The following is a 72,089-nucleotide window of genomic DNA, read 5'->3' on the forward strand; positions in this document are numbered from 1 at the left end:
TATCTATTATTACTTATCAGGGGATTTATTTTGAGATTTTTTCATTCTCACTCTCTCTGTTACTAAATCACCTGATGCATTTTGTATCTAATCATTGATTCAATCATCTTTTTTCATTCATTATCATCAAATAATCTTTTTAACAAACAAACAAAAATTATTTGATAATAATAAATATAAATCAATGCAAATACAATTATTACTTTTAATTGACCCTCAACCAGACGTACCATCGGGAATCAACCCAATGGTGCAATGTGCATTCGAAATCTTTGTGCTCAATGCGTCTGCAATTCGCACTATTTATCGCAGCTAGCTGCGTTCTTCATCGATCCATGAGCCAAGTGATCCACCGCTAAGAGTTAAAAAAAAATTTTTATTATTATTACTATAATATATATATAATTTTTTTGTATGTCTTTTTTTTTTTTTTTTGTTGGTAGCATATCTAGCATAAATGCTTATTAAGTCTACTTAATTAAATGGTAAAATTAATTAAGCTATCGCTTTATCTTCATTGTTATCGACGGTTAGGCGATAACTTGGATAAAGTATAGACACCAACGAATATCACCGTTTATTCATATTATTATTATTATTATTATTTATGCTACTACCATATTAAAATTATTAACATCAATCTATTAATAACACATACAACAATATGTTGTTAATATAGTATCATAATATATATATATGGTAGCTATAATAATAATAAATTCAATCATTGTTGTGTTATTTTTTTTTGAAGCACGATAATGATCCTTCCGCAGGTTCACCTACGGAAACCTTGTTACGACTTTTGCCCGGTTCAAGCCACTGCGATTAAAGCAGTTTCCACCAAAGAATCTCTACCCTTGAAAGGTATTGAAACAGCAGTCTCCGCTTTTCTCGAAACGGCTCAGTCCCGGGCAGCGACGGGCGGTGTGTACAAAGGGCAGGGACGTAATCAACGTGAGCTGATGACTCACACTTACTAGGAATTCCTCGTTCAAGGGAAATAATTGCAATTCCCGATCCCGATCACGGAGGATTTTCAAGGGGTTACCAATATCTTTCGATAATGGTTACAGCACGCTGATTCCTCCAGTGTAGCGCGCGTGCAGCCCTGGACATCTAAGGGCATCACAGACCTGTTATTGCTCAACTTCATGCGGCTAAACACCGCTTGTCCCTCTAAGAAGTTGTCTGGACGATAAAATTATCCAGTAACTATTTAGTAGGCTAGAGTCTCGCTCGTTATCGGAATAAACCAGACAAATCACTCCACCAACTAAGAACGGCCATGCACCACCAACCACCGAATCATGAAAGAGCTCTCAATCTGTCAATCCTCACGGTGTCCGGGCCAGGTGAGTTTTCCCGTGTTGAGTCAAATTAAGCCGCAGGCTCCACTCCTGGTGGTGCCCTTCCGTCAATTTCTTTAAGTTTCAGCTTTGCAACCATACTTCCCCCGGAACCGAAAAACTTTCGTTTCCGGGAAGCTGCCCGTCAAGGCGTATTTACCGCCGACGGAACGCTAGTTGGTATCGTTTACGGTCAGAACTAGGGCGGTATCTGATCGCCTTCGAACCTCTGACTTTCGTTCTTGATTAATGAAGACATTCTTGGCAAATGCTTTCGCAGTCGTACGTCTCGCTACGGTCCAAGAATTTCACCTCTCACGCAGCGATACGAATGCCCCCGTCCGTCCCTCTTAACCATTATCTCAGATCAGAAAACCAACAAAATAGAACCGAGATCCTATTTCATTATTCCATGCACGAGTATTCAGGCATTAGCCCGCATTGAGCACTCTAATTTTTTCAAGGTAAACTTGCTAGCCACCATATGCAACCAATTAAGGTAACGTATGGGAAAACTGGCAATATTAGCCTAGGAGCCTAGTTCTCATCCAATGGATGGACCAGGTCCTGAGACGCAGATCCAACTACGAGCTTTTTAACCGCAGCAATGACGATATACACTTTGAGAGCTGGAATTACCGCGGCTGCTGGCACCAGACTTGCCCTCTCATAGATCCTCGTTAACAGGTTTAAATTGTACCCATTCCGATAACCGGCCTCAAAGAGAACGGTCTCGTTATTTTTCGTCACTACCTCCTCATTCTGAGAGTGGGTAATTTGCGCGCCTGCTGCCTTCCTTGGATGTGGTAGCCGTTTCTCAGGCTCCCTCTCCGGAGTCGAACCCTTATTCTCCGTTACCCGTTACAACCATGGTAGGCACATAAACTACCATCGAAAGTTGATAAGGCAGACACTTGATAGATACGTCGCCGGTACAAGACCATGCGATCAGCCATAGCTATTCAGAGTCACCAATTAACGGATTAAAATTAATAATCCGATTGGTTTTAATCTAATAGATGCGCTCGTTTAAAATTCGGAGCTTTGGTGCATGTATTAGCTCTAGAATTGCCACAGTTATCCACGTTGGATAATCAACATCAAGTACATTATAGCTGTTATAATGAGCCGTTCGCGGTTTCACCATTATAGGTTTATTTGAACTTAGACATGCATGGCTTAGCCTTTGAGACAAGCATATAACCGCCGACAGAATCAATCGGGGAGATGTATGAAAAGAATAAGAAAACACATACAAACATTATGCATTATATCTTAAATATATCATGCATAAAAATTGTTGTACTATGTTTTCTTTCATTCATTCATCTATATTTCAAAATTTCATTCATACATGATTTTCTTCGCTTATTAGCAAAATTTAAATTTCCATTTTACAATACAATAAAATTCCAATAACATACTTCCAATAGTACAACGGAGCATTTCACATACATTATGATTGCACTATCATTATATACATATATATCCAAGGTATACATACAACAACAAATTCGTTGTTTTAAATGTAACCATGATTGATGTTACTATTTCATTGCTCGTCTGTTGAAACTTTTGTTTCACGAGACAATTCATTACTCAAGTTAGACGACCATTGTCATCTAACAATAATACCAAATCTGCTCTCTATAAATATAACAGAAAAAAAAATTTTTTAAATTAATAATTTATAGTATATAAAAATAATCAAAAACATTACAAAAATACTTTTAGAATATATTTCTTTGTTCTACTACTACTAATTGTTTGGATATATATATATATATATAGATAGATAATATACAAAAATACTTTTAGAATATATTTCTTTGTTCTACTACTACTAATTGTTTGGATATATATATATATATATATATAGATAGATAATATACAAAAATACTTTTAGAATATATTTCTTTGTTCTACTACTACTAATTGTTTGGATATATATATATATATATAGATAGATAATATACAAAAATACTTTTAGAATATATTTCTTTGTTCTACTACTACTAATTGTTTGGATATATATATATATATATAGATAGATAATATACAAAAATACTTTTAGAATATATTTCTTTGTTCTACTACTACTAATTGTTTGGATATATATATATATATATAGATAGATAATATACAAAAATACTTTTAGAATATATTTCTTTGTTCTACTACTACTAATTGTTTGGATATATATATATATATATAGATAGATAATATACAAAAATACTTTTAGAATATATTTCTTTGTTCTACTACTACTAATTGTTTGGATATATATATATATATATATAGATAGATAATATACAAAAATACTTTTAGAATATATTTCTTTGTTCTACTACTACTAATTGTTTGGATATATATATATATATATATAGATAGATAATATACAAAAATACTTTTAGAATATATTTCTTTGTTCTACTACTACTAATTGTTTGGATATATATATATATATATATATAGATAGATAATATACAAAAATACTTTTAGAATATATTTCTTTGTTCTACTACTACTAATTGTTTGGATATATATATATATATATATAGATAGATAATATACAAAAATACTTTTAGAATATATTTCTTTGTTCTACTACTACTAATTGTTTGGATATATATATATATATATATAGATAGATAATATACAAAAATACTTTTAGAATATATTTCTTTGTTCTACTACTACTAATTGTTTGGATATATATATATATATATATAGATAGATAATATACAAAAATACTTTTAGAATATATTTCTTTGTTCTACTACTACTAATTGTTTGGATATATATATATATATATATAGATAGATAATATACAAAAATACTTTTAGAATATATTTCTTTGTTCTACTACTACTAATTGTTTGGATATATATATATATATATAGATAGATAATATACAAAAATACTTTTAGAATATATTTCTTTGTTCTACTACTACTAATTGTTTGGATATATATATATATATATATAGATAGATAATATACAAAAATACTTTTAGAATATATTTCTTTGTTCTACTACTACTAATTGTTTGGATATATATATATATATATAGATAGATAATATACAAAAATACTTTTAGAATATATTTCTTTGTTCTACTACTACTAATTGTTTGGATATATATATATATATATATAGATAGATAATATACAAAAATACTTTTAGAATATATTTCTTTGTTCTACTACTATAGAATATATTTCTTTGTTCTACTACTACTAATTGTTTGGATATATATATATATATATATATATATAGATAATATACAAAAATACTTTTAGAATATATTTCTTTGTTCTACTACTAATTGTTTTTTTTTTTTTAAAAGATTAATTTATAGTATATATAAATAAAAAAAAAAAAACAAATCGTCCAATCAAAGGATAAGTCTCAACAGATCGCAGTATGGAGGCTGCTCTACTGCTTACAACACCTTGACCAGTAATCAAGTCGTCTGCAAGTGATCTTGCGCCCCGACATTGTACCAGAGTAATCCGGTTTTGGCAACCATTTAACCATTCGATTAAATAGCAAGGCCATATAATGGGGCATTAGCTGTAATAGTATGAATATGTTCATAATTACATAATAGTGCCTCCCGACATCAGGGAGCAAATTTATCGTTGCCTTGTCTAGGTGGGATTCTGACTTAGAGGCGTTCAGTCATAATCCCTCAGATGGTAGCTTCGCACCATTGGCCGATCGGCCAAGCACATGAACCAAATGTCTGAACCTGCGGTTCCTCTCGTACTGAGCAGGATTACTATCGCAACAACATATCACAGTAGGGTAAAACTAACCTGTCTCACGACGGTCTAAACCCAGCTCACGTTCCCTATTGGTGGGTGAACAATCCAACGCTTGGCGAATTCTGCTTCGCAATGATAGGAAGAGCCGACATCGAAGGATCAAAAAGCAACGTCGCTATGAACGCTTGCTGCCACAAGCCAGTTATCCCTGTGGTAACTTTTCTGACACCTCTTGCTAGAAACCTTCTAAAAAATTCAAAAGGATCGATAGGCCACGCTTTCGCGGTCTGTATTCGTACTGGAAATCAAGATCAAGCGAGCTTTTGCCCTTTTACTCTACGAGAGGTTTCCGTCCTCTCTGAGCTAGCCTTAGGACACCTGCGTTACGTTTTGACAGATGTACCGCCCCAGTCAAACTCCCCGCCTGACACTGTCTTCGGTGCGAGTCGTTAAATCACCGAGTGATTTAACTTAAATCAAAAATTTCGAAATACATATAATATTTCAATTCTCGTTTTACCGAATAAGTAAAGAATCGATGAAAGTAGTGGTATTTCACTGTTGGTATTTGTATAATAAATACAAAAAAAACCTCCCACTTATGCTACACCTCTCATGACTCTTCACAGAGTCGGACTAGAGTCAAGCTCAACAGGGTCTTCTTTCCCCGCTGTGTTTGCCAAGCCCGTTCCCTTGGCTGTGGTTTCGCTAGATAGTAGATAGGGACAGTGGGAATCTCGTTAATCCATCCGGTACAAGACCATGCGATCAGCATAGCTATTCAGAGTCACCAATTAACGGATTAAAATTAATAATCCGATTGGTTTTAATCTAATAGATGCGCTCGTTAAAATTCGGAGCTTTGTGCATGTATATAGCTCTAGAATTGCCACAGTTATCCACGTTGGATAATCAACATCAAGTACATTATAGCTGTTATAATGAGCCTTCGCGGTTTCACCATTATAGGTTTATTTGAACTTAGACATGCATGGCTTAGCCTTTGAACGCATATAACCGCGACAGAATCAATCGGGGAGATGTATGAAAAGAATAAGAAAACACACATACAAAATTATGCATTATATCTAAATATATCATGCATAAAATTTGTACTATGTTTCTTTCATTCATTCATCTATATTTCAAAATTTCATTCATACATGATTCTTCGCTTATTAGCAAATTTAAATTTCCATTTTACAAACATACAATAAAATTCCAATAACATACTTCCAATGTACAGGAGCATTCACATACATTATTATTGCACTATCATTATATACATATATATACAAATACATACAACAACAAATTCGTTGTTTAAATGTAACCATGATTGATGTTACTATTTCATTGCTCGTCTGTTGAAACTTTGTTTCACGAGACAATTCATTACTCAAGTTAGACGACCATTGTCATCTAACAATAATACCAAATCTGCTCTCTATAAATATAACAGAAAAAAATTTTTTAAATTAATTTTATAGTATATAAAAATAATCAAAACATTACAAAAACTTATTTATTTGTTTATTTTAATGTTTCAAATAACTTGCATTTTAATTTGAAACATTTAACAACAAAACAAACAAACAATAAAGTAAATCAATGCATAATAAATAAATAATGTAATCTTTCTTATTATTTATTCATGAAAGATTACTTTTTAATATATATATATATATATATACATATACATATATATTCAATATGTTAAATAAGGTAAAAATATTACTCATATCTATTATTACTTATCAGGGATTTATTTTGAGATTTTTTCATTCTCACTCTCTCTGTTACTAAATCACCTGATGCATTTTGTATCTAATCATTGATTCAATCATCTTTTTTCCATTCATTATCATCAAATAATCTTTTTAACAAACAAACAAAAATTATTTGATAATAATAAATATAAATCAATGCACAAATACAATTATTACTTTTAATTGACCCTCAACCAGACGTACCATCGGGAATCAACCCAATGGTGCAATGTGCATTCGAAATCTTTGTGCTCAATGCGTCTGCAATTCGCACTATTTATCGCAGCTAGCTGCGTTCTTCATCGATCCATGAGCCAAGTGATCCACCGCTAAGAGTTAAAAAAAAATTTTTATTATTATTACTATAATATATATATATATTTTTTGTATGTCTTTTTTTTTTTTTTTTTTGTTGGTAGCATATCTAGCATAAATGCTTATTAAGTCTACTTAATTAAATGGTAAAATTAATTAAGCTATCGCTTTATCTTCATTGTTATCGACGGTTAGGCGATAACTTGGATAAAGTATAGACACCAACGAATATCACCGTTTATTCATATTATTATTATTATTATTATTTATGCTACTACCATATTAAAATTATTAACATCAATCTATTAATAACACATACAACAATATGTTGTTAATATAGTATCATAATATATATATATGGTAGCTATAATAATAATAAATTCAATCATTGTTGTGTTATTTTTTTTTGAAGCACGATAATGATCCTTCCGCAGGTTCACCTACGGAAACCTTGTTACGACTTTTGCCCGGTTCAAGCCACTGCGATTAAAGCAGTTTCCACCAAAGAATCTCTACCCTTGAAAGGTATTGAAACAGCAGTCTCCGCTTTTCTCGAAACGGCTCAGTCCCGGGCAGCGACGGGCGGTGTGTACAAAGGCAGGGACGTAATCAACGTGAGCTGATGACTCACACTTACTAGGAATTCCTCGTTCAAGGGAAATAATTGCAATTCCCGATCCCGATCACGGAGGATTTTCAAGGGGTTACCAATATCTTTCGATAATGGTTACAGCACGCTGATTCCTCCAGTGTAGCGCGCGTGCAGCCCTGGACATCTAAGGGCATCACAGACCTGTTATTGCTCAACTTCATGCGGCTAAACACCGCTTGTCCCTCTAAGAAGTTGTCTGGACGATAAAATTATCCAGTAACTATTTAGTAGGCTAGAGTCTCGCTCGTTATCGGAATAAACCAGACAAATCACTCCACCAACTAAGAACGGCCATGCACCACCAACCACCGAATCATGAAAGAGCTCTCAATCTGTCAATCCTCACGGTGTCCGGGCCAGGTGAGTTTTCCCGTGTTGAGTCAAATTAAGCCGCAGGCTCCACTCCTGGTGGTGCCCTTCCGTCAATTTCTTTAAGTTTCAGCTTTGCAACCATACTTCCCCCGGAACCGAAAAACTTTCGTTTCCGGGAAGCTGCCCGTCAAGGCGTATTTACCGCCGACGGAACGCTAGTTGGTATCGTTTACGGTCAGAACTAGGGCGGTATCTGATCGCCTTCGAACCTCTGACTTTCGTTCTTGATTAATGAAGACATTCTTGGCAAATGCTTTCGCAGTCGTACGTCTCGCTACGGTCCAAGAATTTCACCTCTCACGCAGCGATACGAATGCCCCCGTCCGTCCCTCTTAACCATTATCTCAGATCAGAAAACCAACAAAATAGAACCGAGATCCTATTTCATTATTCCATGCACGAGTATTCAGGCATTAGCCCGCATTGAGCACTCTAATTTTTTCAAGGTAAACTTGCTAGCCACCATATGCAACCAATTAAGGTAACGTATGGGAAAACTGGCAATATTAGCCTAGGAGCCTAGTTCTCATCCAATGGATGGACCAGGTCCTGAGACGCAGATCCAACTACGAGCTTTTTAACCGCAGCAATGACGATATACACTTTGAGAGCTGGAATTACCGCGGCTGCTGGCACCAGACTTGCCCTCTCATAGATCCTCGTTAACAGGTTTAAATTGTACCCATTCCGATAACCGGCCTCAAAGAGAACGGTCTCGTTATTTTTCGTCACTACCTCCTCATTCTGAGAGTGGGTAATTTGCGCGCCTGCTGCCTTCCTTGGATGTGGTAGCCGTTTCTCAGGCTCCCTCTCCGGAGTCGAACCCTTATTCTCCGTTACCCGTTACAACCATGGTAGGCACATAAACTACCATCGAAAGTTGATAAGGCAGACACTTGATAGATACGTCGCCGGTACAAGACCATGCGATCAGCCATAGCTATTCAGAGTCACCAATTAACGGATTAAAATTAATAATCCGATTGGTTTTAATCTAATAGATGCGCTCGTTTAAAATTCGGAGCTTTGGTGCATGTATTAGCTCTAGAATTGCCACAGTTATCCACGTTGGATAATCAACATCAAGTACATTATAGCTGTTATAATGAGCCGTTCGCGGTTTCACCATTATAGGTTTATTTGAACTTAGACATGCATGGCTTAGCCTTTGAGACAAGCATATAACCGCCGACAGAATCAATCGGGGAGATGTATGAAAAGAATAAGAAAACACATACAAACATTATGCATTATATCTTAAATATATCATGCATAAAAATTGTTGTACTATGTTTTCTTTCATTCATTCATCTATATTTCAAAATTTCATTCATACATGATTTTCTTCGCTTATTAGCAAAATTTAAATTTCCATTTTACAATACAATAAAATTCCAATAACATACTTCCAATAGTACAACGGAGCATTTCACATACATTATGATTGCACTATCATTATATACATATATATCCAAGGTATACATACAACAACAAATTCGTTGTTTTAAATGTAACCATGATTGATGTTACTATTTCATTGCTCGTCTGTTGAAACTTTTGTTTCACGAGACAATTCATTACTCAAGTTAGACGACCATTGTCATCTAACAATAATACCAAATCTGCTCTCTATAAATATAACAGAAAAAAAAATTTTTTAAATTAATAATTTATAGTATATAAAAATAATCAAAAACATTACAAAAATACTTTTAGAATATATTTCTTTGTTCTACTACTACTAATTGTTTGGATATATATATATATATATATATAGATAGATAATATACAAAAATACTTTTAGAATATATTTCTTTGTTCTACTACTACTAATTGTTTGGATATATATATATATATATATATAGATAGATAATATACAAAAATACTTTTAGAATATATTTCTTTGTTCTACTACTACTAATTGTTTGGATATATATATATATATATATATATATATATAGATAATATACAAAAATACTTTTAGAATATATTTCTTTGTTCTACTACTACTAATTGTTTGGATATATATATATATATAGATAGATAATATACAAAAATACTTTTAGAATATATTTCTTTGTTCTACTACTATAGAATATATTTCTTTGTTCTACTACTACTAATTGTTTGGATATATATATATATATATATATATATATAGATAATATACAAAAATACTTTTAGAATATATTTCTTTGTTCTACTACTAATTGTTTTTTTTTTTTTTTAAAAGATTAATTTATAGTATATATAAATAAAAAAAAAAAAAAAACAAATCGTCCAATCAAAGGATAAGTCTCAACAGATCGCAGTATGGAGGCTGCTCTACTGCTTACAACACCTTGACCAGTAATCAAGTCGTCTGCAAGTGATCTTGCGCCCCGACATTGTACCAGAGTAATCCGGTTTTGGCAACCATTTAACCATTCGATTAAATAGCAAGGCCATATAATGGGGCATTAGCTGTAATAGTATGAATATGTTCATAATTACATAATAGTGCCTCCCGACATCAGGGAGCAAATTTATCGTTGCCTTGTCTAGGTGGGATTCTGACTTAGAGGCGTTCAGTCATAATCCCTCAGATGGTAGCTTCGCACCATTGGCCGATCGGCCAAGCACATGAACCAAATGTCTGAACCTGCGGTTCCTCTCGTACTGAGCAGGATTACTATCGCAACAACATATCACAGTAGGGTAAAACTAACCTGTCTCACGACGGTCTAAACCCAGCTCACGTTCCCTATTGGTGGGTGAACAATCCAACGCTTGGCGAATTCTGCTTCGCAATGATAGGAAGAGCCGACATCGAAGGATCAAAAAGCAACGTCGCTATGAACGCTTGGCTGCCACAAGCCAGTTATCCCTGTGGTAACTTTTCTGACACCTCTTGCTAGAAACCTTCTAAAAAATTCAAAAGGATCGATAGGCCACGCTTTCGCGGTCTGTATTCGTACTGGAAATCAAGATCAAGCGAGCTTTTGCCCTTTTACTCTACGAGAGGTTTCCGTCCTCTCTGAGCTAGCCTTAGGACACCTGCGTTACGTTTTGACAGATGTACCGCCCCAGTCAAACTCCCCGCCTGACACTGTCTTCGGTGCGAGTCGTTAAATCACCGAGTGATTTAACTTAAATCAAAAATTTCGAAATACATATAATATTTCAATTCTCGTTTTACCGAATAAGTAAAGAATCGATGAAAGTAGTGGTATTTCACTGTTGGTATTTGTATAATAAATACAAAAAAAACCTCCCACTTATGCTACACCTCTCATGACTCTTCACAGAGTCGGACTAGAGTCAAGCTCAACAGGGTCTTCTTTCCCCGCTGTGTTTGCCAAGCCCGTTCCCTTGGCTGTGGTTTCGCTAGATAGTAGATAGGGACAGTGGGAATCTCGTTAATCCATATGTTTTCAAATTTTATTACATGTTATAAATTACTTTCGTTTATTCAGTAGTGAAATTTGAATGAGTGCTAGTCTTCAATGCTTGCTAAGTTTTCATGTAGATTTTGGCAAAACTTTAGTATAGCGATTGAATAAGGCAAAATTATTACATTGTTTTCAATTACTTTCATTGCGGTTGATTCCCATTAATATAGCAGTAGTATAAAATTAATGGGTAAGTTTTTTATACATTTTTGCTTCATTTATCACTATTCCGAAGACTTTTAATGTTTTAGAAGAAGGTTAAGCAACATCTAGTTTTGATTGCTAGAAAAATTGGAACGAAGATGAAAATCTTGTAGGCAAGTTTTAAGTCATGCTGTTTATATCACTTACATGCCTTTCATCGTTGAGATTCTTCTGCATTTGCTTGGGTAATTTACACTTGCAAAATCTTCTACAACGTTAAATCATATTGAAAGGAAGTTTTTTTATTTCTGGACAATACTATGGAAGATAGCTCCAAAGATTGATCAAGAAATTACTGCGCCAAGTATTCTAATACAAGTTTTGAATTGTTGCAGCAAGGTAAAGGTACAAAATATTAATGGTTTTTGTACATTTCTCCTGCATGCCAATGATTTGATGTATTTGACAATGCAAAAAATGGATGACTTACGTCAGATAATCAATTCGAAATATTACCAAAACTGTTAGATAATCAATTCAGAATTTTATCAAAACCTTTTACACATCTGATATGTATAACAAATTCATTGCAAGTCCTAGACAAGTTATTCTGATTTTATACCATATAAAAGGAACATTATTTTTAGTGGCATTTTCTTTAAATTATGGTGGATTGGAAAGACGGGATTCATGCAGCATGAAACATGATATTTCTGAATCTAGTAAAACCAAAACATTAACCAGTCAACATTTCTTAACGCATCACATGAAATCATTTTGAATTATTGGCTATCAAAACATGGAAATCGAGAAACTCAATTTCTGGCTTACAAAAAAAAAATAAATGTTCCTTGGAACATTTGTTATTATATTTCATGCACCATCAAAACAGTTTCGAGTACGCCGTAACTCATTTACGTAATAAAAAATAGTGAGACGTATTATGAAGCTATGAATTTAAATTAGTGTAAACTATCTTATATTCGTTCAAGATCATGAGCGGCAAGAAATTCCCTCAATTTTTTCGATGCAACATGTTTAATTTGAATTCGAGTACCACTATCAGTGGTATATCAAAAATTGATCAATATGCATTTAAATTTCATTATCACTTTCTCATTCTTCCAATTCATCTGGTTCCTTGCACTGCGTTTTCAGCAGTTCTTTTACTCCAGGTGAAACAGCCCCAGTGGTACTCGTTTTAGCAAAAATTTCTAGGTGATTTTTACCTTTCCATATCAAAGAACATTTGAATTCAGGATCATTTTTTATCAAAAACTTCGCAATTTTATCTAGGCAATCGTGAACTTTTGATAGCACCACATAGGGCAGAGGCTTGATTAGTTTAGAAATGTCCGACAGAGCATTCATAGCTGGTTTTCCAAAATCGCCATTTCCTTTGAACCAGCCAACGATCTCCTACATAAATTCTAAATTATGGATATAGAAATGTATTCTTTATTTAGACGCTGTTCAAATTAGTGTAGAGATGTGATTTTAAATTATTTTCACAGCCTTTTTAGCTAGATAATTAATATGCAAACCTGATCTGCAGCGGTGAAAAACATTTGTGCCCAGGTAAAGAATGGAAATCCAGCACCTTGTGGATAGGTTGTTAGAAGTTGCAACGCGATATTTCGTGGCACTTCACCATATTCCATGTATGAAATTGCATTATTTTCATTAAATCTCTTCTTTTTTGGTTCCAATTCGCCTTCTTTTTCCAGATGATTGTCACTACAAATCAATGATTTAATTATTAAATGGATTATGCATTTAGTAAATCAATTTCAGATTTTAAGGAATACATTATTTGACTCATTTCATTGATAATATAATTTAAAAATGTGATATCGCTTTTAAGATAGATTTTGCGAATTAAGTACAATTTTGAAAACTTTCACATCTAGTTTGAAAAATAGAGATTTGTTGATAAATGTGAGTAGTGCTCACTGATTAGTAATACGGACAAAGATGACTCGAACCCTGATAATAGTCAAAAACTTTTTATTAAAATATACTAGCTCTCGAAATTAGTTATTTTCAAATTATGTCTTTAAATTCTTTACAGAAAAAGTTGCAAAAATTTCAATTTCTTTGTGAAATGAATCACTGATTTCTCATTTGCAGTCCGCTACGAGATATAAGAGGAACAGCTGTTCGTTGTGTATAGGATCGGGGCAAGTTACAACTGTTTGTAGTTTAATCTATTGTCGACAATTCAAAAATATTTTGATAAGAAAAAAGGTATTTTCATTAGCGAAATTATCGATCTCATTTTTCAGCTTACGCTGCAAAAGCATATATCATGCTGCCAACAAACAGAGCTTCATAATTTTAACTTCAAAAGACGATTAAAGATTTTTAGGAAATTCTTGAGATTTAATGATCACTGAAATTAGATGGAAGAACGAAAGAAATACTTCAAAGATGCGAACTAATGCCAGTTAAAGATAAACTAAAAGCGACTGTACTAAGAAAGAAACTTGAAAAGTCTCATTTGTTATCCATCCATTCGCAGATCACATCCAACCTTTCCAATGACTGCAGCAATGAGATATAAAATTATATCCAGTCCAGAAAAACGTTAAAATCATTACTTTTGCATTTCCACACTAGCATAATCAGCGCAGTCAACTTCGAATCGCACCAGTAGTTTGAACTTGCCAAAATGATAAGAAACAAGCTGGAAAAATGGACCAGTAGTGAATTTTGACCTCGCCTTCGTCATTTTTCGTTTCAATGCTTGATCAAATGTTACATGACCAATTTCCATGAGATCTGACGCTTCCATTCTAAGGAATACAGCCATTAGAGTACCTCTAATACATACCTCCACAAAACTTTTAATTAAAAAAATTTTTTTAAGCTTCTGAAGAAGGAAGTAGCATCTGCTTTTAGCTTTTTTTACCAGCAACTGATTTTATATCACAAATTATTGTTGGAAATAGAAAAAAAAAAAAACATGACAAATCGGATGAAGATATGGACGATGTCCTCATGTTTATTTTATATATATTATTAATCTTATCTATAAAATAACTCTCAATCGTTTATCTTCTTATCGAGATAAAATTATCGAGATAAGAAGATAAACGATTGAGAGTTACTAGTAAAAACACTCAATCAAAGGCATTTTATCAAAATAGGCAAGTACTAAATAACGAATTTACAGAAATTGGACCGAAAAAAAAATAAAGTTCAAACTTGTTATGTTGTTTTAGAAGTGACTTTTTTAAGGCATATAATTACCTCGTCAATAAAACGGTTTTCCCTATCCGCTCTACATCAATTCGAAACAATCCGTCACCAGCTTCCTGTGCAAATGCAAATAGTTTTTGCAAATTTACAGCATCGGTGATAAAATTGTATTCGTTGAAATTAATTGGTTTTTCTGCCTTTGATGTCATGTGATGTGCAGTTAATATTGCTGTGTCTAACGAACCTGTTGGAATCTGAAAGATCTCTGATATTAAGATGGTTAAACTGAGTGCGTGCATCATCAAATAATTACTGATATAGTATTATCGGCACTTTCAGTTGAATATGAATTCAACTTTGACCTAAATTTCTTTCATCCTAGATGCCTTCCTGTGCACCTGATGTCAATAACGATAAAACTGGTTTCAAGCTAAAAAATATTTATTTGAACTGCCGAGAAGATACTAATGAAAAATGGAAAAAGTGACTTATAAAAATGAAAAAAAAAACTGAAGTTTTTTAGTTATTGAAAAAAAAGAAGAAAAAAAAACTTTTAAGTGATTGACGTCGTATATAACTACACCGTGATCTTGTTGTAGTTTGCCACCAGCCCAGAAGAAAGATTCTAGAGGCATGCCGGGCATCTAAATAAAAATGAACGAAATTTTATTGGTACTGAGTGATTCATTAGCGGCCTAATTAGATGATGAAATGTAGCATCATTCAAAATAAAATCTGAATTTCTACAAAGATTAAGGAATTTGTGACAAATTCCTATATTTGAAAGATTTGATAAACAAGTCTTTTTATTGTAGCAAGAACTTTTAAACTTATTGCATTTATAATTTGTAAAAAATATGATTTGCTTTAGAAAGAAAAGAAAAATGTGGAGAAGAAATGAAAGTTGTTTCATGAACAGCACGCATGATAAATTTCTAATTGAGTAACAGTGTACTTATATCTTTAAAACGGATTTATTTATTATGAGAAATGATTAAAACTTACAACGATGGTAGGTGTTTCGTCATTCAAATACCATTGATATGAGCCGATTCTTTCGACAAATTTCGTGGATGTCGGTCCGCCCTTTCCAGATAAATTAACAAGCGGTAAAAGACCATATGGCTCCTCTTCCAAACCGTCGAATAACCAAAACCCTTCAGCTGACATCACTTAAAAGGCTTAGGGTTTATTCTCTCGATTTTTGAACGTTGTATCTCACAAGCTAAAATTTTGTCCTTTTTGAATCAATTGAAAAACATTTTATCCAAGGTTCTAATGAATTAGTTTTTGTTTAAAACCAACTTGAAAGTAGACGAAAGTAAGTTAGAACTAAAACTTAAATGGCATTATTTATCCGCACTGTAGATGTACTACATCGTACCTTCTTATTAAATCTCATTTCTCTTTCTTTTCCCCACTTACAGCCAATATCGCACATCTTTTTCTCATTCCAATAGTTTTCTCTCCAAATATCACATCGAAAACTTTCACATTTCCAAACAAGAAAGTACATGACGAATAAGCAGGGCTAACAACTCACAACACTTGATCTAATTTCTAACTTTCCTCATGTTTGAGGAATGTGGAAATTTGGAAATTCTTAAAATGAATGAAAACTTATAACCTCCACCCAAAACTCAAATTCGTGTAAAAATTAAAAATTAGGTTTTTTTTTTCTTCTATTTCTATGCAACATATCAAGAACTCAAAACTTGATTTGAGTTTTTAAATCACTATATATGGTATTCGAAATTCAACTGCTTTAGGATAATCAGTCCCAACCAAAACCACATGATATTTAGGGTATGGTGTAAAAACAGGCAAAAGGTTGAATGTTACAATAATCGATAGCTACCGGAAGCAGTAGTCTTAGGAATAATGCTGTAGCTGATCAAATGTTTACAGCTACGCAGTGACGCCTCCTGCTGACTCCAACTGCGCCTTCTCTCCACTGCTCCTCCACCAGTAAGCAGCTCATCTCGCAGCTGATGGTAGTCAGGATGGTGATGACGATAACGCGTCTACTAATGCTCCTGCTCTAGCCTTTGATGACTGCTATCATATTAATATTTCTAAGTAGCAAATTTATCGACATGAGTATGTTGCATTTGACTAGTTCGGGGGATTTGATGCATTCGTTTACCAGACAAACCAACGATGAGAAGTTCAACTTTGACTTAAACCTGAGTTAGAGTGATGAGAATCGCTTTAACCGCTACTTGCAGAGATGTATTGCATAGTTCTCTTTTAAATCTTACAAGTCTGTGCTAATTACTGACAAGTAGTGCTGTAATAAGTTCACATTTTTCTCCTCACTTTAAAACTTCCTAAAATCAAGCAAATAATCATTGAATGGTATGATTCCCTAGTCAGACATACAAATATTCAGTTGATATCACTTATGGCACGTCATCGAGCATAGTATCAGTTTCCAAACGAAGCTTCATCATAGCTGCTGGCTTCACAAAAGATTGCGTTTTGATTTTGGGAAAAACTTCCAAATTGGAAGACAAAAAGTAACCACTGAAGATAATTTTTTGATTCATTAGAAAAGACAAAAAGTGACATGGATGCAGCGTTGACGCAATAATCAAAATAATACATTACGACATACCGCTATGTATCTCATCCATGTATTTTTAACAATTTCTGAAATCTTACATTTACTGAGTGATCAAGAAGTGAATACATTTTTCGTCTTTCATTTTAGTTGAGCAAGATCACTCCAGTTTCGCAAACTTTCGAATCAAAACAATTCTCCACTCCTATCAATACTGTGATCCTTTTCCATAGAATTTATTTAAGGACCTACTGTAAAATATCATCGAATACTCGACATATTATGCTGAAAAGTGGCTTAATCAGAACGGCTTACTGCGATGTTAATGTAAAATTTTGATTTCCACATGATTTTGGCTTTATCCAATTAATGTCAAACCATCAATGATTACTAACCCAGTTATAAATGGAATGCTCAGTATGTATGATATCATTTTAAATAAAATAAAGACGCTATTTTCAATGATTTGAATATCTACTATAATATGAAATAAGTAGATAATATGCCAGTAAAAGCATAAATTATGGTAACAAACTAGGATTGTCGAAGAATCCCATCTCCATAAGAATCACTTTGTAAAAACAATGATTTATAATTTCTGGAGTTGATTTTTCATTTAATTTATAGTTCCTGAAAATGTTTCAAACTTCTATTTCGACAGTAAGAATTTGAGAGAACTCATTTTTTTTAAAGATTTTCAGGCACTTCTGTGTAGTTTACAAAGATAACTGCACAAATAATTCAAAGTTATACAATTTAGTTCTTTCTGATAAATATTTTCTTCAAAATTGTATTTTAGTGGGTCTTGTTTCAAAAAAATTTTGACTTTTAAATTGCTTTTCGAATTCCTTAGAAAAAAGATGGGTCGTCTTTAACCATCAATGAAATAGTAAGCATAAATTATGGTAACAAACTCAGGTATAAACTCAGATTATACAGTTCAATAGGTAAGTGGTGGGAGCAATGAAATCCGTGTCAAATGCAGTTTCTGTTAAAAGAAAGAATTAACTGCGGATAAATTCAAAATTTACGCATAAACTATGTATAATTATTCTGATGGAAAACAAATGTCATAAGTTTACAAAACTGATATATATGCTATGCCGTCATATTTGAATATAGTAATGTGATGTCGAATTTCTTTCCAATTTTCGAATTTGAGCCTACTTTCACCGACCACTGTTCCATGAAAATTTCAAAAAAGTTGTATGAACATAGTGCTGTAATCATATTAAAAATAATTATATTTTGTTTCCACAAATTTTGATCGTTGTGGTTAACTCACCCCACTGACTTTCATAATGTTATTTACGCAAAACATGATGTAAGGTAGATATTTCAGTTAGTTTAGGAATATATTTCGAAACTGCATTATAAAGCTAACACAGTTGGAATATTTGTAGATGTGCTGAGAATGCGGATAGTAATGAAAGCTGATGGTGAAGTGAAATCTGGAAAAACAGCGCCACTTGTAGTTCCATTTGCTGCTCTACGATCTCCAAAATCATCGAGCTGCATATTGTGGAGTAAGCTTCTGATGAGTCATCTTTCTAGTTTTATTTATTGCAAAAAATCCCTCCACTTATTCTATCTATTATTTTTAATAAGGATACAAAATGATCAAAAAAGAATTACTTGGAAATGTTGCAAACTTGCTAAACTTTTGCATTTTTGAAAAGGGAAACAATTACACTCAAGAATAAATTAACGTAATGAAGGATGTGTTGGATGCCAGCTAAATATTTGGGCAACAATTGAATAAAACTGATTCGGAGGATTGGATGATTTAAAAAACTGATCTAATTGACAATAGTATGGTTATAAAATCTACATTGATGTTAGACAATGATCCAAACAAAGGAGAGGAGGTGCTTGCATGGGCACCAGTTGCTAATAAAGAGCTTATTAGATAACCGCATGATTATGATAGCTAACAAAGAACAATGTAGATATCCTCATGATTGTAAGGATTGCTAACAAAGAACGATGTAAATTGTTTCAATATGTAGAAGCATAAATTTGGAAACAAAGAGTCCGAAGTATAAGCATTATTTGCGGAAATTACGTAGATATCTTTACTACAATTAACGTAAATGAAGCAGATGACAGTCATAATCAATTTGTCCCCTGTGAAGTGTTAAGTGCAAAGTGATTCGTAAGCATCACCTTAATGTTATCATTCTCATCACTACCGATTCATTTGTTCATTTGATAAACAAAGGGAAAAAGTGAAAGGACTCACAGAATAATCGCATGATGAGAGAGTGCCCCTTCTTTCTCTGTACAACTATATGTTATCAACCATCGATCGTTTGATGCTCGGTATAGGGACTCTCAGTAATGGAGGTGCTGCGTGTCTAAGCTTTGACCAGGGCCTTGTCCAAGACCCGGCGAACAATTTTTGGCTGCCTTCCCAGGAGGGAGGGCAAGTTTTGTTTGTGATTGAGAGTAACATCTGACGTTGGTGGTGTGGTGTGGTATGGATTAATTTGGAGGATGATACTTGTTAAGGGTGAACCAGGAGGTAGGGTGCATCACAGCTGGGTGTTGTTGAAGGAAGGGTCTTCGTAACATTTCTGCACTGCTTGATTTAGCTTACTTCTTTTCAAGACATAGAAGCAGAACAAAGTTAGCAAGCATGCAATATTATCAAGAGTAATTATCCGCAGTTTGATTAAAATAAAGAATGAAGTACTACAGGAAATGTTCTACCCAAAGCCGAATTTATCTAAAAATGTCAGTGGCCCTGTCGCACACAGAAGCCTCTAACAAATTCTAAAAATCTCGAAATAACAAAATACTCTGGTAACATCTGCTAATCTACTGCTTGTACAAAAATGAAAAGTTTTTGACCCACCAATTTCAAAGATTTAATCAAAGATAGGTAGTGTTCGAAATTAATAGTATGTACTACAAAATATTGTGTAAAAAAAAATATTGTGTCACTTATTGACCTATACGAAAAATTTTAATCAAAACACTCAAGGTATTTTATTTGCTATTGCTTGACCTTTGTTTACAAAAATGCCCTCTTTGCATTTCATTTTTGTGATGAGGAAATACTTTGAAAATGAATAATCTTTCTGCACTTGGCTGACGTTCTTCTATCTTGAGTGCCGTGGATTCATGAACACGCGTCTTTTTTCGAGTCTTACTAATGCTCCTTGCTTTATTCGATTTCCTGTCCCCATCGTCTCCTAAATAATTCTTTTTATTTCCATTTTCCATTAAGTAAAAAATATTTCAAGCACTGAGTCAGTAGTGTTTCAGATAATCTGTTTGCAAACTTGTGTGTTAAAGTCTATTTTTGAAATGAATATACTGTCAACATTAACAATATGCTACTTAATTTTATCTTGTCTGTAAGTGAATAGAAGTGAAATAAAAGAAAAGAAATATTTCATTTATTGAGCTAACAAAAATCAAATAATATATAATGATTTGAAAATTTTTCGGAGTGATTCATCAAATTCCATTATAGCACACGAATTAGCGAGAGGTGAAACTCTCTAATAATGATTAATGTCACAGCCATGTTATCAGATGCATTTTCCAGTAAGAGTGATATGACTTGTTAGAAAACATATCTGAAGAAATGCTGAAATCGTGCATTTAATAAAATAAATTGAAAACAGCTTTCTATGATTACGTTACTTTCCACATCTCATCGTCTATGTCAATTTGTAACGTTTTGTATGCTTATAAAACTAGGTCAGTACAGCACATAAGGGTATCATTGATCATCGAACACTTCATATAGTTGCACTTTTCTAGGCTCATATTTAACTAAGTTTATGATTTCCGTAATTTGATGATAGTATTTCCTTCAGAATTACGGATAAGAAGGGATACCGAAGAATTAACAGTTTTTTTCGATTTCTCGTATCCGAAATGATTTTTAAGCAATATTACAAAATTGCCGGAATGTGATCTATGTTTGTTTATCTAACATGCTATTTAACAGGATCAACTAGCTGGCCTATTAAATTGCTCGGAGAATGATGAAGATGGGAATTTTGCACAATGAGTTTAGACGGCGATGCGACACTTTGTTTGGTTTCTTGCCAGTGTTGTTTAGATTTCGGATTTGTTTGTCATCAAATGAGTTGTCCGGCAAGGCTAGGGTTTTTGTGTAACGGAATGCATGAGATAAGAGGGTGACTTGGCTGATTTCTGTAGAAGTGGAGGAAAGTTAACTGGGATAAATTGTCTATAACAGACGTTACTATATATGGAAAATATTCAGATGTGGTGGGGATAGAGTGGGATATTTTCATCCATCCCATTACTTGTCATAGTTTTTAGTGGTGATGACAAGTAATGCTGACTTGTCAACAATAGATAAGATGGCTCAAGATGCTTACAATTTGAGCGAAGCGTACCGTTTCAAGGAACAAGCGAATGTTCGATACAGCGAGAAAGATTATGCGTTAGTTGTTTGTTTTTCACATTTTCATTCTGGTGATCCAGTTCTAACTGCAGAACTATTTCAGTAAATCTTTTATGTTGTATCGTTTTGTCGCTAGTGTTTCAGTCTTTTTTTATAAAAAAAATGCTTGGTTTGACCTTTTGCTTTTTTATAAAAATTCTTTAGATTGTTATTTGAAGCCAAACATTTGTAAATTCAGTCCCTCCACGTTATGATGCGTTTGTTTCCATATGCATATGCTCTAACTTTTTATTAATATCCATCTCTAATTTGAGATTTTCAGTAAACATAATGTGGTATTGTTAAACATTCGTAAGTTTCACTCAGTTGCCTCTAATATCCATATGAAAGAAGGCAAAATTTCTGACATTTTTCCAAGGTGTGATTTCAGTGCAGCGATCTACTTATACCATCAGTGCTTACTTCGTGCTCGAGCGATCCAGCAACTTTCACAGTTTGGATTGCAGAGTTGGTATCGACTGTTTGTTTCACCTTTTTTATGGATTACATCAACCTTAATGTTTTCTGAGAAAATAGGGAGGCTGTTGAAGTTCAGTGGATCACTATTTTAAAGGGCTGAGAACTCTTTGTTCTTCCTAAAACTTGCTTTCTTAGCTCCCAAAAATTGTTTAATGATTATAAAGCTGGATGAAATTGTAATTGCATTTATGCTACATTCAGTATTGTTATTTTATTGATTTGTTTAAAATAATCGCTCTTTTTAGGCTTGGCTCGCATGGAGCGAAGTGTAGATGAGTCGGTAACTGATCAGGAAGAAAGTGCAAGCGCGGAAGGAAGCAGTAAAGTTGTTGATATGAAGCATATTGCTGGTGAATCGGCAGTAAGTTCTGTCTATGTTCAGCAATCACAGTAATTTAAAGTAAAATTAACACAGAACTCTCTCTTATCTCATTTTTATAAGGAAAATTATATGAAGTTTATGAAAAATTATATGAAGTTTATGTAAAAAAAATTATATGTAGTTTATCTTAGAATTTTCAGCATTTAATAACATTAGAAGATCTGAAATTTCAAAAATTCGTTTAATTCGTCTAAAATTGGTTGAAAGGTGATAATAATTCTTCTTTGCCAAAATATATGTGTTTTTCATTCATTAACTGATGTTACTTTTCGCTATTTTAATACTGTGAATTAAAAAAAGGTGAAGGATGTCGAAAAATTTGGCGAAAGGCGCAAAAGAATCAGTTCAACAAGTCGCGGTGAAGAAATGAAAACAGAAGCAACTGTTATCGCATTGAAGTGTTACGCTAATTTAGCAGCATGCATTTTGAAGGGACAGAATCGTACTGAATCCGATTTTCTTCGTGCTGTAGAATATTGCGATAAGGTGAATCATGAATGGTGGCGTTAATGTGTACATATACTAATTAGTATTCAGTGTAACCTTTTGACCGAAACAATTTGAGCAATAATTTAAAGTTGAGAACAGAGTTACAGTAAATTCTTATTCCTATGTTTCATACGAACCTGATCTTTTCTTAGGTCTTATCAGTGCAACCTTCGAATGAAAAAGCCTTATACCGTAAGGGATTGGCGCTTTCAAAAGTAAACATGTACGAAAAAGCAATCGCAGTATTGCAAAAATGCAGTTGCAGTAGTATGTTTTTGTATTTATTTGCTTTTTGAATGGTGTTCATGTGTTATACATGGCTTTTTTGCATCGGTATAGTAGAAATAACTCTTTTACTTCACGTTCTCATATAATTATGGCTTTTATTCATTTCCTAACAAAATTTTTTAGAATTCCGGGTTAGAAAATTAAGAGTTTTTTTACTTTAAATGAAACTAGTAGGTGATTATTGACTGAAAAGTAATAACATCCATGAAATCTCGTATCAAATAAAAAACAAGTTTTAATCCTATAATTTTAAGATCGTGAAGCACAAATAATAATTGATGAATGTCAACAATTATTAGAAGAGGAACGACAACGGCGAGATGATCAAATTCGACGTAATTTCTCACGTGCATTTGGAGCTAGAGTAAATGGACATTATTTGTTACAGGTTAGATTTCCTTAATTGATATCTTTGAAACTTCTTATTGTGAATTTCTTGCAATTATTCTTAATAAATCTGTGTTTAAGTGTTATTGTACATTGCAGTTTGAAGAAAAATATGACTTCAAGTTTGTTTAGAATCCTTAGCTTCTGGTAAAAAATTGCATTAAAATCGACTAATATTAGCTTTGCAGTATTATGTCATTTGTTATTTCATTACAGTGCGGCGGAATCATTTTGCACATTTTTTACAATATGTTCAACTTAAAACAAGACCTAGTTGAACGCAGCGCAGTAATTTGATTTCGTACTTCATCACTGCAGGAATATAATGATGGCGTTGTGAATCAGATAATAACAATGAATGGAAGTGCCAATACAAATTCAGGTGGTGAGCATCGCTTGAATCTTCAGTAGCAAAATTAAGCTTTGTATTCAGTTTTGCAGCATTTGAATTATCTATTTTGGATTTTCAAGATGAACTAGTGTTGAGTAAAAATTTCCAGTGACATTGTGCATATATTTATTCGCTGTCTGTATCATGAGTAACTGAGCAAATATGTTTGCTGTTGTTCCATTTTTATTATATGAGAATTTTACATGTTTATAAATAATTTTATGTATGTTGGTTATATGTTTGGAAATTTTTTTAGAATAAAATCCGTGATTGAACGATTATATTCTATATTATCAGTTTTGAAGGTTATTTCCTTTCATCCTTAATTTTTCATGGTTTTATTTATAAATATTCTGAAAAAGATTTCAGTAATCTGCCAATCACGCTGTTATATATTAAATCTGTATTATTTGGGGATTTAGCAAGTGTAGTGTTTGTTGTCATATCTTAAAAATCATTTAACTTTACAATTCTAGTTTAACTTCTACCATTTAACTATTAATTTAACGCTCATGGTTCTTTATGCGATTGAATAAAGTTATAAAACGAAAATGCCAAGTGAAAAATCTCCTTTGTTATTTAAAATTTTTCTAAATATTCGTCCACAAAAAAAAAAATTCCATGTCTTATGGAAGTTGGATAATTTTCATTAGTTTGAATTTAATGTCATGTGTGGTTGCTTGAAGGTGCTGTTGTTGATAGTTTGTATTGATAGCGTTTGCCCCATGGAGTGATTCTGCTGGGAACTTGTTTTATGCTTTTATGAATTTTTAGGATGCTGTTCAATAATGGAACATTTCATGAAGGTATGGAAGTAACAGCTTTTGTTAAATGCATTATTGTTTACTACCAGGACTTATAAGTTACTGAAGTGGCTTAAAGTTTTCGTTATAGTGCAATCAAAAATAGGTGTTGCGATTTTTTTTTTTTCTAATTAAGGGAAGTTTTTAGTAGCTATGTAGGAATAAATGGAATCAGTTTCTGAAATTTTAAGCAAAAATTTAAGCAGTTTCTGAAATTTGAATGAACTATAATTCTTTTGTTTGCGTCTTAGATATTATTGTGGCTTCCTTCATGTTTACATGCTTCGCGTATTAAAAGACCTCAGCGGTTGTGAAGATTCATTATTAAATGAAGTTGGTGTAGCGAGTGCAGGATGGTAAAACGCAAGAAGTCCAAAGGGGTAAGTTTGGAATTTCTTGGATGCTGAGGCTGGAAAATTCAGTAGGTTTGGAATTTCTGCACTAATGTATTGTGTTTCTTGTCAGGAATCAGTATCTCTTGATGGTTATGAATTCAACATAGCAAAGTTACTTTTCAAATTTTCAAAATTTTTGACGCCACAGATTGGAAGCGTCGTCACTTTTCGTGTCGGAGGTGTCCAAGATGCAGTTGTCATCGTTTTACCAACCAACAGAAACTGTACAATAAGCTAATTAGAGTTTTAATTACTCAATATTTTAAAGTAAAAGAAATCGGATAAGTAATGTGACAGTAAATTAAAAAGACAGGAAATAGCTCAGAGAAAAGGAAATGAGAGATAATTTCGAAAACAAGTAGAAGGATTTAGATTTAAAAAGAAATGCTCCAATTAACAGACATAAAATAAGACCAGGAAAAAAAAATGTGAAGCACTAAAAGAAACTTAATCTTACCTACTTAATGCCATTTTTATTTTGCTCCTCCTTGAATTTCAATATCTGGATATTTCGTCCAAAGATACCCAAATAGGTAAAATCAGCCTAACCTCGATTTTGTCGAAACTGCATCACTGCTTCGAGTCTATTTGAGCTGTCTTGTTTATAACTGGATTGGCTTTGTTTAGTGTAAAATAACAACTGATAGCATTATGTAATGCTATGTCTATTAACTTAGCTAAACTTGAAAAAACGAACAGGAACAGAAATCATTGTAGAAGAAAAGCAAAAGAGAGAGCACAGTGGAGGAACTAGTGACGATGGCCACGGTAGAAGATGATGAAGGAGTGGTTATACCGACAAGACCGAAGAAAAAATCAGGCTCTGATCAAGCACTGGAAAAATTTGCGCTTGCTACTGTTGCTAAAAGTACTATTTGTCCGGTAAAAGTAATGAATGGCAATTAAGAAATAATACTCATTTTTTCAATCTCCTTTATTCTAACAAAATAGAAATCTTAAGTTTTAGACAAATGCACCATCCCTAATGATTCGTGATATCGCAGAATAACGAGTTAATTAAATGATGTGGTTATAGTCCAGCATAAGGTGGAGGTTTTAAAATCTCATTCATGATGCACTTAACTTTTGAAATGTCATGCGATGCTAAGGACCTCTATTTCGTGATATAGAGCAACAGAAAAACTTTTCAATTACCAAAATTGGAAGTTTCTTATTTCCTCTTGTCACTTGATTAAAGGACAGCAAGAAAACTGAAGGAGTAATACTTGATAGGCTCACACTTATTCTGCTATGTAATTGATAAATTTATTAAAAGCTTTCATAGTTTTTGTCGAAAAGGGGTTCTGTTTCTTCAAGAAATAGACGGTTTGCGAGCAGAGTTTGCAACATTGAAAACATTTGTGCCGACAGCAACTTCACAAGCAGCATTTGATCGGAATAAGGATTGCAACCGATACAACAATATTATTTGCTATGATCACACAAGAGTTGTACTAAAGTAATTTGATTACCATTTACGTTAATAATTCGTGCTTTTCTGCATTTAATATATATCTCGCAAACGCAAACAGCAAGTGCATAAGAAAGGAGTATACCTTAAATTAATTACTGGAGAACATGTCTTTCCACAGATTCAATGTGCCTCCAGATAGGGATTATATTCATGCTAATTATGTTCGGACATCACTCTGCAATCTTCCCAACAATTTTATTTGTACACAGGTGTGAACAGCTTTCTTATGAACTATTTTTATCATGTTAGCTGAACTTTCCTGTTATAGAAATGATCCTAAATATACATAATAATATATCATATTAGCGTGTCTGACATTGATTATATGATTTATGCATAATGTCGTTGCACCTTGCCACCATGAAGCTAGAAGTATTAAAGGGCCCAATGGATTCGACAGTGAATGATTTTTGGCGGTTGGTGTGGCAAGAGAAACCAAAAACTATCGTTATGTTGTGTAAAGTGATAGAATGCGGTAAGCAAAAATGCTCCCAATATTTTCCATTGAATCAGGGTGAAACAAAGCAATACGGAAAGATTATTGTAAAAAACGTCCGGAAAACTTCATCACCTTCAGAAAAGGTTTAATGATTTCAATTTCTACCTTATTTTCTGGAATTTATTAAAATTCGTAAAGCAGAACTATTTTCTACTGGACCATTTTTATTGTGAAGTTATCAAAAAACTTGTTACATCTTTATTAAAATTCAAATAAACATTCAAGATTTTTGTTCTGGAAATATTATTGGAGAAATCCTCAGGTTTTTGAAGCAATTCAAATGAACATCAACGTGAAGGGAAATCCAGCAATTGTATTAACCCTATTTAAATGGTTAGACTGGCCAGGTAAGTGAACAATTTAATTTATTTGAATTTTATATAAAATTTCGTTCTTTGCAACTTTGCATGCAGCTAGCATTTCCGGAACCCTGTTTTTTCTGCTAATTTGAAAATAATTTTTACAAAAAAAGCGTTACGGAAACAAACTGTCACACTATAATTCCTGATCTTTTAACTATTCTGAATCCTTAAAGTGCTGAATTTATGAAATATGAATAGTCTCGACGAATTTTTTGGAATCACTTTTTATAAACAGCAATTTGTCTTCCGATGTTTCTACAAGGAAAAGAGTAATTTCAGACTTTGGAGTGCCAACATCTGGAATGGGAATGTTGCGAATCCTGCGACAAATTCGAGATCAACCTCGAAGCACAGCAATTATTCATTGTTCGGCAGGTGTCGGAAGATCGGGGACAATCATTGCATGCGAGATCTGCTTGAAGATCCTTCTTGAAGGGAAGGATCTCAATGTAAGATTTATTATTTCATTTTTTGAAAGTAATATCACAATAAAAATGGTGTGATATGATTTTGTTTAAGTTGTTTATTTGTTCGTTACAGTTTTAACATATGAACACAACTAGCTGGTACCATATAAACAGAAGGGTAATGTATACGTATTTGCATAGGCATATGAATGCATGTTTTCACCTTTGTTGTCATATTTTTCAGGTATCAGTATTCCAGAGGATAGAATGATCTGTTACAACTCCTAGCGCACTTTCTAATCTTTATTTCAGGTGCTGGATGTCATAAAAGAAATACGAACACAGCGAGCTGGTGCTGTGCAAACAGAAGGCCAATATGTATATTTGCATAGGACACTGTGCGAGTATATAAATGCTAAAAAAATTGCGAAAGAAAAGATCGCGGAATTCTTTACGTCCTATTTGGCTTATGCAAGCAGTTGTAAAGGAGAATAATTCTTTCAATGTTATTATTGATAAGGATGCTTAATGAATGATGATGATGCAATAATAACAGCAACATTTCTTGAACATACTTGAAACATCCCAAAATTCCACAGTCTCAATAAAAAATCCATTTATCAATTGTCTGACTATTGTGCTTCAAATAATTTTGCAAAACACGAAATAAAAATTGGAATAATAAAACTTTGCATTATTTCATTATTCACATAAATATGTAAACACTTGATGATATTTAAAAAAAAATCTCATACAAATATAAACTTGGTGAATATAAATGGTGACCTAAGTAAAATATTAATTTTATTAAAATTTCATTAATATAATTAATATAATATAACTATATTGGATTATATAATTACATTAATTATATTGAGAAAATAATTTAAACTTAATCGGAGAAGTATGTCTTTACATACTTATTGTTAATTAAATCTGGATGTTATCTAAATAAACATCGAATGATGAATTTCGTGATTTCCTCTTCTGTTTTGTGCTTGTTTCCTAATTTTTTCTAAACAATGAATGTTGTTCATCCGAGGCACTTTTAATAAATTCAAAATATTAAACTGGAAAACAAACCCAAAATAAGACGAACTGATAAAGACTGGATAATAATTATACTGCTATTAAGTTTAGACAAGTTTATTGACTACAACCCTGTACATCTATCACATATATCAAATGCAACATTGTTCATTTAAAATAATAATTTGAAGGTAACATAATTTCCAGATAGAGTTGGCACTGGGTTAGTGTAGTACAGAATGCATAAACTCCAACTTATAAATCATCTATCGCATAGTATGCTATAAATACGGCAAAAAATTATCCTGGGGAATTCAAGAAATTTTACTAACACTCTAGGTGTGTATGAAAAGCAAATTCTTTCATACAATTATTTTTCAAAAAATTTTAGAAGTTTGTTTAAAAAAAGGTTATAACCAATACTTCCAGAATGAAATATCCGTCAAACGCAATTTCAGTATAAATGTATTGTTTATAACTTCTTCCGCTAGATATTCCTTTATTAAAATCTGCTAACCTTTGAATTAAGTAAGATTTAACCGGTCGACTAGCACCATTTAGCGTAGCACCAACACTACAGCTTCTGCATACTTCCTGATAATTGTTATTCGGGACTGATTCAGCATTGATATCACTGCTGCAACCTACGTTTTTCTTCGTCGTGGAAAATGTGGAGCGCGGTTGCATGGAGCCTGTACGTCGATATCTACGAAATAGAAAGTTTCATTTAAGAAAAGATTTTTATTTTCCATTAGTCATTTTTATTTTTGTAAAACTTGCTGTTGATCAAATATTTCTGGTGAAGATGACATTTTAATTATCTGCTATCAAATGAAGTGAACTACATTTTGAATATACAAACATTAAACCTTGTCATGATTTTCGAAACACAACTGTGTGTTACACCAATAATGCGAGCAATATGGCTTATTCTGTGACCCTTTTCGTAGAGCTGCAGAATTTTTTGTCTTTCTTCCATCGCAAGTGGTCGACCAGGATTGTATGGTCGTCCAAGCTTATTCTTAGCTTGAAAAATAAGAAAAGCTCATTCTACAGTACAAAAAAGTATTAATAATTCATACAAGTAGTAGAAAATTGGTTAAGCCATGATTAAGAGAATCGCATTTAAATTTTAGTAACAAGTGATATAGAAGAAAGAACAAAGCTTTAACGTTATTTAAAAAATATCAAACGTCTGCTTAACCTGACTTGTACTCATTGGTTTTAATACAATGTGTTCAAATTTCTTTTCTTAATACGAAAAATCATGTGAAATTGTCGAGAAGGCAACAACGTACAGGATATAACTAGCGGCGTAGTAGAAGCAATTAATTTACAAGGATTTGTAGGTTGAATTTCTTTCTTCGTACTTTCGCAGTGTTTCGAAGGATTTGTGACACATGAATTTGACGACAAAGGATGTGGCAGTATGTATTGCTGCGCATCTATTGGAACAGTGCAGGGTAGAGCTGGTGTGAAGCAAGACGCGCTGTCATGTCCCTGAAACAATAAGATGTGCATTTTCTAAATCTTATCATCTTTTTTGGTTGGATCCAAGCTTTTACATTGTTTTTTTCATTAGCTTTTTGTGCAGTGACAAATGGTCAAATCATCTTTTTATCAGTGTGCAGAAGGTTCATGAAGGTAAGCAATTTTCATGCTTATTTCATGTAACGGTTCATGAAGGTAAGCAATTTTCATGCTTATTTCATGTAACCCGTAACTTCACAACAGCTCAAATATTGATTATTTAAATAGCAGTATGTACACTCATCCGTCTTATCAGTCTAAAAGTTTGCTTTCTTGCTCCTCAAAGCTTTCATATTTTGCTGTAAACCATGCAGACTTCTTTGTCTTATCAGTATTATCATTAGGAGATTCCGACTGTCCAGTTAATCTTTTAATGCTCATATCAGGATTAGCTCGATCGTACAAATTTTTTAAAAATTTCATGATTTAGCTATTATTCACTTTCTTTTAATCATCCATCGTGTATCCTGCTTAGGTTTTTAAACCACACGATACAAGCCAAATCAATATCTTCATGCAATTTGTATTACTGGTGTTGTGCTATCCAAATATTGTTATTCTTTTCCATCATAAGAAGGTAAGAGTTTCATGAAAGCTGATATTTTTAATATATATTAAAAGCTCAACTTATTACACAACTTATCACTTAAATTTTAACAAACTTTTTATGTTTGAAACACTCTTTACAGTTTTTCCCCAAAAAAGTGAATTAATTCCCTCTCTATTCTTTCCGCCCAGTTTCGGTTTCATTTAACAGAAAATCATCCTTACCCATCATCCTTACCCTTTCTTTGCAGCTTTTCTGCAAAACAAGGAATGTTTTTCCAAGTGCCATTTTTGATGAACGTCATCCTTCTACTTGTTCTGTTTACTAAAATCCAGTCAGACGTATTCTCGTTTGACTTATTTTGAAATTATTTCCATTTATAAAAGTCTTAGGTGAAGTTCTGATACACTGAAAACAATTAAATGCCAATGTCTCATTCTTTGCAGCTTTTCCCCAAAAAAGTGAATTAATTCCCTCTCTATTCTTTCCGCCCAGCTGACCGGCTCTTCGTCGTATTAACGAATTTTGCAGAAATAAAATGTAGAATTCCAATTTATTGTTCTCATCAGGTATCCAAAGAAAAGAATCCAGCTTGCTATGAAGACGCTTTTTGTCCTGTTACGTCTAATTCAGCCTTGATTTGCAGTAGGAGGATGCAATTTGGCAAAATGACGGATGACAATGCTTTGTTACCAACAAAACATATAAACAAATAAATATAACTTAAGCGAAATAATTGATTTTTAGATTATGCTTTGTCCTTTTTCATCTAAGATACTGTTCAGAAATCATACGACACACTTTTTTATTACTAAAATGACTGACAAACGCGTGTTACATAAACGCAACCCTGTTGCATTATCAATTACAAGCTCTTTTATTATCAGGAAAAATATGATAAATTTCGGAGAATATAAAAGTTGAATGTGATCTGTGTAGGCAGGGTTTTCTGAAATTTTTCGAAATTTCAAATTTCTAATTTTCAAACCAAGAATTTGAAAACAGAAAAATACAAGTGGTATTTGAACACTTTCTTGTAATAGATGTTATTAATTTGGACAAAATACCAAAGAAATAGTATGAGAATATGGAGATAACAGCAAGTAATATTAATGGCGTAAGAAAATTATAATATTTATAAAAAAGCAACTCACCGTTGTCAATAGCAAGGAAATATAATCGACTTGCGTGTTGTAAATCTGAATTTCGTGATCTAGTGCTGTCGAAGATGCTATCATATTTTGTGTCAAAGCCATGGACCATACGTATGATACCTATGGGTAACTAGAATTAAAAACAAAACTATGCTCAGGCTAGCTTATCAAAGAGATATTGTCAAAAAATCAGGCACAGTGTTTTAAAACACCGTATCCAAGTTGTAAACTGTTTTCTTAGAACCAATCAAACAAATACAAAGCCAATAACGACTGTATTTTTGTTTTTACAGAAATGTTCACAAATTTTGATAAAGATTCTTGTTGCACTCATAAGAATGGAAATCTTTAATTGTTCACTACAGGTCTTTCTCTTACTTCTACCTATTGAGATGACCCGTAACCCGAACAAAAGCAAATAAGAGTTGTTGATTCTGAATATTTACTGTCAACAGAATGGATTTTTCTGAAAAAGGAGGTGTAAGGCAGAGTAACCGTAAGATATGTACGATTGTGTGTGTGTATGTATATGTGTGTTGAGGTGTTTCATCGAGTGTATTCATCTTTTCATATGTCTCTCTGTACCTGCTTATCATGTCAAGTGTTACGAATAGCAAACAGGAAGCAGACTGAGTAGAACTGCTTTTGAAAACGGGTCTGGATGCTTAGCGAAAGGCCTGCCCAAAATGGCTTGGCAGAAATGATCTTTTTGTTCATTTTCTAGTACCTTTTCTTTGTAAATTTCTGTTGTTCTGCCTATCTCTTCGAGCTGATACCGAACTCTTCCACTTATTCATTTAATATAAACAAATGTGTCACTACAACAAAGTGTCGAATTGATGATAGGACATTGAAAAAACTTTTTATCACTATTAGATTGCTTTGCAGCTTCATCCCTTTTCTGCCACACATTATGCGAACTGATAACCGGACTGCGAATCAAATATCCACCATGCCCTAGGGCGACAATTGCCATATGGACAAAATATCTGCCATACCCGAAAGCAACAATTTGGATGAATGTTATTGTTGTACTTTTTGCGCTCAAGAGAATAATGAGTGGATTGATGGTACTGTTGCACTTGGAAAGAAGTGAAACGACGAATTCAGTTAGCAAACGCAGACTGAACTGCTCCATACTTTATGCATTACACGCAACATCTTATTGTTGTTGTTCTTCTTATTGTTGTTGTTCTTGTCATATTATTTCAACTTTTTTCATCCCTCAAACTACAACTTCTCTTCATATGCAGTGACACCCTTGCCATTTAAAATCACTGTGGCGGCTTCTGCTAGTAGCAGAAGGCACTTTTTACTGTTATTATAATGCTTATTCCATCAGCTTACTACACTGCAAATATTTAAATTTGTTTTTGCATCTTGTCGTGTACTTAAATATTTTTACTATCGAACATATCAAATATATAAATTTTCTACTTTTATGTATGCATAGTATAAGTTAAGCAAGAGAAATGCAGAAGCACAGAAAGATTACAATAGAATACCAAATTGTCAATTCGATCAAGAAATCGTGATTGATGGATGATGAATATTACACTTTTTACTGGGAAATTGTCTCCAACAGCATAATTCTGCATTTGTTTTAAAATTTCATTTTCTAAGTTACTTTTTATCCAGCGTCAAAGTAGAAAAAGATTTATTTAATAATTATATAGAAAGAGTAAGATAAAAAGCTTACATTTCCTTCTCTTCTGGTCGATTCACCCATCATTTCTTCCATAAATTTTTTGTGAAAACTGCTCATGAAGACAAAAGATAGGAATAATTGGTTTGGATAGAATAATAAGCTTTTTGTAGTTCTTATCAACAATAAGCTTTTATAACTGTTATCATGAAACTGAATGAACTTCAAAATACTAAATCAATGCATATATGTTGCGACATTATGACTGAATTGCAGAATGAAAGATTTGAAATTTGAAATGAAGTTTGTAATCACCTTACACATTTAATTCCTTCTGCAGATGTTAATTTTTACTCTCATTAATTTATAAAACTTTTGTAAGGACAAAAAAGAGCAGTATTTTAACGTAATTATGAGGTTATTTGAATAAAAGTTATTCAGACAACAAGATTGTATTACGATCGCCTACTAGTGACTTACAGAAACAAGAGTAATTCAATATGAATTATCTATTCGAAATTTTAAATAATTTTATATGTGTTGACTAATAATTTCAAGGAAGTTTCCATAGCGAAATAGGTGAATGAAAACTTTTAAAATAGACATGTCACTCACTAGATTGTATCATCAATCACTAAATGTGTCATCCCTAGGTTGTATTATCCAAATACTTAAAGTCGAACGATTTCGCTATAAACCTGATTATTTATTCAAATGTGACAAACGCGATAAACGAACATTGAGCATTTTCGAAAAATCATTTATCAAGTAACAGAAGGTTCACTCCCCGAACCTTCTAATCCTCCCTCATCCTCATCAGCTGCAATACTGTCAACGATACGTGATAGCCGCTCTAAAGAACTTTTCTTGCCCGATGTTTTCCCTGAAATTCATCAACTTTCTGTAAATTGTTTTGTGATTTGCATAAGTTTAAATATTTGGGTTAAGTATTGAAACATAATGTGATTTTTTGAAATAAGAAAGATATTTTGAAACACCTTTTCAAATTTTTGAAAAATAAAGAAGTTAGAAATTTTAAGTCTTTTAGGAACAACTGATACTTATTAACGCTTGAGAACATTTTAAATTAAGATACTGTTTCTTTTTTTTTTTTGAAATTTTCCAATTGTGAAGCAGATATTTTATTTTCATAAGAAAGATATTTTGAAACATCTTTCCAAATCTTTGGAAAATAAAATTCGAGAGTAGGATCTATCCTCGTGACATTAACGAGGTCAAAACTTGAAGTCAAGTAGGAACAACTGACACTTATTACACTGTTATTGCACATTGCTCTTCTACTAGATTCTCTCCGTCACTCAAACTGGTAAAGCGATATATATATATTCGGTCTTAAATTTCTAAAAATCTTACATCTGACCTGCGTTAAGGATGTCCGCTTTTTCTCTGTAATGATCCTGTTTAAAACTCTCTTAAGCACTCCTTTGGAATCAAATAATTAGATGAATTAAGAAGCAACTAGAGAAATGAAATAGACGGATAAACATTAATCACTTGATCCTCTGAGATGATTGATACTAGCTACGGTACACTAAATGAGCCATTTTTTAAGATTTAATTGGAATGGTTAGAATTTTGCTTTGAAAAAATCCGAATGGAAAAGAAAGAAGAAAAAAATGTTTCTGTATTTAGATAGAAACAAAAAAGATTAGGTTTCGCATCAAAGAACTTGTGATGTTGTTCATCTTCAATGGTATTGAGTGCAAGCAAATGATTATTATATCCACTGAAGAATAATATAATTAAAACAACCTTATTGTGCTAGTATCTGCCTATTTCGAGAATGCAAAGGAAAACTACAACTCACTAATATAACATGGCCATAATATTTTACTAATATAAGTATTTGATTTTTTAAGTATCTTTTGTATATATGCAAAGCAAAGATCACATTGGAATGTTGGTTGATTGCTGAACTTTGCTTGACTTTTGTTTAAATTACTGTAAAAAAGAGCAAGAAATTTGTTTCTATCGTAAACAAACAGTATTTTCCAGAAATCATCCTTTTTTGATTGATAACATATACCTAGATAAACGAGAATTAGAAACTCCCAATTTCAGAAGATTAGAAGCACAATGCGTGGTTCATTTTGCGAAAGTGAATAGGACGTCTTTCTTAGGAATTGCTACTGCTTAAAAATATGGTTGCATGTTACAATAGACGAAAAATATAAAAAGTATTTTGAGAAGCAGAAATACAAAGAAGTAAATTGTGATAATTTTGTTAGTCTAAAAAATTGGAAAAATAAATTAATAGTGCTAGAAAACAGAATCTTAACAATCAAGGTTCGGAAATATCAGTAACAAGAAATTACTTTTGTAACCTATCGCACCAAAAATTTTTTATTTTAAAATGACTTGTGATAAATTATTTTCAAATTAAAGTCTGAAACTTTTCTAACTTGCAGTTTTACTTTTAATTACTGAATCTGACTTGCTTCATGAGAACTTTCGCCAGTGCTTACACTTCCGAAATCTTCATTCTCTTCCGTAAATGTTCCCATCTTGTTATCATAATAAGTTGCAGCTGAACCGTTGCTGGATGCATTATGTACAGACTGCAATAAAAGCGATTTTTGTGTTGCTTTTAATTGTTTTAAAATAAAATACTTAGTTTCAAAAATACTGATGGAGTAAAATATAAGTTGCTTATTGATTTTATTTTGAAATATGAAGCTTTAAAATATGAGACTTTACTCCACTAGCAATGAACAGAATGAAGTAATCTCAAATGAAAACAATTGAACTATTTATTCCGAATTGCTAAAACTGATATGTTAGCTATCGTTTCTAATTATTAATGTGATAACAAAATCATTTCACAGTCTTCCTAATTCCAATTTAAAACAAGTTTTATTTATCTCTCATGACAAATGAAATTTTTATAAGTCGAAAAAGTTGAGAAAAAATTTTTCTCAATGTGTAGGAAAGATATCCCAGCAAATAAATCACTGATATATCACTTCCACAGCTGTTGCAATGAAGTAATAAATCTTTCAATGATGATATTTGGCATATATGACAGGAACCAAATTTCTTACAGTAGATGATTATTTTGATTTTTGACTTCGTAATTGCTTGCTTATCAATCTTACTTGCTAACTAAAAGCAAATATAAAGTAAATGGAATAAATCGAATAAGTAAATTATGTTCAAATTAATGAGTACGTAACATACAGTTGTCTTAAGGCATTCCAATCAATGATAAAAATTAAACAATTAAAAGTTTTTTTGATTGAAAATTAAAAACAAAACATTTTTATAACTAAGAAGCTATGCTTTTGAAAGCACTTAGAAAAGAAAAGATTTTTTTCCACTTCCAATTCGTCAAAAAAGTTATGCAAATTTCTCCACGACTATCTGACTTTTTATGAACTAGAGTTTCTATAACCTCTAATGGCTCAGTTGCTGATCCTAAAAACCTTGTCGGTGTTGTACCTTCCTGGGTACCAGAAGATCATTCATTTTTAAACCACTTCTGGATAAATCTCTGTACTTCATCATAAATGTGTCTAGGCTTGTGTTTTCTAGTCATCAATTTTAATATCTTTATTCAACATCTTATACTCTCAAGCAAATAAAAAGAATCTATGATGCGTTCTTATGATATCGCTACCCCTCAACGCGCCTAAAAAAATTAAATGAACGGAAACTGAAATCAACTGACGACATAATCCTGGCCATCGTTATCTGGCAAGTGAATTCCTTGATTTGCAGCCATGATTTTTGTCATTTTTCCTTGACTTTGTAGCATATTTTCTAGCTTTGTGATATATTCAATTGCACTTCTCAAGATTTCTACCTAAAGTAAAAAGTTTAGGGAATTTTTTCCGGAACATTCCCAAAAATTGAAGGACTTTCGCGATTTTATTCGAGAAATTGAGTTTTTAAAAACCTATTTTTTTTAAAGGATCTTTCTAAGATTTTTGAAAAGTTTTATACTATAAATGAAAACAAACCTTTGGTAATCTTTGATTGGGATTAGGACATGTCCTTTGTTTTACTACTTCAAATGCTTCATTTACTTTGCGCAATCGCCGCCTTTCGCGCATTGTTGCTGCTTTCCTTCTGTCCACTACAATTTTGTAATATTAGCTTATTTGTTTTTCCTTAAATAAGTAAGCAGATAACTAAACCAATAAGTTATCAACGGGAAGGTGGCAGCAAAAATTAAAATGATGAATAGATAGCTTGCTTTATAAGCATCTTTTGGCAAAGATTTGAAAATTTGCTTTTTAACTGAACTGATTGTTAAATGTTGTTTGGAATAAGTTTCAAAAACTTACATCTCCGCGGTACCTGTGTGGGTTCAGCATGTTGTTGCACAACGGTTGAAGTATTAGCGACATCCGCATTTGTCTGAATTAACTCCGCATGTGATTCTGGGATATCGCTGGTTGAACCACCTGCTGCCGAAATTAGTTCTACTGCTAAAACTTCTAAATGCTTAGTTCTATCCTCCTTATGCAATTTGACAGCAAAAGCCTAACATTTTTGTGTTATAAACTTAACTTTTCCCATAAATAGAATGTGAGTCTAGAAAAGAGATAAAAGTAGAAATGGAAAAACAAGTCAGTGGAGCAAGTATATTAACTTTCATCTGTATGTTGAGAAACATTTTCACAAAAAGATAATGAGAAGTGCTGATTGATTAATGCTACAATCAACATTACTACCATTCAACCAAGATAACATTGCATAAAATGTTTTAGAAATGATAATTCAATTTCTTTTTGGAATTTACATATGTGTTTTTGTAAAATTACTATAATTTGATGAATTCATTTTATTAAAAATGCTAGCACTGATTTTTGATTTTGAATGAGACTGAATTTGAATGCTTATTATTTGAATGCTTAGGAATTAGAAAAAGCAGCAGAATTATAAACAACATTCTGTCACAAGCACTAACTAATAATATACACATTCCATTTTTCATAAACATCGTAAATTTATATTTGATTTCTTAAAGCAAAAATCAAACTTTGATTTTCAATAACGGAACTGAACTTAAGGTTAACTACCCTTCAATGTTTCTTAAAAACTTTAATTTGGATAAACAAACAGTAAAAATGGACCATGTTCTTTAGCATCCTGTTCCTGCTTAATATCTTTGGTAATTCCAGGGTCAGATCGAACTGATTTCGAGAAGTCCGCATTGCCCCGATTTGTCGAAAACGATGTTAAATCTGTGGTATAGAAAGATGTGGAACCAGTAGTGGGGCCGTATGATGGGTAATAGGACGGATATCTGTAAAGTAGGAAGTGAAATGAAATAATGAAATAATTGTTACAAAGAAAAGCTTTTCCCTACGTTCCAAAAATAAAGCATTCCAATAACTCAGTCAAATCTCTACTCAAACTGTAGAATTGGTCAAATTATGCTTCGTAGTAAATTCATGTAATCAAATGAAAACCCTTATTTGTGAACGATGAAGCGGTAACGGTTGTGATCTCTTGTTTGTTGTATGTGCTGAAACTTAAATGAAATGATCCACATTTCCGACTAAATGTAGGAATCAGGATTACCTATACGGATCATAAGTAGAAAGGGCATGCGCGGATGAATATTCTCCAAGAGGAGTTGCTTGAGGTGCAAAAGGTGTTAAAGTCGTTATATCCGGCGCTGCCGTTATTCGTGCTTGTGGTTGTGTGTAGCCGTATAATGGATCGTATTGACACCCTTCTGGGTTCATCTGCAATTAATCAAAAAAATTTTCTTAACCATTTGTTGATCTATTTATATATTTGTTGTTTTGTTTACTTGATGTATTCATTCAGACATTCATTAAAAAGCTTTTTCCGGATAAGCGCTCTCTTTTCAAATAAGTATTCCACGAATCATGATTTCCTTTGCATTTTGCACCGAAAAAGTAGTGGAATGTTTTGTAACATAGTACTAAGCTCAAATCCTTACACAAATGTTTATACACTTAATATGTGCAATCCTCTTTACTTGAGGTTGGCGCGTTGCGTTTTGCAAAATTAATAAGAAAGAAGCTAGCTATGAAACTAATAAAGCAGTTGTGAAACTAACCAAAAAAACGAAAATTGTTCAACATGAATATTTCTGGAAGAAAATTTAGTCTTCTTATTCAAGGGAAATCTCGCTTGAAATTACTACTCAAGGCGACATATATAATCATATACAATCAAGATAAGTGCAGTGACTGTTAATTAAGGCTGTCCTTCAAGGTGGGTCAAATGGATGCAGAATTGTTGTGAATGTTTCATCCGAAACGATGACGGGCTAGACTGCCAGCTAGGCTTAAGCTAACTAAGACTTATACTAGAAATAGGCCAGTTGGTACGCCATCTGTGGCAACAGGCGGGGACAGCTGTATCACCATGTTAAAACTCTAGCACTTCGGCCGAAGAAACACATATGTTCCATGGTTAATTGTTGCCGAATTGTGCTTAAAGGCCAACTGTTGTGTTGTAGTGGTAGTAGTGATGCTGACGTGTATGTATGTGTTAGTTTAAATATAAAATAAAATAGTTGCCTTAGAGTTAGTTAACATCATTATTCCACTATTATCAACATTATCATTCTCTTCACCAGCATTCCAGGAGACTTACCTTTCAAGCTTTTCACTATCTGCAGAGGCCGGTGGCTGTGCTCCGTGAGCAGGTTTACTTCTCTTCGAGAACAATTGGCGTAAATTTCGAGATGACGAACAAGACAGAAGATGGCTTTGATTCGACAGCTGCTATCTTCAGGAACAACAAAAACGTCCACTACCAACAACTGACTTTAGGCCAACTGTTCATTCTTGAAAGAAGGTGAAGCATCCCGAACTAATCTCTGGCTAACTTCCTGGCTAACTACTGTACTCCGCCCCTCCTCTTTGAAATAAAGTTGTTGAAATCTAACTACAAGAGAAGTAAGCTTTCGTTACAGATTACAAGGAATGGAGAGAAGTAAAGAAGGAAGGAATTCCTAGAGACAGTTGTGCAATATAGCAGCAGTTATATCAGATCAGCAACAGATACCCCCTAAAATATTCAACCTCCCTTTATTGTCCCTTAACATCAAACCATCCTATAAAAGATGTTTTTTTCATAGGACCGACTTCTGAGAATAATTTTACGACGATGGGTACAACGGAACAAAATTTATAGCTTGAAAAGAAATAATTCCAAGTATTGATAAATTGTCATCGGTACAGAATTGCACCAGCAGACACATAAACACGAATATTGCTTACAGGTCGCCTTCTGAATTTGGTCTCAAAATTTGCTAACAGAGAGAAGGGGAACAGGACAGACAACATCTGAGATAATATTTCATATATTGTTTAATTCTTTGTGACAGCTCCATGGATTGGTCTGCAACTATCCAGTTCAAGGATTCTTACATATTGTTTGTTGACTTTTATTACTGGTAGCTTCAAGATAATATTTCTTATGCTGATTTTCGTTCAACTACTTCAAACCATTTAAATCAAAAATTTTTACATCTTGAAATATTTGGGAATTGAGGTGGACAATTCAAGCAAAAAAAGGCTTATGCAGAATTTAAGCAAATAAACATATGATTCATTTCCATAGCATTAATCTCGACATCTCGGGTAGACTCTTATTGCATCAGAAGATGTGTACATGCTACAATTTGATAAATATCATTTTCGAAAAAAAAGTTAGCTTCTGTTTAGAACTGAAAAGTTTCGTGGGCATATAAAGCGCAATTTTCTCTCCAATGTTCCGTCAGTTCCTTATTTCGATCTATTTTTCTAAAATCATTCCATTCAGCTGCATTCACAGGTTTGTATTTTTTCCACTTTTTTTGGAGTAAAACTATTTTTAACACATATGTTATTTCTTGCTCATTTCAACAAGCTTCTCTACCATAAATACATGACAACAGAAAGTGGACTTTAACGAAGCTAGCAAAGTCGAGGACAGGAAAAGATTAGGTGGTCATTCACAGTAAATGCTTGAGAGTTCCTTCCACCTATATAAATTGAAGTCTATGCGAAATTAGTAGCATTTATAACAACTTTTATAATTATTCACTTTCCGTTTACTTCTAAAAATGCTGCTCGCTTAGACTTATCAAGTTTTCTTTGCCGCTCTCCCCATTCGCTTCCCCTACCTTCCTACATATAATTTACCTATTTATATTTAATCAATCTATTTATTTAACATATCTATTAATTAGCTAATTAATTAATTTATATGTTTGTATTTACATTTATTGCTTCTACAGCATTTTACGGTTTATCACTCAATTATTCGAAACTACTATAAGTTTTTTGAAAAGCATTTGCACATTCTAAACTTTTCAGTTTAAAATGTGCGAAGAAAAAAAACTTGAAAAGTTAGTCTTTCTATGATAATAGTTGTAAGATTTCATGTTTTATTTATTCTTGAATTTAGTAAAGTATATGACAAAATTTTTTGATAAATTTCGACAAAATTCTTTAAGATGCACCATTTCTCAAATTTTTGATTTTATGCCTAATTTTTTAGTTAATAGTTTTATTCTTTCCCAATAAATGCATCCATAAACTAGCTGTTTGAGGTATTTTAAAAAATATATTAGTTCTTCTTGACCTTTCTGGTTTTTTTCCTATTCCTGAAATAGTCACTACAAACGAATAGAGCCGATTAAGTATTACAATTCACTATGTGTGTTTAGCGGTGCCTTGTTACAGAAGTGAGGCTTCTTGTCGGCATATTAGATGTCACTGAAGATTCCTGTTCGTATTACGATACATTAGCTGTTGAGCTTCTGCTTCTGCTATAAGCCGCACTTTTCTCTCAGTGATAGATGTGTCAGTCAGTTAGATATTTGTAGCAATTGGTCCCAAGTAAAAATTTATTGTCGCAAGTGCTAACTAAATGACCAACCTTACTTTCCAACTTAACTGTAGATGTATGTTTTGGCAGGATGTGTATCATTCCCTAACATGGAATCCAAAATAATCTCGACATTGTCATCCAGAACTTCTTTTAGCAGATATCTTTAGTTTTAGACTAATTTTGGACAGTATTCAACATATTATCATTTGTCAGACTGTGAACTCCCAGAAAAGTTTATTTACTGGGCTTTTCATAGAAAATTTCTAGCTGAAGAAATTTCAATTCCTTCAATTAAGTAATTATAAATAGAACTGCTTGAAATCTCATAAAACGTGATCAGATATACTTGTAATTTTGAATTATTATCATTTGGAATATGATTAGAACAGCTCATAAATATTTATGTCAATATGCTAAAAATGCTAATGAGAGTTGGTTGAACAAATCATACCTTATTTTAACTGTGATAAACGTTTAATCAATAACAAGCTATCAGATGTTGATAATACGGTTGTGATTTGTTTTACTATCACTTTTGACTGATATTAAAATTGCAATGAGATTTGATTTGTTTAATGATAGTTTGCCATAAAAATAGTTAAAGGTTCATTGCAAAAAAGTACGGCGATTCAAATTTCTCAGTGGAAAAAAATGGTAAGTTATGGGAGCAACTGAAAATGCCGTAAATTTAAATGTGTCGCTTGTATTCATCGCTTCCTTATCAATTGACTGACAGACATACTTGAGCAAAAACCCTTGGCAAATCATCCAATCGATCTTTTTCTAATTGATCCGTGCTGCATTCCTCAGTTGTTGTTCATTTGTATTAGTTTAGGATCTCCACCAAAGACTTATTATCATAAATAAAGTAGTGATGATAAGCTTAATGAACTAAAAGAAACTAAGCATTTATTTTTTCTGTTCTTTCGAACTCAGTAAAATAAGAGCATCAAATTCATGAATGAACTTTTGAATATTAAACGAAAGAAAAAGGCGTCCGTTATGATTAGTAAAACGCAGCGTTAAGTGAATCGATGAAAACTGTTGAAAGAAAAATATCACTTTTAAAATTGCTGGGATTAAGCAAAAACATATTCATGATTTGATCAAGAAGTGAAGAGATCTTCCACTTCTTTTAAATTAGAATATCTGCAGAAATTTATGAAAATAAGGAATGACCAACTGACTTGGAACATCAGAGAGATATTAACATAAAACAGGTCAGCCAAAAATCATCATTTAATGAAAAATTTTCATGATTTTATTTGCACTCTTGCTAAAGAGCTGAATAGAATATTCTGGCCGGAACTTCAAGAAGTGAGAGATCCTATAAATGAAGTAAAATCAGGCATCTTGTACTTCAAAATTTTTAGTTTAAGTTCAACAGAACAAAAAAGGCTAATGAATGAAAAAACTCCACTACACGATTCTAATTAGTTACAATCTATTATCATCACTATTGTCATTATCACTGTTGGGATTTGGGCATATCAGTTAGTTGATGCTTTATTTCACTTATTTATTTTCAAACAGGGCTTTGTTGGACTTTAATCAAGCACCCTGTTCACACTTTTGCATTCAGCAAATTTCCACCCATTTTCAAGAAATTTGGACTTCATTTGAATTTTGATAAGGGCAGTTCTTTTAACTGACCGTCAGAGAAAGAATTTTTTTTTGTAAAGACAAATGCTTTTGTGCAATTCCATTCATAAAGCCCTATGGAATTCATCAAATTTGCAGTAACTAAATGAGGTAAAAACATGGTAATGCGAAGTTCTTCTATTAAGCTAGCATTTCTGATTTGAAATAACAGAAAACAATGTTTGCAATTAATAAAGTAAGCAGATTGATTTCTAAACATATTAACATTTTCGCATTATATCGTCTCAGGTAACACCGCGAAAATTGTTGAAATTGAATATCCTGAAACTAACTGAGATTGTGATGTCTTTTGATCAAATGCATATTCCTTCTACTATCACATGCTATGCATCTGACCTGAAGAGAATCAAATTTACACGCAATAGTAAATTTGGAATTCAACAGCAATGAAGTAAAAAGAAAGCATTTATTATATATAATAATAGAAATACTGCTTGCAACAAAGACCATAAGGAAACACAGTGCACGTGTCGAGTTTGCATAATAATATGGTTTACTTAATACAACAAAATAAAACAATAACTAACCACCGGGAATGATGAAAATATTCAATCATTCAATCTGTGTGTACATTAAATTGGATATTGAGTGAATTCTTCACAGCTTGGGAAAATTCATTTAAAAAGTCATTGCTACTACTATATGACAAATCGTATCTACCGCACATTCAGTGATATTGAAATGAAAAGCTTTGCTCCGCACATTAATTTTAGATAAAGACGTGTATCAAATCACCGCAATACTAAGAAATATGGTAGCTGTTATGAAGCAGTGAAGTGCCTTTGAATGCGTACGTCATCAATAGATGGTCAATGGATGATTGCATTAAAATATGGACAATAGCAACATATCACGACAAACAAACTTTTCCAAGTGAAGGATCGTAGGAACACCAAAAGCCTCTAATACGGTGATAACAGTCACATGAGTTGTTCATCATTGAACAACTCATTTAGTGCCCAAATTTTCTTGAAGATTTGCCAGAAAATTTGAATAAAACAGAACAGAAAAACACTTTGCCGTCTTGTAGAAACCACAACATACTCCATAATAAATTAATTGATTTCAACATTTTGGTATTGATGCTTTTCTCGCCCCTTCCTATTTTTTCTCTCACAAAAAAGTGACAAATAAGGCGGAAATTTTCGCCCTTTTCCCTTTTCCTGTACCACATATTAAGATAACAATTTTCAGTAAATCGTTAAATAAAATTAGTTAATACTCGTCAGTTTAATAGAATGAGTATTTTCAAAAGAAAAAAGAAGTGGAAACCAAAAGAGATACTGATATAAAACCGCTCATTTCTCAGGGTAAATCAAAAGATTTAGCACAGATATTACTCATTAATAATCATTGTGGAAGATTGTCCTAATACAACAATTGAACTGTTTCATAGTTACACACCAATTGTAAATAGATGAAGCTGACAATTCATTTTTACTAATTGAAATTTTTCAAAGACCAGCTTAGGTTATTTAAATTTCGTTGAATACTGGCAAATGTATACAACAAGCCATCAACTTTTTAGAATCAAAAGTAATAAAGTTGATCTTTTATAATTGGGCGATAAATTGCCGAATTTACAGTCACTTATTTTATATCGTTTGGCATTTAAAAAAAAAAAAAAAGTCATGTGTCTTTTATCACTTTGATTATATTACTGTATAATTTTAAATTATATTAATATTTGAGCATTTTTTCAAAATTAGAGGTGATGAAGTTTTACAGAACCAAACATGATGAAGCAATTTCCTTTTGAAAAGCACACATCTTCGCGTCGGCTGTTGAAGAATGACAATATTTTGGGAGGAATAGAATAAAATTCTTCCTCTCCAGTACAAGATACTAGTGAGGTAAGAGACACATCGTCTACAGAAGATTACATAGTATAAAGAAAATTTCATAATATAAAGTTAGACAGTTGTTTCCATAAATACTCATCAAGTTTCACAGACTTCAACTTCAAAAATAATTTTATATATAATACAAACATATACAATGTATATAACAGGAATGTGGCAGTAGGACAAATAGGTTTATTTATTGTGAAATAAATTAAGCTAAATTGCTCAATCTAATTGCTATAATCTTCTCAGCAGTTCAATTTGATCAACTCAGCGGTTTATACAGTAAAATTGAATAACAAGCTTTCTGACAGTACGACTTGTTATCGTGAGAATGATTTTGATTTAAAACTATAAATTTCTTGGAATAATTTCGAAAAACTTCTTGAAATAATTTCGGACATAACTTTTTGATTTCAATAAAACTGTGCTTGGAAAGCTTGATATTTCTTATTTTTCCCTGAGCAAATCAATATCAACAGCTAAACTATTCTTTTCTCCACAACACATTTGTATGGAGGTGGTGAAGTTGTCAGACCGAAGAGTCGTTTTGTTGAGGGATTCGGTCTGTTCGGCACGGTCCGAAAACGAAAATGTCTTATTAGATTAGCATAAATAAGGAATAGTTCAGCTTTCGCCAATGATTCACCCAAGCATTGTCGTTTACCAATGGAAAATGGGAAAAATGCATCATATCTAAAATTGGTCATCAAATTAAGCGAGCGGACAACTGATCACTTCATGCAAACTTCCCTCTTCCTAATATCTGATTGTTTATAGCATTCATTAGCTGATATTTCAGTTGGCAGTAAATATTAGCTGACAGTAAATATTCATAATCGCCCTAATGCATGATATCTTTAACGCTGTTGTTAGTTGAATTTCAGTTTTTTTTTTTTTGGTTTACAATATTTTAAAAAACAAAAAAGTAGACGACTACTCTCCAAAGCTAAGATGAATATAGACGTTACTTCTTAAGAGTGAATCCATCATCTTCTAGAAAACGCTCCGGACGGAACTCCCTGGGTTTCTCAAAATTTGTGGGATCATTCATCGCTATGGAAATTTGTGGGATACAAAGTGTTCCAGCCGGATAGTAATATTTTCCCATAACAACATCTTCCGCCACGGTTCGCAATAAATTGATGGGCAAAATATTAGCGAAACGTTGGATCTCCTGAAGAAAAATATTCAAAAGAAGAGTTCAGTGTTTTCTGTTGACTTACGAAGCTTTAATAGATACGTGTTTCAATAATTATGGATGCAGAAGCTGTTTTGCTCAGTAATTAAAGAACTTGCTGCCTACAAATTTCTCCAAGTTTATTTTTATATTCTTTCACTTAAAATTTTTTTCTAGATATTTCTTATTTCCCATGATATTTAAACATAGAGATTATAAAACTAAAAATCATAAAAATGAGTTGCAATATCGCTAACAAAATTGCTGCAAAATAATGGATGGAAAAAAATTTACATGAATGGTAGCCATTGTATATGAACATTTTGATTTGTCAGCAAGAGTAATCCTGCTCCCAATTTCATCTAATTCATTTTGAACTTTTGTTTGCACATCAGGATGAATCATTGAAAGAAGGAATCCCCACTTTAATGTTGTCACTGTTGTTTCCATCCCAGCATAAAATAAATCCAATAATAGCATCGTTAATTGCCATTCACTGCAATTAATAAATGCAAACTAATTAGCTTTCAGATGATAGTCTAAGCAAATATGATAGTTAAAACATATTTCAAAAAGTTTACAACTAAACAGCTAGGATGAACTAATTTGAACTGTACACAAACCAAAAACCAATAAATTAATGCACAGATAAAAGAATTTGCTTTATTGAATTAATTTCGACGATTTAAATAGCAAATTTAAACATCATGAAAAAAAGAAGAAACTATTTGGAGAAAAGTATTATCTGATTTAATGTCCATATCTCAAAAAGGAATTTTATAAGTAGTGAATTCAATACCTAAAATATTCACTCGGCTCACCGGATCTTTTTCTGCGATTTATTTCTGAGAGATATGCATACGTGAAATCTATGATTTCTGGAGATTCTTCGCAGTTGAATGCTTTCATGTGTACCTGAATCTATTAAATGAATATTAATTGATCATATGAGTGAACTATAAATTAGAATGAGTAGAAATATTGGTAAAAATTAGCAAAAGAAATAAGGAATAATGCCAATTAATTACACCTGTACTTCTCTGGAAATGAATTTCCATAGCTTATTTCGAAGATCCTTGAATTGTTTCCATTTATAATTTATGAATGGTATCCTTGTAGTTAACGGTAATGTTATATACAGTCCCATCAGCGGATGCATTACCAGTCGAGACTGGGAGTCTAGTAACGAATGCAAAAAACTGAATTCCGCACTTCCCTGACAAAATGTCTTTAATCAATGTAGGTCTAATTATTAAGATTGAATAAAATTAATCATTTTGCATTTTAGCTATACTCGACATCAAGACTGAAACAGGTTATAAACCTGTGGAAAACGATAACCAAATAATATGTTATTGATAATATTGCCCACACAAACGGCATGCATGGCGCATATGTCCATCTCTTGCCCAGTGCATTTCGCTTCCAGATAATCGATGAAGCTCTCAACTTCATTCATGATTTGCTGCTCTATTAGTATCCTACCAACTCCGAAATCTCGTAATACTCGAAGTACAAAGCGTCGCTGTTGCTTCCACTTATCACCGTCAATTTGAATTATACCATTAGCACCACCTACATCAAAACAAAATATCTGGAAGATGTAAATAAAATTGGGTAAATGATGAACAAATTCAGGACATTTTGCTATATTAAATTTAGTAACATAAATATGAGAAAAAGGGAGCATAGAGACTGTTCGGAATTGTACATACACATTTATGCTCGATTCTCGAAAGATGAGAAATTAAAAAAGTGCGTCTGCAAAGATTATTAGGTAAAATAAAATAGTGAACTACAAAAGAAAAAAATAGTTTATCATTACCCATGAAGAAGTCAGTTGCATAATTACGCCACCGATTACTAAACACCTCGCTATTACGTACAAAGTATTCGCGCATTGTTTCCACATCAGTAACCATTACCAAAGGTATCGGTCCGATCCAAAATGTGACCAGGTTACCTAAATCATAAAATTCTCTCTTCTGCAAATATTCTTTGCAGTTAACTTTTGGAGAATGCATTTAATCATATCATACTTATGTCGCATTCACATAATCAAGATTTAGTGCAGCAACCAAAAATTCGATGCTATTAAAATGCAAGCTAGCTATTCGAAAGGAAAAAGGCTATAACTGGAATGAATTATTTAGCGATTGCTTTTTTACTATTTAGAATTTCCATCTATAGCCGGATTGAGCAGTTGAAGTATTACTGAGATTGTTTTAGATTACTTAAACCTAGTGTAAAATTTGTACGAATAATCGAAACAATATTTTTTAATGGAAATTATTGCTTTCCCCCCTTAAACCGTATGTCTTTTCCAGCTAATCTTTTTTTTCGTAAACTTCCTGTAAACTACAACGGAAGCTTCAAATACTTTAGTAAAAAACAATTCTTACCGTATTTCTGCTTCCATGTAAGAAACATATCATCTATGGATTCATAAAATATGAAATGAAGAATATTGCCAAAAAAGAGCCATGGAGTTGGACCCGGTGGAAGAAATCGTCGTTTCCAACTCAATTCATGAAAAATGTATACTGCAGCTAGTAACATCAATGTTGGCGGTATTGGCTAGAAAAAGTAAACTGTTTGTTCGTTTCAAAGCTATTAAAAAGACGACTAACATTTTTTTAAAGGTCCATCTAAAACTTCACATATATTTGCTCACACTAATGTATTTACTAGCTCAATTAATTTCGTTAGAGCAAATAAACGTACCAAGGGAATAAATGAGATCCATGTTTTAGAATATAAAATTGAACTGATCGCTATTATCATCATCACAAATAATAAGATAAATCGAAAGCTATACATCGTGAAAATATGATCAGGTAGTTATAAACTTCGTTATTAATTGAATATTTCCCAGTATCTTCTGGAAGAACTATATTTGGGAGACCTAACGCTCATGTCACTTGATATACCTGAAAAAATCCTATCAGTTGATTGTAGAATCCTGGAAAATCAAATTAAAAAAAATAAAAAAAGATCAGTAGGAGAATAACAAACACTGACAGTAATAGCGGCATAGTATTTGGATAGTCGATTATCATGAACGACCCGGACAATCGAGGACAGCTCCCTATTTTCTCTCTTCTGTAGGTATTCCTCCCTTCGATCTCCGTTATTTTGCATGGTGATCTTTTTATCTTACCGCCCTTCAAATATGCCACCTAAAATTGTCATCTATCTGATCTACTCGTACTGACATATACTTGTATTGCATAATTCTTCTCTTCCTTATACGATTACCTTCCACTTCTCTACTCGTTTTGTTCCCGCATGAATTGATTGTTTTTAGAAAATTTCTTCACGTTCATATTAGTAATCTCTATTTCTCACCTTTTACGTTGTTGTTGCAGTTGTTTCAGACTGTGTTTTTTATAACGGAACTAATTTGGAATGAAACTAATTATAAACGATTAGCTATGCAAAAATTAGTTTTTTACAAAGTGAAAGAATTGACAGAAAAGTGATGGGAAAAGACAAGTAAGAGAAAATAGATATACTGAATAGAATTGTAGACCATAACGGGAGGATCCGATGTGTTAAAGTTTAACGACAAATCATATCTATGGATATGTCAGAATTTTTTAACAAATTATTTTACATGAATCTTTTGAATTAAATTTTTTCAAGCATACTTTTGTACAATGATATAGCATAATTGTAACACTTCATTCTCTAGAACTACGAATCCATGCTAGAAGTCATCTAGTACCACTAATGAAGCAGCAACTTGCGGTTGTTCGATTTTTTTGAACAAATGCATAGCATCATAAAGTTCAAGAAGTTTATTTACAATCCAGATTTCAGTTAACTGCTTTGCTAAAATTGTTTTTAAACACTCATAAGAAATACTATTTCGCAGAATCTGTCTAATTTGTAGGCAAATATGAGACTTTGATTAAAAACTTAGTCATGTCAATTTTTGACTTTACTAATGTCATCTGATAATACATTCTGATATGTGATTACTTGAACCAAGCATACTTTTAGATAGGACAAAAGATATTCTCAGGAAAAAGAAGTGCGAAAAGTAGAATTCATAACTTGAATCATTTTTAGTTGTTTAAGGAAAATAAAATTCAAGAAGAACTAGTAAAAACAGAACAACGACTGAAAACTTTTTTGTATTTGCTGGTAGTTCACGCCTTTATATATTGATTCCTGATTCAGTAATTAGTCAGGTTTTTGTGGCGAAATGTTTTATGTAAAAGGTTAATTTATAATTGAAAAGTGATGAAATGACACAAAGTTTCATGATGTATGTTCCCGTCTGGCACCCTGTAAAGTTATTTGGAATTGGTTTTTGTTCCAACGACGCCAATAAATAGGTCTGAAATATTCTAGCCACGCTCAGTCAATAACTTTCCATGCATTCAAACACATCCAGGTGGTCATCTAACAGACCTTCATAAATCTGGTGCAGTTAAATCTTACTGGTTTCCTAAAAGATCAATGAATATTTATGCTAAGGACATACAAAAAAACATTCACTTATTGATATAATAATGGACATATATGATGATATATAATGATATCTGTTTTTCTTTAATACAACATTTACAAAAAGGATCAAATTCACGGAGTGAACATCATTCTTGTTTATTATATGGTTGTCACTGTCCAAGAAGTATAAGAAGAATAGCTTCATCAGATAGACATCATCACTTAAGTTCAAACTACAAATCTCATATTTGTTGGTTTTCAATCTTGATTTCTTTTCACTTCGTATTCCACTCTGCGAAAGCTGTCCAAAAAATCTTCCCAAATCTTTTGTTCTTCATTTTCTTAAAATATTTGATATTTGAAATACTTTTTAATTAGTTCGTCGATTTTCCAATGAAAAATATTAGATGCAACTTTCAAAGAAGAAATTTGGGGCAAGTGAAAATTGTTGTTGTTTTTTATAGATAACAAAAAGATTCTTAAGCTACGTCAAATGATGTGAATATGGAGAAAAAAATGAATCCACATACTGTTGAATGATACATATTTGATTACTAGTAAAACGTGATTTTAGGAAGTAAAAGTGGAACAGGACCAGTCGATCTTTTCAATATTTTTTTTGTATAACAAGTATTTCTGATTTACTAAAAAGAGTGTGGTTTTATAATTTTTGTTATTGTTGATTTTTAAAAGATAGATCTCAAATATATATATATATATATATATTAAAAAAAGATATATACAAATATATATATATATAAAAAAGATATATATATATATACAAATATATATATATACTACCATGCATCTTAACTTTATTAGAAGTATTTTCTCTGAGAGCGTTTAAAAATGCCTAATTTTAATGAAAGTCGATTCATGACTGGAATTGTTTTGAATTTTCTACGAACTTGACAGCTTTTATACATTGTTGATGTTGGGTATTAGTTATTTACCCAATCTCTTATTATAACTTACTCTATCATTCATAATCATCTGATAATACTTTAGATATGAATAAATTATGAAGAAATCTTATTTAGGAACCATTTTATCTTCCTTGCTTCTCAAGATACTTGAAATTTGTTGCATATAACTCCTAGATCTAGTATATAATTTTTATTGTAATGTCTAAAAGTGCAAGAACTGATTGAAACTTTTTCTCTTGTATAATTTTTAACAGTGATTTATTCGCTGCTGGTTAAAATTTTCGCTTCATTTCCTTACTTTTTCAAGTGCTCAAAATTCGGTAAACATATGTTAGAGTTATAGTAATTGCTATATGGACAAAAACAAAGCGAATTTCAAATTTATGGAAGTAGTACTTATGCTTCTGAAAAATTTTTTCTTTTTTTAGCTTTTCAGTACTAATAAACTAATAACTTTATAGATTTTATAAACATCATATAGCAGCTTGTAAGTTTAAGTGTAAAATAACAAGTTTCTGAAAAATATGGCCGGAATTTGTTTTATATTAATTACGAATAAGTTTCATGCATTTGTATTCACATCATTCACACATCAATTTTGCATTTTGATACAGTTGGACTTGATAATAAGTTTAATGACTACACAGTTATGAAGACTTTTAATGTTAGTAATTACCGGTAAATGATTCAAATATGTTGCAATTCAGCAGATATGGAATTCCTCAATCAACAAGCAATCTTTTAATTGATCTCTGATATTTGTCCAGTTTCCTTTGATAATGTTATTTCTAATAAGAGGAGAAATATTTCTGAAATGAAGTGATGTCATAATTGGTTTGTAGTTATGATATCACTTCAAAAATTCTGGGTAAATTTAATTTCTGTGCATATCAAAGCCACTTCAGAAATATATACCTATATTGAGAGCACTACTATTCCCCAAATTTCTTCATTTTATTGTTAAAGCCAAAAATGAAATTACCTTTTAAAAATGTCACAACCAAGTGTTTCTCATATTGACCTTCTTCCTACTAGATAAATTGTTACCGCCCTATGTATCTCTTCTTCCTGCTAGATAAAATAATTTTCTTAAAGTTAAAAACCAGTCGATAAGGAACTTTAACGAGTGTTTGAATGTATATGATTCTTTCACTGTTCATAAATACTGCACTAAATCATTGTAGTATGGCCGTTATATGCATCTTATAATAGAGTAAAAAAAGTGACCAAGCAAGAGGGATGACCAAACAAGAGAGATGACCAAGCAAGTTCTACCTGCTATTTTGTAAAAGACACAGAAATGAAACAGTGAAGTTTGTGATGTATGACAACGAAGCGTTTTTTTTCGCGTCTTATTTTACATCACAGTTGGAGCTGAAATAAACAATAGTATGTTGATATATATGTTATCTCTACTGATGTATCTATCATATGGCACGTCAGAACTGGGTTATACCGACCGGTGAAGTGCAGATCAGCCCATATTTCTTTATAGGGTTAGATTTTATCGGTCACATGCGCTTATTTGACGATTGAGGAGGTTAAATTGTAATTCATTTGTCATCTAGGGCAATGTTGTTGACAATTTAGGGCATTCTGAACAATATCCGCTGGATCCTTACATTTGTGAGATAAATTGTGTGCGTATCATTTCATCAGCATTCATTGTTCACGGCTTATAATTTGAAATTATTCAGTTTCTGAACGCTTGTTTTTTAAAAAAAAATTTGTTTTTTTAAAACTAATTTCCCAATCACTTGAATTTGTTTCTAAGTTGAAATTAATTTCTTTTATTAAGCTGCTGCTCAAAGTCGTGCAAAAATAATATTATTTCTGGTAGTGTGATTTATCGGAATGATTCTTTCTATCGCAAATTTTGCCCAAATTGCGGTATTAATATCTTTTTTGCCACACCACTTGTCAACTAACCTATCGATGATGACCTTCCGTTCTCTAAAATGGTTTATCTACTCATATGGTCGTTTCATTTCTTTTTGTTTATTATTTATTATAGTGTATTCTTAATTTTCGACTATTTTTATCTATCCGGTCAATTTATGTTTGCAAAGTTTAAAATGAAAACTATTCCAGAAATGGTAATTCCACGCTAATTTCATTTTATAACGTATGTATAGAGTAAGAGTAATTTTAATTTCATATAATTTCAAGAAATGAATTTTGAACAAATACATCCGTTGAAATGAATTTTGAATAAATACATAATTCTCCAGTTAACTGTTACTAAATAGTGCAATTCTGATGGATCGAATGAAAAGGCTTGTGCTCAACAAAATAATCTTTCGTCGTTTCAAATTATATTTATTGAAAAAATATTTTGTTGAAAAAAATATCTTCTAACATTACATAATCAGCATTTTTTCAAGAAATTCAATGAGTCGAAATACTACCGGCAACAATGACGAAATCCTCTCTTCTATGTATCACACAGCAATGAATCGACGAAGCAGCAGAAGTCTGTTGAAGTATGGGTCATCGGATAAAGAAGTTTCACATATCTGTGAGAGTTCAATCGTAGACAAAGAACATTTAGCGTCCATATGCACACATCTTTGCAATCAAGTTAGTGAAACTTTTTTAGAATTAAGTCTAGTAAGGTGTAATATCAAACATTTTCGAATGTGTATTACCATAATGTAACGTCGACATAGGAATGATATACATTCGTTTGTACCACTTAAGTATGACATTACATCGCCACACATTATTGAACGATATTGTTATGCTGATGAGAATTACTCATTCCGGTTGGTAGTCGATTTTTACACTCTAATTACTAATTAGTAATATTAGTAATTAATAATAGTCCAGTTACTAATTAATACAAGCAGAAAACCTTTGCTAAGAGACTTTAAAAAATAACAGCAAGTAAGGAAAGTAATTGGAGGGAAGTGAAAAAAAGGAAATGATGAAACAAAACAAAACCTCATTCTGGAACGTTTCCATCTCGGAATTTCAAGCAGAAGTAACTATACTGTTAGTAGTACCAGCTTATACTCCTTTTTGTTTTTCCTTTAACTAGTTATCTGATTTTCCATCGTTTTTTTTTTTTTTGAGAGGAAAGAGGGGAGAAAAAAAATATTTCACTGTGTCTTCTAAGCCACTGGAGTGATGGAATCACAAAATTGTGCTCCAAAATATGGAAATGTCCCCGCAAGAATTATTAAAAAATAAGAATTTAAACTAACTTTACAATATTAAATTTCTGTTTGTAGTCGGAGCAATTTGCAGCTAAAAACGATCATTAACCTGCTGATAGACTTTGCGGGGGATGTTTGTGATGAATCAGCAACTGCACGTAGTTTGCTCTGCGAATTAGAGGTCATCTTTCTTCCCATTTACAGTTTTTATTCATTCTTTTTTAAAGTCTCATATTGATTTATGAAGAGTTTTCAAAAATTCATCAAAAGAAAAATGAATATATAATGTAATGTAATAACTGTATTTCAGGACAAGGTAATGCCGTTTCTGGTAAATTTAGATATCGAAATGGCCTCATCAGAGAAACTTATCCGAATAAATATTGATACAGCAAGAATTAGTGAAACTAAAGTGGACTGGTTGCTGAAATTCAATAAGTGCAAGGTTCTATCTGACTCAAGTACTATGAATTCCACAGCAGAGTGTGATAAAGATGAGAAAGGTCATATAGGTAACAATGGGACATAGAAAGACAAATCGCGCTAGCGAACAACTTTCCCCTGAATTAGTAGGTAAAATGAAGTAAATCTGGGAACATATTGTGGACTGAGTGATAAGAAATAGAAAAAACTCTTGAACCCAATAGAACCCTGCAGAATCATTATATGCATGAGTCAAATAAGTTATTTTTGTTTTCATCTTTTTAGATTGACTTAATCTGGAATCAAAATTATTTAAAACACATAACTTCTAAACCGTCATTCTCTAATGAGTAACCAGATAAATTTGGACTTTGAAAATATCTTACTCATTATGAGAGATTTTTTTTTTATCTATTTATTTCAGTTGGAAATGCGCGAAATGCTGGCCACGCTTTCTGGCGCAGTCTACAAAGATCTGGAACGAGTGCTGTCGCTGAGGTGCCGAGGTTGTTGTGGTATGATTTTTAAAAAAGAATTGATGCTCTATTTATATCAAATGAAGAAAGGCACTGATAAACTGTATAAAGAAATCAAATTGGAACAAACAGCACTCATCCATTAATCTGTAATTATATATTGAATGTTGTGATTTAATATATTTTTGCGTATTATCTATTCAGATTTGTACATTTAAAGAAAGACTCTCAACATAAGAGTACATTTCATACTCATATCATATCATATATATATACCTTTTGTAAAACCAACACATATTAATCAAAATATGCCATGGTAATAGAAGTAAATAAAAACAGTTTGAAAATTGTTTTAATGACACAACAAGGATAGGGAACGTTAAAGGAAGCAGAAGATGAACAGTGATTGTATACTCAGTTAATTAAGTTGGATCGCTGCATAAGTCTCCCGGGGCTTTCCGAGGTTTTTTATCTTTGTGTGTTAATGGTTGTCAGTTCCCGAGATGGTACGAAGAGCGGTATGGCTGCATGTAGTAATTTGACGAACTAGAGAAAAAGAACACGTTTATAGAGATCACTGATAATCGAATATGAGCGGCGGGAAAATAGTGCGGAAATTAGAGGTACGAGAAAGATTAATGAGATTATGTGATAATAACGTAAAGAAAGGGGAGAGCTTGAGTGAGGTAAGAAGAGAAGGTAGAGGCAGTCTAGCGCTGGTCTGGATACGAGTTGCGCACAGAGAGAGTGTGTCGGATGACCAACCACTTTTCTCGAACTAATGTTGGTAGTATGGTGAGGTCTGAGGTGAAGGAAGCAGGAATGGACGTTGTCATCAGTAGAACAAATCAAACAGTATTCTTTATTGTTCTATGCTTTGCTTTCACTCTTCAGATTGCCTTATCGTTGGGATCTTATTCTGGTTTGTTTTCACTTACCATTCATTAATGAAATTAGTTTACTTGTCTTACTTTCTTCACGATCCTTTTCACATCATTTTTTATTCGATCACATAACATTTAATGTAAAGAGGCTTTAGATGCCGAAAGAAAAAATTTTATATTGCTTTGTTGTTATGAGGAAGACATGACACAGATCTTCCCCGTACTTTTTTTTCTTATTAGGAAATCATCTTCTAGGTCATGCAACCCCGCCGATGTATGGTGATTATGAGGCTCAGAGACATTGGATGGAAATCACATATCATTTGCCTATTAATCAGTGGTATTAATATTACTACTTTAAAATTTTTGACATAATTTTGTAGGTGTTTGCTGAATTGAATCGAATTTTTCTAGCTGAGAGTTTATGTATCGTATTTCAATCTTCTTTCGAAGCTTATTTAGTATATTTTATCTTTCTTAAAGTTTTGTCATTTATATGTTGAGATGCAGCAAATTTTTCATTAATAGGTACGTAAATGGTAGTGATAATGACTTAAATTACTGGGGACTGGATTATCCACCTCTTACAGCTTATCACAGTTGGCTTCTCGGAACTTTGTGAGTTTATCCATACTTAAGTTTTTTTTTTTTCCTCCAGTTGTTGCAGTTATTATAATAACTAGATGGAAACTGAATCTAAATTTTTTTACATAAGTGTTACTGTGAAAAATAGTTCATCATTCTGATCGAAATTGAATCCAGAGCCTTTTTTATTCAAAACCAATTGATGAATGGGAATTTCAGGGGAAAAAAAATGAGAAAATATGTCATATAATCAGGAATTATTATTACAAAGCAGATGCGTAATTTTGCGATTTATGTTCTTTTTGGAATAATACTGGAATATTTATATGACTTTAAATGAAAGTTTTTATCTACATTTTCTTCTCCCTACTGGTATTTTATTAGTAGTTATAAAGTTATAAATGATAACTTTGCAGAGCGAACAAGCTGAATCGTTCATGGATTGAGCTACATATATCAAGGGGGATGGAGACAGAGACTCACAAAATCTTCATGCGATTTACTGTTGTAGCAACTTTTTGGATAGTTTATGTTTCTTCCTTATTACTTTCAACCGGTTTCTTTCGCAACACTTTATCTCAAAGAATGGTAAGCTTTATTTAAAACTTGTTTTTTTTTTTTTTCTTTTTTTTTAATGGCTCTTTTTTTTTTCTTTTCATAAATGTTGTCTATGATTGAAGTTCTGAATAATTTCTAGTAAAACTTCGAAGAAAAGAACGATGTTAAGACGTCATATTGCAGCTTAATTATTGTGCGATAGCTGTGCTTTATCCAGGATTGTTGGTAGTGGATAGTGGCCATTTTCAGTTGGTTTTGGACTCTTATTTGGATGTTTTGTGTTGCACTTTTTTTTGTTTAAATTTGATAATTCTTACTGTATAAAAAGCAAAGGTCATCCGAGAGTGACAGCTATTCACTGCCTTGAGTATGCTATGTTTATTTGCTGAATGAAGAAAATTCGCTTATCGCATTCTCCTAATTTTGATTTTAGATACAATCACGTGTCTCTTGGATTATTTCTCTTTTCATTTGCTTGCTTCGTTTCAAGTTTTTTAAAACTTGGTTCAATGTTTTTTGTATTATCATTAAGCTTCAAACAAATGGAGTTGTACCATGCCTTGCCGGTTGCCATTTATTTATTGTCAGAGTCATTTTCAAGTGATAATCGATTAAGCATGAGTCAGAGGTTTTTTTTTTTGTTAGTACAGCAGTCGACAAAAGTAAATGTAGTAACATACTTTTATTCATTAAACTAAAAGAATGTATCCTTTAGATATTTTTGTTGGGCAGAACAGCTGCTTATATTGTTTATTACTGTCATCGTCACAATTCTGTTCGTCTGTTTTCCTTTTCTTATCACCAGATCTGATTTGATGCAGATTTTATACAGGATTTTTCCATTTTACCGCGGCATTTTCGAGGTATAAAAATGATATTATTTTATTTAACATATTTTATTTCAGATGCTAAAAGTGTTATAAAGTAACATTTGTTTAGGATAAAGTGGCGAATTTTTGGTGTTCCATTAATGTATTTTACAAATTGAAGGATAATTTTGAAACAGTATTTTTGTTGCGCATAAGGTACCCATTCCTAATTTTTGCTTTTTTGAATTTTATTCTATTAGATTTTTTATTAGTAGTGATAATTGTATATTGCGACTGGTGGATTTAATGATTTACGAAACTTTTATTTTTAGCACCATAATGGTTCTTATAACGAATATTCCGTGGTCAGTGTGTTTATTTTGTCATCCAACTATGACGAACTTCAAATATTGTTTATTGGCATCCAGTTTATCTTTCTTTTTGTTTTCATTTCAAGTCCATGAAAAATCAATCCTTCTTGTAGCCCTGTATGTTTCTTCATTTTTTTTCTTTTTTTAGTTCCAATAATATTTTAGATCAATATCCAGATTATTTTACTTTGTGATAAGAAGAATAGTATCTTGTTGCAGACCTGCCATATTGTTGTGGAATGAGAATCCTGTGCTTGTGTCTTGGTTACTGATTATTTCAAATACAAGGTTGTATATTTTTGCTGTTGTTCTCACCCCTATTGAATTTGACAGCTTTTTTTAAGATACCATAAATTAACATTGAGAAACCATGTACTGATACATATATTGATACATTATAAAAGCTTTAATGCTTTATTATAGACTGCAAATTCGTAGTTGTAGGTGCGAAGTGATTAGCATTCTGGTAGCGTGAACCCAAGTTTTATTTTGCAGAAAAAAAAAGAATGAAGCTAGGCAATAAAATTTATTCCTAGCACTTTTTATTTACAATATCATTAACTTTTATATGCCTCGAATTTTCTAAGTTCCTTGTTCTCGATTGAATTAATAAGTGTTCCTACTGCCAGAGCCATTTACATTTGACGATGACAATCGTTAACTTCGAAAATAACTTTTTTTTTTGAATATAAAATCCATTTATTTTTATGCTCGCATTTGATTGGTAGGTTACAACAAAGTAGTTTTTTTCAGTCTCTATCCATTGTGCATCAAAGACGGCAATGCTATTCATTTGGCGTTATTTATTTTCTATTATATTATTACATATTCATCCTTTTCAAAACTTTCGATGTTTATGGTACTTTATATTTTCTATTAAAAGAACTTGACGCTTGCTTGAAATAATTCTAAAAGGTTACATCTTGCAAGGGTTTATTTGACTTCTAGCTGTCAGCACTATCATAACTACCTCAAATTCATTGCCACTTTTTTTATGTTTTGGGATTGTTGGAATGTATTTTTAGCAATTGGTTGTTCATGGAAGCTGTTTGGCATCGTTAGCACTTTGTTTGGCAAGTTTACTTTTTGCACCACCAGCACGATTTCCTCATATTTTTTCTCTTTTAATAGCGGTTTACTGTTTTCTTCATTTCATAACGTTTTTTCTGTATATTAACTTGGTTACATTGCGATTTAGATTTAAGAAGCTGGAAATTGTAGACTTATTTTTTACTTTAGTTCATGAATTGTAATGAGCTGTAATTTTTCTGTCCTTGTCAGTTGGAATTATAAAAAATTGGGACTATAAAATTCAAATTTGTGGCACTTATCGCCAGTATTCAGCCAATATTAGGCTTCAGCCGGTTTTCCAGTTGTAATAAACTGTCGTATTTCTTTAATGAAACCTAAAATACCTCTTTAATTTTACCAATTATATTAAAAGCTTTAATAAATTGCAGTATATATCTTTTTTTCATTATATTATCGAGAATAGTTTTATGAGCTTTGGTAGTATTTCGATTTGCCAGTAGTCATAATAATCATGATGTATGTCAGTTGCAGGGGAAAATTCGTTCTTTTGTTACTGACGTAAAAAATAACTTGAATGCTTAATCTTGAAACCTATGACATGATTTAAGATGGAAAACATAATCGAACCTATGATATGTTCGTGGGTCGAACAGTTTCATTTTTGCATGTCGAAAAGACAATACATGATGCAACATATTCTCTTGTTCATATTTCTCTTTCATCACTCATGATTATATATATATATATAAACATTCTACTGTGGATGTATGAAAAGTTTTCCAAGCTGAAAAGTTCAATACAGTTTACTAAAGTATAAATTGAACTGCAGCGCCTATAAATTTTGCAAGTCTTAACAAGATTACGGTTAGCGATCTCTTGCCTCAATGAATAAAGATACTTATTATAAAAAAGAAATAATTAGAATACAAAATCTGATTTTAAAGGGGCGATGCAGGACATCTGTTTAATTTGGAGAAAAAGTGGTAGGTAGCTGAAATGAAGCCTCTCGCTGAATGATTTTCTCCTTGCTATTATGAAGGGGTGATTAAAATATTGGAATAATCGAAGAGTCACACGAGACGAAGCTTCAAGACAGCAGCGCTATTTACATTTTTTGTGTCTTCTTTTCCAACTAAAACCAATTTTAAACACAAGCATTATACAAACTTTTTTAGACAGTTTTCGGACATTACTTACTTTGAAAAATTCATGTTCCTCTAAAATTAATTTAGGAAACGAAGTAGATATTTTCTCAAATACGTGAAAATAACGTTACGCAACCTGGAATAAGACTTGATATATCTGTAAAATATATCTGTTAATCTGCTTGACCATCATGTACAACTGTCTCCGAGCAATCATAGCTGCTTTGTGGGTGAACACGAGTGCGTAACTGCAGAAATCTCTTTAACTATGACTCCATCGTACCCTTTACACATTTTGTCGGACCACTTGTCAAAGCAAGTTTACAAATTGACTGAAGAAGTTTGCATAATGCTTGTATTTGAAATTGGTTCAGTTGAAACCCAGTACTATTATATAGCTGTTTAGAAAACTAAGGAAGACATAAGAAGTGTTCGGTGCGACTGAATGAAAGTGATTTGAAATGTTAATAATTGGTTCCATGCTGTTCGAAACAGTGCGACCTATCAGCTATTTTAATATTTTAATCTTTTTTATACTAAATGCCTTAAACAGATAACTTTTTCGCAAGGAATAAATTTTATTTTTGGTTCCAATATCAGAATAACCTTTTTCAAAATTGATTTGGAGTCTGTACTTCCGTTTTGGTTGTTATAAAATTATGATTTAAAATTCTGACACTTTTTGTTAGAATGATTGTTGTTATCATTTCATTATCGGTTCCTGGATAAGCTGGATAAAACTTTCAGTTAAAAAAAGGAAGGCGAATGAAGTGAAGGAGGTACTTCTTTACAGTGCATATAAAGTGCTGATTAAATTACTTTAGCTCAGGATATATGTATGACCAGGTGGATTTGTTTGTTTAAACATCAACACGGGGATTGACCTGTTTTTTGTTACAGGTCTGCTTATTGTATATCTTTTAGTGATACATAAAATTTTAGTGATAATAGATAATTAATTGCTATTTTGGTGTCGTAACCTTAATATATATACGGAGAATAAAGAAGATGCTTACTCCGTGAACTTTAATTATATTCTTTCTTCTGCTTTATTTGGCATTTTCTCATCGACTTCCTTCTTTCCATGTCAAACTGAAGTTTCTCTTCCTTTTCGGACTAATAGAAGGTATGCATATAAAAACTGGCATAAGAATAGATTGACACAATCTTTATTCCAATGCATTTTTGAAAACAAGTATTTAAAAAGTTCTGAATAATGGAATTTGGAACTTAAACTTCTGATTCTGAATTTCATTTAAATTTTTGCCATATTTTTAGGCATAAGTTATTGGATATGAAAAGATTAGGAGCATATTGTCGATTAAACGATTTTGTGAAGTTTTTCGAAATTTTTTTTTTTGTTGTCAGGATATTATTTATTTCTTATATCTGTTTCAATGATAAATTAGTTTATGAAGTTAATGAATGTAAGCTAGATTAAGCTTACATTCATTAACTTCATAAACTAATTTCACTCCTACGGACTATCTTATACTTTTTCACGCTATTCTTTTCAAAAAGCACTCTTCCATGCATTTTGTAGCCAATCCAAATCATTCATTTTAAACCTATATCGAACAGATGGCTAAAAAGAACATATATTATACAGAAGGAACTGCAGATTAGTCCTATGGTGCGGCATGATAATTGTCAAGTGTACTTATTATTGTTGCAGTTGACCTCTTCCATCGTAGTCATCGAACCGCAATAATGACTGATTTTACCAGATAATATGTAGATGATATAAGTGCATTCCCTTGAGAGAGAGCTAACCCTTTTGTTTACTTTTTTATAGTAACTTGGAATGGTAAATTTCAATGCAAACAGTTATATTCGAAATATGGTTGAACAATGTTTTATCAAATACTTCCGTAATATTTATGACATTTTACTGCGGTATTGAACTTTCTGACTAATCAATTTTTTTGTGACAACATCACCAATAATTGCTTGTTGAAATAATCGAGTATGGCAGCAGAAGTGAGCATTACTGAGATCATCTAATGAAGGATTGTTGACCTTATTCTTACACTGTTTTCCGGATTTGTTTCAGTCCTTGCCATATCAATACATTGTGTAACAGATGTCATTCGATTCCCGTAAAGAACAATTGTTAGATTTTTTTATTCAAATAGATTTGTTTTATTGGTGCATCGAAATTTTTGAAACGGAAAAAGATGGTAAAAATGAGCTGGTCCCTCATTCAGTTCCAGAACTATGAACAATTGTCGTCAATTGGTCTGCAATCCTTCATCAGATGATTGCTACCCCTCCCCTTCCGGCATCCTTTTATATTTATTAGCACATTAAGAACCGTTGCATCAATATCTTTCAATGAAAAAGCATCAGTCAGTACATATATAAGTATTCTGCTGACTTATAATTACGCAGGAAGCAATTGGTTGTTAATTTTGCCAAAAAAAAAATTTGATAAATAGTTTAACTTTGGAATGATTGGCTGTGTAAATATCAAATTCTTATTTAGATTGGAATTAGAATTTTAAATTTGAATAAAAAAGTTAGCAGTAAAAAATTTCGAGATTCAAAAGGAAAAATAAAATATTAAAAATGAATTGCTTGAGAGATAAGTCGGAAATTTGGAAAAAATCTCGAGACAGTAGAATTTGCGAGGCGATTTAGTTGAATATTTTTCTTTATATGACAAGTTAAAAAAAAACCTATTTCTATTCCAAAATGGTTTCAAAGTACCATATTAATGAAGTCCATAGAGCTGCGCAGATATTTTGTTTCTTCAAATAAATTATTGGATCTTTCTATCTCTTTCGGTTGTGGAAAGATCTCACAGAAATTTTGAGCACATTTTATTTTGATTTATTGTAATTGCAATATCAAAACACGTCTTTATTAAAGTTTATCAGTCTGTAGATGGTTAAAAACAATTATTATAATTTTTAAAAAATATGGAAAGGAATGGAACTGTAGTAGTAGTAGTTATCTCAAGTACGGTAACGGATCGTACTCCAGTTGACATGTGCGCTTCTATTCCTTCCATTCATCATGAAATACATTATGAGGATAGCTTAATTATTCCACACACTTTTTGTGAAAATTTTACTCGTTCTAGATGAAAATCTCCTGCTAATTATATTCATAAATAAAAATTAAATGTTGTTTTTGGACTAAATTTTACTCAATCTCAAAATTTTAAACACGCAATTCTCCTTACTGTGAAATAACTGTTATCGCACCACGAAGAAAGGCAGGAATCTTTTTGACAAAGTGATTAAGCTGCGTCAATTGAACTGCAGAATTAGCTTGATTTATTGATTCAGGAATAAGCGCCAAGTTTTAAAGAACGGAGACCAAAAAATTGAGTCATGAATATGTCTACAATAGTTGAAGCAGTTTAATAGAAAAAAATGAAAATTATCGGAAGAAGGTTGCTTTATATTCTAATAAAGTCAAAAACCCATTAATTTACAAGCATCACAGATTTAGATTTGAGGAGCACATTTTAAACGACATACTATTTCTGTTAGCATTTAATTTCTCAGTTTTTCAAAATTTGATAAATCCCTAATGCTGTTCGATAGTCAATGCGTAATTTTATTCTGATACAAAATTTAAGTGCTCAATGTGAAATTCGTTTATAGACAAAATCATTGAGATAAGCTTTGCAAATTACACATTCCCCTAAACGACAAACAATGTGGTGAGATATCACGCCGGGATAATTGATCTTTGGATGCTCTTCGCCAATCTTGGGAGCGAAAATGTCTCTTTCTTCCTTCATCTTTCTTTCCCTCTCAGCATTTTAAGTGACCGATAAATGAGTGGAAATCATAGACATGCTTTTATTTGCATCTTTTTTAATTTAATAGATTCTTGGCGGATCGTTTTGATAATTTAGACAAGTTCTAGTGACTTAAGCATCCAAATAAATGATCAAATAATTGAAATATTTTCTTTCTTTTCATTAACCTAGTACTATCAGTAGTCAGAATTTTGATATCCTTCATGAGTGCTCTTTTTAATATTTTAGCTATGAGATTCTTTATTTCATTTCTAGAACCTACGGAAAAGCTTTTTTTAGAGTAACTACAAATAAACATTGATCGATGTTTTTGCTGCAATGTAAACAAATGATGTTTGCGAGTGTTATTGTTTTGGTAGGGATGCAAAGTAATTTTATGATTTCTTCGTTTCACATTATGTCAATTACGCCAACATTTTTTCACTCACAAGATTCCGATAATCTTTAATTTCCTCCTTGATGTTCCTGTAATTTGATATTTCAAAGCATTCTGCCAATATTTCATGACATTTTTTGAAGTTTCGAAAAAAATTTGAATCAGCAACAAAATTTTAATAAATTGGACCAAAATGCAATAAGACGACAAAAGTTGAAATGAATTAATTATAACGAATTGCAGTAGATGTAAAAGTATGGGTAGGAACAGTGGAGCAAAGTGATGAGGTTATTTTCGTTTTATGACAATCTCATCAATCAAATCAAATGCAAAACATTTAGAGTTACTACTTGTCCATTTCATCATCCTTCAGTTACAATAATATATTATCGGTATACTATTTCAAGTTCCAAAGTCCCTTTGTGATTAACATTGCTGAATACAACTCAGCCACATGCTATTTTTACCGAAACTAAAATGTTCGTATGGTTTTAGAGTCCTAAATTCAAACAAACTTTAAATTTCGAATTAACACTTTGATAATTCATTCAATGTCAAAAAATTTCTTTCAAATCCATATGGACCACTCAATAAATTTCGTTGCGCTACAGTTTATTAATTAACTGATGTGTTTAATTTTTATTTGAGCAGTTATTTCAATTTTACTGAGATCAGACGAAAGCGTTAAACACTTGAAAATAGGTTGCGCATTTGAATAACTCATATGCTGTTTGCTAGAATTTAGTTTTGATTATATAGAAAAATGTTGGATAAGTAGGATAATTTTAAATTAAATTAATAAGTGATTGCAAAGAATTTGTAGTGATGTATCAAGTGAGGTGGTTTGAGTAATGAATTTCAATATTTTACTGGCACATGTAAATGTATTTTATCAAAGTGGGAATTTTGGTGAGAACTTTAGTTTTTGCATCTAATTCAAAATTTATTAGTAAGTTGATGAACAAATGCCCTTCTTCAGTTACATCATTAATGTGGTCAGTATTTGAGCAGCATTTTCCGCTTATCCTTATCCATTTATCAATGGTTATTGAGGGAGTGTTGTTTTACTTTTTTGGATTTTATCTACAAATCCATACTTGTTGGTATGCTTAAAAACGCAATCGACAGCTGAAGGAGTAAAATCAACAGCTGAGTAGATGGCAGATGTCCGATGACATTAAAATTTATTAACAATTTATTAGCAAAAATAATTTAACGATGCTAAGGAAACCAACTGTTCTATGTGGTAGGAATTTGTGCTCGATAACTTTTTAGTATTTAGTCCAAATCGTTGGTCTGAATAATGTAGAAATAACTGAGGACATCTGTCCCCATGCACTGAATGTCCTTCAGATTGATCCTCACAGGTTGTTACACTTTCTGTCCTAAAAAATTTAACCTTGAGGAACGAGATAGAAAATCAGGATAAAAAAAGAGTGAATAAGTAAGAATAGAATAGAAATATTTAATTAAGCCGCAATTCAGCATTTTCAGCAGTTTTTCAAAAGTGTTTATATATACATGTTTATATATTTCCAGTGATTTATTGCACATTTCTCATTATTTATTATTGAATTAAATTAAGGCAGAAATTAAAATGTTAATAGAAGTTTAAAAAATTGGTTTCAGTAAATCAAGGCATTAACAGAAAATGTAGATGGCAAGAAATTTTTGCTCTAACTTTTTTATTACTTTATTTAACTTTTATATTTGATTTTTGGAAACTTAACTGCCATATTTCAAAATCGTGCTTCCAAAACATTTAGTAGGCGTGTAAATGATTTACTAATGAAACGCTAGATTTAATTGAAAAATCATTCATCATCCCTCATACCCTCAGTTAACATCTTACATTCGAGGTTATATATGGTTAAGCAAATTTGGGATATCATTCTAGTTTTTCCTGGAAGAATTTGCAAATTTCTATTTAATATTCATTGATCCAATAAAAGTTGAGAAGTTGACGTATGAAGAAAGGTTGATTTTTCAAGTAAAAGAAATTTTTTCTTGAGTTTCAACCTTTTTTTTTTCTTTTTCAGCTCTAATATTAAAAATACGGAATAACTATCGAAAAAGTGAAAGAATAGCACTATCACTACAGTTAATTTATTGCTCAAAAAAATCATTGTGCTAATTATTGCATAAGTCATTTTCTTTGAAATGATTTAATTGAATCTTCCGAAATCAGAGTAACATACTTAAGTTGAAAAATTTTACCTATTAGAGTTAGCAAATATCTATTTTAACTATATTAATTTAATTTCAAACGAAATTGATATGTTGATGACATGCATAAGTATTAGCATACAATATTAGCCTTCTGCTGATGTTGTAGGACAGAGAATCTTGTCAGGTATATTTAATAGGTTAACCACTTCATGCATTCACTTCACTTAACCCAATTACTCAATTTACTAAATTACTGTGAACCATCAGAAGAACTATGGTTACCATTCGGAATATAGCACTTCAATTTAATTGAATTTCTCTATTTGTGGAAAACTCTTGTAAAATGAGGAAGGAACGCAATACCAATGAAATTGCATTATCTTTTCGACATAATTTATGCTGATGGAAGAATGATTTTAAATAAATCATCTGAAAATGTAAAAGCCACTTCTACAAATTCTTTTCTTTTGAATTAGACTGCACTCTACCTGCCAAATAAAGTGCTTATTTTATGATTATTTAATTTTAAAAAAGTTTGGTATTTAAAATTAAAGCACCATAAAATCGACACTAAAAACTTTTTTCATAAATGCATCTCTTTGGTTTGTAAAATTCAAAAGCAGAAATGTAGCTTTATGCCTTCAGCATCAATCTTCTCCACTTATATGAAAAAATTCTTGGCCTATCAATCATAGAGCACTCATAAAATACAATCTCGACATTTTATCATTTAGTGAATAGGAATGTTTGTACTTGTTGAGAAGATTTAAGACAGATTCTTGAGTAATTATCAATAACTGCCAGTTCGTAAACTTAGCATAAAAACCATCTTTCAGACACAGTGAAGGATTGCTGATGGGAGCTTGACAAGATAAAATCAACCAGTATTAAATACTACTTCATTCCATTCAACATTACAGATGATACCAGATAGTATCGGATGATCACCACTTTGATGACACAGTCATTAGCAGAATGTTCCTTGATGTGTAGTGTCTGTCTGCCTCATCACAAACGATAAATGAAACGTCAGTAGAAGAGTTCTCCTTCCATACCTTGTCATTAGTGACCCAACCCCAGAGCATCCACAATATCACACACACACAAATGTATGTGTACCACATTTACTTCCATGTCGCATTTTGTTTTGATATTCCCAATAGTACTCTGCTTCTTAGTTCACGGTACTCTTCATATAGCATTTGAAGCTATATCAAATCGGTTTTAATACTGAGCATTATATAACAGTGTCATACATTATTTCAAAGTTCTCTTGAAAATTTGAAATTTTCGCAAATTAAATTTGTTGCTTACCTCGTCAGATTATCGTAAAAGTTAAACTTTTGAGATTTCAACTAATTACAAATCATCACTTCAATATTTGTTTATCCGGATTTTACAAGCAGATCTTTTTACAAAAATTCTTTTGTGAACATCTTTTTATCTAAAATGCATGATTTCAGTTAGGATCCAATGTAAAATCATCAGTCTCATTGACCCTAGCTATTTTGAAATTATCAGGTTAAAGTAATGGATAAAGTTTTTTTTTTTTTTAATTTTCATCGCCTGAATCATGTGAGAAATTATAAACTAAATGGAAACCACAGGTATTTTATATTGAAAAAGTTCACTTATTTAGATAAAGGAAGCGGGACCACTGTCATTCAACATTATCCTCTTAAGAACAATAAAGGTCATAAGAGGCAAGATGAAAAAGAATCTACGGAGGGAGCAGAAAACAATGCAATAATTAACTAAACTCTTAATTAATTGAGGAAGTGTAGGTGGTTAAAAAACCGACTTTCTAAATTTAGATAATATATTTGTGTCATTATTAAATAAACGTCCAATTTTTCGGTTTATTCGCCTCTACAATTTCTTGTAATAGTAAAAGGCAGGAAATATTAGTTCATATTTAAAACTTGTTCATTTTTGCTTCGTGAAACTAATTTTTGACTGCTAAAAGTTATATGTATTTTCTTCCCATACAACAATAAATGTTTATCGATCGATCGGAATATTTTGATTTGAATTACCACTAATAATTTTGAGAAGTTATGGAAATAGGAGAAAACTTTGGATCTGTTTTTTTTTTTTCGATTTGGAATATTTCATTTTGAGGTATTTATGTATTGTTGCAATAATTCATAACTTTAGGCTTGCTGGTAAGCCAATGAAAACAGAGTCGTATCATATCAACATCATGGCAAGGCAAGAAAAAACAATTTTATTTCTAGATGGCAGCGACCTTCACCACACTGATATACACATATTATATTACCTTATCAGTTACTGTCTCACAGGACGTTTCAAATGAAGCATCTGATGTGAACTCTCGTCACTGATGTCGCTTTTCAGAAGAAACTCTGTTTGAGATGTAAAAAATACTTACTCAAACATCCACACAAACAAATTTTCGAATCCTGAAATAAGAAATTCTTTGATTCATGCAATATATTTATCCATGCAACATATTTATGCATACGTGTTCATGTCTGACAATAGTTATCTTGACGAGAGACAAATTATATTACGTTAGAATAATACTTCGTATGTCTTGTATTCAATCTACAGTCATTATTGGTTAGGAGATCGTTTACGATTATGCTCTACGCTAATAAAAATTTTTGTTTCGTATTTTTACCTTAAATTACAATTTGTAATTTAAATAAACATTCAAATTACGGAGGGATACGACTTGTGCGGAGAAATGTAATTTGAACAGATTATAAGGAAGGAATAAATGAATATGCTTTCTTTGACTTGTCATCAAAAGGCAGTACATTATGGATTAAAGAACCTTTTATTAGAAAATAGCTCAACATAATGATAGTGATGATAACATTAACTAAAGATTAATTCAGATAACATCTGAAGTGTTATTGCCAAATACTATCACACACTTGTCAGAAAAAAGTACTATCACTGTTTGAGCTTTACGATTAAGGAAATGTTTAAAAAATAACTCATTCACAAAAAAAAGCAGGTAATGGCAAAACAACCATGCTGAGTTAGGAAGTACCAAGCAAATTTTCTCCGGAAATTAATGTAAAAGTGGCTAAATTAATAATGAATACGGAACGAAACCGAGCGTTAGGGGAGAGTTAATTAATCGACAAATCGACAAATCTTTTCAAAATAAACGATTTAAAAAAAGAAAAAGGGAAATAGAGAAAAA

At 32.0% G+C, this 72,089-nt stretch overlaps 8 protein-coding genes and 1 non-coding gene across 12 annotated transcripts, besides 4 other annotated features; 5 read left to right on the plus strand and 4 right to left on the minus strand.

Moving 5' to 3' along the window:
• The first annotated feature begins 758 nt into the window (after positions 1 to 758).
• Positions 759 to 954: a sequence feature (Protein overlapping with rRNA (BM_BM17513, VIO94097.1) was converted to a misc_feature.).
• Positions 955 to 1,388: 434 nt separating this feature from the next.
• Positions 1,389 to 1,549: a sequence feature (Protein overlapping with rRNA (BM_BM17513, VIO94097.1) was converted to a misc_feature.).
• Positions 1,550 to 7,619: 6,070 nt separating this feature from the next.
• Positions 7,620 to 7,785: a sequence feature (Protein overlapping with rRNA (BM_BM17514, VIO94098.1) was converted to a misc_feature.).
• A 463-nt stretch (positions 7,786 to 8,248) lies between these two features.
• Positions 8,249 to 8,409: a sequence feature (Protein overlapping with rRNA (BM_BM17514, VIO94098.1) was converted to a misc_feature.).
• Positions 8,410 to 12,915: 4,506 nt separating this feature from the next.
• Positions 12,916 to 16,170, minus strand: Bm2468 (Uncharacterized protein; the record flags this gene model as incomplete). The annotated part of the gene is made up of 6 exons (XM_043078804.1): positions 12,916 to 13,218; positions 13,344 to 13,536; positions 14,400 to 14,594; positions 15,052 to 15,254; positions 15,552 to 15,644; positions 16,006 to 16,170. 6 exons carry the CDS (start codon positions 16,168 to 16,170, stop codon positions 12,916 to 12,918), a joined length of 1,152 nt encoding a protein of 383 aa, XP_042934738.1.
• Positions 16,171 to 19,913: 3,743 nt separating this feature from the next.
• Bm10111 lies at positions 19,914 to 19,992 on the plus strand. Its single transcript, XR_006227883.1, has one exon. It is a non-coding gene; the product is annotated as an Unclassified non-coding RNA Bm10111 (non-coding RNA).
• A 1,881-nt stretch (positions 19,993 to 21,873) lies between these two features.
• Positions 21,874 to 24,429, plus strand: Bm10109 (Uncharacterized protein; the record flags this gene model as incomplete). Its single annotated transcript, XM_001900290.1, has 7 exons — positions 21,874 to 21,992; positions 22,384 to 22,460; positions 22,718 to 22,833; positions 23,155 to 23,340; positions 23,496 to 23,610; positions 23,886 to 24,019; positions 24,337 to 24,429. 7 exons carry the CDS (start codon positions 21,874 to 21,876, stop codon positions 24,427 to 24,429), a joined length of 840 nt encoding a protein of 279 aa, XP_001900325.1.
• A 1,136-nt stretch (positions 24,430 to 25,565) lies between these two features.
• Bm4172 (Uncharacterized protein) lies at positions 25,566 to 28,844 on the plus strand (the record flags this gene model as incomplete). The annotated part of the gene is made up of 8 exons (XM_001900288.2): positions 25,566 to 25,592; positions 26,325 to 26,475; positions 26,925 to 27,066; positions 27,200 to 27,290; positions 27,463 to 27,663; positions 27,843 to 27,927; positions 28,222 to 28,391; positions 28,662 to 28,844. The coding sequence occupies 8 exons, from the start codon at positions 25,566 to 25,568 to the stop codon at positions 28,842 to 28,844; spliced, it is 1,050 nt and encodes a 349-aa protein (XP_001900323.2).
• A 796-nt stretch (positions 28,845 to 29,640) lies between these two features.
• Positions 29,641 to 34,350, minus strand: Bma-npax-1 (Uncharacterized protein; the record flags this gene model as incomplete). Its single annotated transcript, XM_043078805.1, has 6 exons — positions 29,641 to 29,659; positions 29,896 to 30,084; positions 30,248 to 30,404; positions 30,677 to 30,878; positions 32,610 to 32,729; positions 34,309 to 34,350. The coding sequence occupies 6 exons, from the start codon at positions 34,348 to 34,350 to the stop codon at positions 29,641 to 29,643; spliced, it is 729 nt and encodes a 242-aa protein (XP_042934739.1).
• A 668-nt stretch (positions 34,351 to 35,018) lies between these two features.
• Bma-hlh-1 (Uncharacterized protein) lies at positions 35,019 to 39,971 on the minus strand (the record flags this gene model as incomplete). 3 transcript variants are annotated; one of them, XM_001900286.2, is made up of 7 exons in its annotated part: positions 35,019 to 35,137; positions 36,710 to 36,833; positions 37,943 to 38,077; positions 38,235 to 38,350; positions 38,562 to 38,705; positions 39,354 to 39,526; positions 39,805 to 39,971. In XM_001900286.2, 7 exons carry the CDS (start codon positions 39,969 to 39,971, stop codon positions 35,019 to 35,021), a joined length of 978 nt encoding a protein of 325 aa, XP_001900321.1. The 3 variants fall into 3 exon arrangements, with proteins under 3 accessions (XP_001900321.1, XP_042934740.1, XP_042934741.1); XM_043078806.1 differs by lacking the exons at positions 39,354 to 39,526; positions 39,805 to 39,971 and adding an exon at positions 38,870 to 38,945; XM_043078807.1 differs by lacking the exons at positions 37,943 to 38,077; positions 38,235 to 38,350; positions 38,562 to 38,705; positions 39,354 to 39,526; positions 39,805 to 39,971 and having other exon boundaries at positions 36,710 to 36,779.
• Positions 39,972 to 47,068: 7,097 nt separating this feature from the next.
• On the minus strand, positions 47,069 to 50,586 carry Bma-cyp-23A1 (Uncharacterized protein; the record flags this gene model as incomplete). Of its 2 annotated transcripts, none has more annotated exons than XM_043078809.1 (9): positions 47,069 to 47,282; positions 47,558 to 47,763; positions 48,061 to 48,262; positions 48,566 to 48,681; positions 48,797 to 48,982; positions 49,139 to 49,341; positions 49,592 to 49,729; positions 50,169 to 50,343; positions 50,491 to 50,586. In XM_043078809.1, the coding sequence occupies 9 exons, from the start codon at positions 50,584 to 50,586 to the stop codon at positions 47,069 to 47,071; spliced, it is 1,536 nt and encodes a 511-aa protein (XP_042934743.1). The 2 variants fall into 2 exon arrangements, with proteins under 2 accessions (XP_042934743.1, XP_042934742.1); XM_043078808.1 differs by having other exon boundaries at positions 49,091 to 49,341.
• Positions 50,587 to 55,541: 4,955 nt separating this feature from the next.
• Positions 55,542 to 57,353, plus strand: Bm5573 (Uncharacterized protein; the record flags this gene model as incomplete). Its single annotated transcript, XM_001900284.1, has 4 exons — positions 55,542 to 55,730; positions 56,400 to 56,489; positions 56,619 to 56,753; positions 57,156 to 57,353. The coding sequence occupies 4 exons, from the start codon at positions 55,542 to 55,544 to the stop codon at positions 57,351 to 57,353; spliced, it is 612 nt and encodes a 203-aa protein (XP_001900319.1).
• A 676-nt stretch (positions 57,354 to 58,029) lies between these two features.
• On the plus strand, positions 58,030 to 61,667 carry Bm13957 (Uncharacterized protein; the record flags this gene model as incomplete). The annotated part of the gene is made up of 12 exons (XM_043078810.1): positions 58,030 to 58,129; positions 58,347 to 58,431; positions 58,620 to 58,709; positions 59,093 to 59,264; positions 59,418 to 59,482; positions 59,668 to 59,862; positions 59,950 to 60,097; positions 60,174 to 60,259; positions 60,376 to 60,531; positions 60,634 to 60,702; positions 61,168 to 61,273; positions 61,440 to 61,667. The coding sequence occupies 12 exons, from the start codon at positions 58,030 to 58,032 to the stop codon at positions 61,665 to 61,667; spliced, it is 1,500 nt and encodes a 499-aa protein (XP_042934744.1).
• Positions 61,668 to 72,089: the final 10,422 nt, after the last annotated feature.

The sequence above is a fragment of the Brugia malayi genome (assembly GCF_000002995.4).
Source record: "Brugia malayi strain FR3 genome assembly, contig: Bm_v4_Chr2_contig_001, whole genome shotgun sequence".
Lineage (NCBI taxonomy): Eukaryota > Metazoa > Nematoda > Chromadorea > Rhabditida > Onchocercidae > Brugia > Brugia malayi.